The sequence below is a fragment of the Lactuca serriola genome, chromosome 3 (assembly GCF_051521515.1).
Source record: "Lactuca serriola cultivar US96UC23 chromosome 3, Lser_US96UC23_V15, whole genome shotgun sequence".
In the NCBI taxonomy this organism is placed as follows: domain Eukaryota; kingdom Viridiplantae; phylum Streptophyta; class Magnoliopsida; order Asterales; family Asteraceae; genus Lactuca; species Lactuca serriola.
The window spans coordinates 104,685,083-104,757,171 of NC_136410.1; the positions used below are offsets into that span (position 1 = coordinate 104,685,083).

The window sequence follows — 72,089 nt, forward strand, 5'->3', positions numbered from 1 at the left end:
TAATATAATGAATAATATATTGTTATTTGATTAATATAAGTCATAGAATTAATTAGAATTAATTTGGTGACTTAAAGAGATTAATTAAATAAAGGGGTATAAACTGTCAATTGTTTGATAGTTAAACTTTGGACTGTAAATCCATTTGGATATGGTATGGACGAATTCTAAGAGATTTAGGATAGCTAAAATCGTCCATATGATTATCTTAGGAATGGATTTGGATAGCCTTAAGAGAAGATTATCTGATAGGGACTTATCTGTAATCCTTAAGGAGTCTACAAGTATAAATAGACCCTATGGCTGATGGAATTCGACACTTAACCTAAAGTAAGGAACTTCTGGTCGAATTCCTCCCCTCTCCTCTCTCCTAAATCATCTTCCTTGCTATTGGTGTTTGTAAGCCATTAGAGGAGTGACATTTGTGACTCTAGAAGCTCCAAGACAACAAGGTCAACAAGGAATTCAAAGGTATGATTCTAGATCTGTTTCAATGTTGTTATTTAGCCTAAATAGTTATTAGAAGTCTTGGATTCAAAGCATGTTTAATTAGAAAGCCTAGATCCGAGCATTAGGGTTTTGCATGCGCACATAGGAAAGTTCTTATGGCTAAAACCCATCAGTGGTATCAAAGCCTAGCTTGGTTTTCTTTAAATTGTTGCTTGATTAACTGAAACAAACCTGCAAAATTCTATTTTAGGTTTCTGAGTCATGGACTCGGCGAGTTCCAAGGTGGACTCGGCGAGTAGGCCTGACTCGGCGAGTCCCCTTGTGCACTCGGCGAGTCCAGGCGTCAGGAATGGCCAGATTCGGGATTTCTTTGTAATTATCTTATCTAAACTTTCCATAAACTAATTAGATCAATGTTAATTCGTTTTTCTGATAAATATAACTGCAATCTTGATCTAATTAAAGATATTTATCATATAATAAAATATTTGATTTCCTTATATGATAATTAATTAATTATTTTGATTATTTTGATAATTATCTTAAAAGAAATCTTGAATAAATCAAATATAGATAATTAGGATATTAATTGTTAATTGGAATTATTTGTTATTTGATCCTCCATGTTTTAAATGTTTAAAACTTGCCCTCAAGTTTTGAAATTTATATTTATGATTAAAAGTTTTAATTTAGACAACTTAAATTTCAAAACCCTAGATTTTAAAAGGTTTAAAATACAACCCTATACTAATATGATATTACTAGTATAATATATATATGTATCACTAAATGCTAGTATTACCGTTAGTAGGCCTCATTCACGAAGCTGATCTATAAGGTGGGTATAAGGTTGCGGCCTATAAAATGGCGCTTAATGGGTGTACACTCACACCCACCGCTTGCTTGATTGGTGGAGGGTCGTTAGCCGAACGGGTAGGATAGGGCAACCTCATCCTCTCATTAAAAGTATAATAAGAAATATAAAGTAACTACACATATTTTAAAATTTCCCAATCTTAGTTACTTTAGGAAAAGTGAATTGATGCAATCCCATGAAATTACACTTTGCACCTTGCTAAGAAGTTAGTGGAGCGTGTGTGGTTTACCGGCACACTAATTGGTTCTAAGCGAAGGTGGCAAAGGGTGATTCATTGTATATCATAGTTCGATGGAGCGTGTGTGGTTTACCGGCACATCGAATAGGTGATCGTTACAATGAAGGCACCATGTGAATTTGCATGGTTATTCACACCCGCTTTGTGATCCTCGGTATCCCAGTCACAAACAAGAGGGGCATATCGAGATTTAAACATGCCATTGAATAGTTTCAATGAATCTCATCCGAACCTAGGAATTCTCAAAAACACTTAGGGCTAATAGTTTAGGTTTTTGTGATGGAGAATTAGTGAATCGTCATTCACTTACCTTCAATTTATTTGCATGTTAGATTACGGCATCCCTTTTCTAATATGTAAATGTCATTGTTGGATCCTAGCCCTAATTTTTCTTATTGGGTGATAATTAGGGATTCATATTCTAATCTATCTTTGTCCTTTTCTAATTATAGATGTCGAACGCAAACAACGCTGCTGCTAGTTCTTTCATGTTGATGAGCCTTTGCCAAAAGGTCACTTTCGATGGAACGAACTTTAGCGAATGGATAAGATACATTCGCACCATTGCTCGCTATGAGGACAAGGAGTATGTCCTTGATGAGAAGCTCGAGAAAATCAACACCGAAATCGCTACTCCAGCCAAAATCACCGCCTTTGAAACTCATGAGCGAGATGCAACGAAGGTACATTGCATCATGATTGCTACCATGAACTCCGAATTCCAAAAGTCCTACGAGGACATGTACCCGTACGAGATGCACCAAGACTTATTGGAGAGGTACCACCAAAACGCGAGACAAGAGCGGTATGAGATTTTCACTAACATGATTTCCGCGAAGATGGGTCATGGAGAATCTCTTACCGTGCACTTGCAAAAGATGCAAAGGTATGTCGACCGCCTTCGCAAGTTAAATGTTGACTTCGGGGAAGACTTGGCGATCGACATGGTGCTTCACTCTTTGCCTCCGATGTACAACCAGTTCAGGATGACCTACCACATGAACAAAGAGGAGGTCACCCTAAGCAAACTCCAAGGTCTCTTGAGAGTCGCTGAGAGCAACTTCAAGGACAAGTCTGTTGCACCTACTCCCAATCCGCCCGCCGCTCCTGTCTTGGCTATTGGTCAAGGAAAGGGAAAGAAGAGGAAAGCTTCATCGAAGAACCATCGCAAGGTGAAGGCCCGAGATGGTGCCTCTTCTAGTGGGACCAAAGTTGATCCCGCTAAGCCCTGTCCTAACCCGAAGGAGGCAGAGTGCCACCACTGCCACAAGATAGGACATTGGAAGAGAAGCTGCCCAGAGTACCTGCAAGCAATCAAAGAAGGAAAGATCAAGCCATCTTTTGCAGGTATATACGCAATTAAATCTAACGATTCTAATCATGCTATTTCTTGGGTCCTTGATACCGGTTGTGGTTATCACATTTGTTCTAATGTGCAGGGACTAAGAAGAAGTAGGGATGTGGAGCAAGGAAGGATCAATCTAATCATGGGGAACAAAAGATCGTCGCCTGTAACCAAGATTGGAGTGTATTCTTTAGTGCTTAGGAATAGTTTGGTTTTAGATTTGAACAATTGTTGCTATTCGCCAGAAATGGCAAGAAACATCATTTCATTTCATGGTTTATATAGACAAGGATTTAGATTTTCTTTTAATAATGAGAATGGTTCTATTTTGGCTTATCTAAATGGTGTCTTTTACTTTGAAGCTATACCATGTAATGGAATATATGAAACTGTTATGATTGTTGATAACTTAGGAAATGATGTTTTGAATATTGATTCTTCCACTAGTATGGATAAAGCATCCTTGTGGCATTGTCGTCTTGGACATGTCAACAAGAAACGCATAGCCCAACTCCAAAAGGATGGAGTGTTGGAATCATTCGACCTTAGGGAAGATGACACATGCGAGTCTTGTTTACTTGGGAAGATGACTAAATCACCCTTCACGAGTACATGTGAAAGGGGCGACGGTCTATTGGACCTAATACATACCGATGTATGTGGACCGTTTAGATCAACCACGAAGGATGGGAACCGCTTCTACGTGACTTTTACCGATGACTATAGTAGATATGGGTATATCTACTTAATCAAGCAAAAGTCAGAAACCTTTGAAAAGTTCAAAGAGTTCAAGAATGAAGTGGAGAATCAATTGGGCAGGAAAATCAAGATGCTTCGATCCGATCGAGGAGGAGAGTACCTAAGTCTTGAATTCCACGATTATCTCAAGGAGTGTGGAATAGTTTCACAATTGACGCCTCCTAGGACACCGCAGTTGAATGGTGTGGCAGAAATGCGTAATCGAACCTTATTGGATATGGTTCGCTCTATGATGAGTCGTGCTTCACTACCTATCTCTTTTTGGGGGTATGCCTTAGAGACTGCCGCCCATATCCTTAACCGAGTCCCTACCAAGAAGGTTGCCAAAACACCTCACGAGATGTGGACAGGGAAAGCTCCCTCGTTGGCACATATCAAGGTTTGGGGTTGCGAGGCTTTCGTAAGACGAGATACTCACGACAAGCTTGAACCTCGAAGTGAGCGATGTATTTTCATCGGCTACCCGCAGACATCCTTTGGATATCTCTTCTATAGACCGAAGGACAATGTGGTCTTCGTTGCGAGGAGAGGAGTTTTCCGAGAGCGAGAACTCATAAGCCAAGGAGACAGTGGGAGGCAAATCGAGCTTGAAGAGATTCAAGAGTCGATAGATGAAGGAACCTCTACCGCTGGCACTCAACCCAAGGAGGAAACTCCGGTTGAACCGATTGACGAATCCTTACCTCTTAGACGTTCCGATAGAGTTAGAGTTCTACCCCAGTTTTATGGTTTTCATACTACTACCGAAGGGGACACGTATATTAGTGATGGTACACTAATAAATCTTGATGAACCTAATAGCTATAAGGAAGCCATGGCAGGCCCGGAGTCTGCGAAATGGAAAGAGGCAATGGATAGCGAGATCCAATCCATGTATGATAACCAAGTTTGGAATTTGGTTGATTATGTGCCCGGACGTAAGACCGTTGGGTGCAAATGGATCTTCAAGAAGAAGACCCACGTGGATGGAAATGTGCACACATATAAAGCGCGATTGGTTGCGAAGGGCTTTACTCAAACTCCTGGAGTTGACTATGATGAGACCTTCTCACCAGTTGCGAAGATTAAATCTATTAGAGTGATGCTAGCTATTGCCGCATTTCATGATTATGAGATTTGGCAAATGGATGTCAAGACCGCTTTCCTTAACGGGAAGTTGGCTGAGGATGTTTACATGGCTTAGCCCGAGGGGTTTGTGGATCCGAAGCATCCGAATAGAGTGTGTAATCTTGAGAAGTCCATTTATGGACTTAAGCAAGCGTCTCGCAGATGGAATCTTTGCTTCGATGAGAAAGTCAAAGAGTTTGGATTTGTACGAAGCGAAGACGAGTCTTGTGTATATGTCAAAGCCAGTGGGAGTATAGTAAGCTTCCTCGTTCTATATGTCGATGACATATTACTCATAGGAAACGACATCCCGACTCTGCAGGAAGTTAAGTCCTGGCTCGGGAAGTGCTTCGCTATGAAGGACCTCGGAGAAGCTTCTTACATTTTGGGAATAAGGATAGTGAGAGAAAGAAGTAAGAGACTAATTGGACTTAGTCAGAACACTTACTTAGAGAAGGTACTAAAACGTTTTAGTATGGAAAACTCAAAGAAGGGAGAATTACCGATACAAAGCAATGCCAAGTTGAGTAAGACTCAAAGTCCGAGTACCGAAGCTGAGATAGCAGAAATGAGCCGAGTACCATACGCTTCCGCAGTTGGCTCAATCATGTACGCTATGACTTGTACTCGCCCTGATGTAGCCTTCGCTTTGAGCATGGTTAGCAGATATCAAGGGAATCCTGGCAAAGCACATTGGATTGCGGTGAAGAATATCCTTAAGTACCTTCGGAGGACGAAGGAATGGTTCTTAGTCCTCGGAGGGAGTGATGACTTGAAGGTGCGAGGGTATTGTGACGCCAGTTTTCAGACCGACAGGGACAATTACCGTTCGCAGTCGGGCTGGGTCTTTACCCTAAATGGAGGAGCAGTGACATGGAAGAGTTCCAAGCAGGAAACCGTAGCTGATTCAACGTGCGAATCAGAGTACATTGCAGCGAGCGAAGCGTCGAAGGAGGCGATATGGCTAAAGAACTTCATCGGTGATCTTGGAGTCATACCTGCCATAAAGGAGCCAATGGAGATTTTCTGTGATAACGAAGGTGCGGTTTCCTTAACCAAGGAACCGAGGGATCATGGTAGATCAAGACATATCGACAGAAAATATCACTTCATCAGACATTGTGTAGAAGAAGGACAACTCGTAGTGAAGAGGATATCATCAGAAGATAACCCAGCAGATCCGCTTACGAAGGGACTGAGTAGGGTTAAGCACTTACAACATGCTAGGAGTATTGGGCTGAAGGATGATATTAGCATAGATTAGATAGTATTAGAAACGTGTAATAGATAAATGTAATTAACATTTGATGATTAAATAAAGGAGTTTTATTTATGAGTAATGTTACTGTCTTATGTTAATTGTTAACTATTGTTTCACTTTGCATGTTTTGACTTCCAGAATAATTGAAATTATTAGGAATAATAGAATTGTTCAAATTGTCCACAATCGTTCATATGTTGGAAGTAGATATGAATGCAGATTGTCATGAATTGGTGTGTAGATTGTCTAAATGGTGTTATACATAGCAAAGGGTTGCTGCAACGTTCATGAGTGCTTATGAACTAGTTTTGAGCATTAGAACAAACCCGCGCTTGCTGGAATCACCTTATGGAATAAGATATAAATGGGTGATCGCAAGACGATAATATCATATAGTCTTAAAACCTAGATATATGGTTTGTTATTTGTTAATTGGTTGTACATTGATAATGCGAAAACGCATCAGTAACTCGGTGTTATAAAACGCATTGTTGTGTATAGTTGGTTAATGAATAAGTAAATGCATATAAGTCGAAGTTTATCTGTAACTTTTATCTAAGAAGGTAAAAGCGATATCTCGGCCGCTCGATGATTTGATTTGACTTATGTGCCGGGCCCGGTCAGAACTGAATTGATGTGTTCGATTAAGTTCTATGTCAAATAAATCAGAGATCGAGAAACCTAAATGCTTGACTAACCATTCCATAGGATTGTCAGCATGATATCTAACAGAGGACTGTACGTTCCCTTATCTAAAGGACAAGATTGATTAGATCAGAGTTTGACAGCGTCTTTGAGAGCTACGATTGCAAACCGAATTGTACTTGTATAGTTACTAGACTTATCCAAGTGGGAGACTGTTGGAATAGTGTCTAAGGCTGTAACTATATTAGTCAAGTATTTGATCCGGTTGTGCATAGTCCTTTTGGGTTGCCTTCACCATAGCAACTTGATAGGATGATTTAATAAGAGAGAGTAAATATTATTAATATATTATGGGAATAATATAATGAATAATATATTGTTATTTGATTAATATAAGTCATAGAATTAATTAGAATTAATTTGGTGACTTAAAGAGATTAATTAAATAAAGGGGTATAAACTGTCAATTGTTTGATAGTTAAACTTTAGACTGTAAATCCATTTGGATATGGTATGGACGAATTCTAAGAGATTTAGGATAGCTAAAATCGTCCATATGATTATCTTAGGAATGGATTTGGATAGCCTTAAGAGAAGATTATCTGATAGGGACTTATCTGTAATCCTTAAGGAGTCTACAAGTATAAATAGACCCTATGGCTGATGGAATTCGACACTTAACCTAAAGTAAGGAACTTCTGGTCGAATTCCTCCCCTCTCCTCTCTCCTAAATCATCTTCCTTGCTATTGGTGTTTGTAAGCCATTAGAGGAGTGACATTTGTGACTCTAGAAGCTCCAAGACAACAAGGTCAACAAGGAATTCAAAGGTATGATTCTAGATCTGTTTCAATGTTGTTATTTAGCCTAAATAGTTATTAGAAGTCTTGGATTCAAAGCATATTTAATTAGAAAGCCTAGATCCGAGCATTAGGGTTTTGCATGCGCACATAAGAAAGTTCTTATGGCTAAAACCCATCAGATACTACATAGCATATCTTGGTACTAGCCTCCCCTTCGGTCCTTTCGACCGGATACTGCCTAGCATATCTGGGTGCTGGCCTCCCCTTCGGTCCTTTCGACCGGATACTGCCACATAATATCATATCACACATATCATAATCTGGCTAGCATGGCTGAGTACTAAACTACCCCTTCGGTCCTATCGACCGGTAACCAAGGACTATTTCACCCCTACTACCACTATCACATAACATCATAATATGCTAACACATAAACATATCAAGTAGTAGCAAACCTAGATGAATATCACAAAGACAATCATCTAACATACAACTCCTACTGGTGGGCCGACATTGTGGCCTTAGACCTACGGCTACTGGAAGGTAACTCACCTCGAAAAGTAGCTGCTGAAAGTCTGCTTGCTAGACGACTGACTGCTGCACCGGAAATCCTCCGGCTATAAATCCATAAACACAGATTAGTCACTCCTAAATACCCTTAGGTCAAAAGACTGACCTACCCCTGGTCCAAGGTCAACTCCTTGGTTAAGGTCAACTTCCAGTTGACTAGACTCGCCGAGTCATGGCACGGACTCGCCGAGTCCCTCTCCTACTATCCCAGCATTAACTCATCACGTCCCTCTTCCCACTCACTGAGTCACCCTTAACTCACTACTTGGGACGATCAGACCGACTCGCGATCCGACTCGTCGAGTCCGAGAACAACTCGCCGAGTTTCAGGCAATCTATAAAGGACTCGCTGAGTTGTTCATCCAACTCGCCGAGTCTAAGACCATCTTCATAGAACTCGCCGAGTCCACTTTAGAACTCGTCGAGTCCCTTCAACCCTCCTCCTATACAGACCAAATCTGAGACATGCAACGGTTCCAAACCATAGATCTAAGCTCTTGGGGTATGCTTATCACGTAAATTTGCAAACTTTACGTGCATGCATGGCCCTATGTTAATTTGCGAATGATCAAAAAGTTGAAATAGTAAGTCAAATTAACATTGTGAATGTTACAAATTGAAGTATTTATACTTTAGATTCACAGTGTGGATCTGATCAGATCGAGTTTTTTCAAATTGTGAATGTTATAAATTGAAATATTTATAGTTTAGATTCACATTCTGAATCTGAACTGATCGAGATATTTTTTTTAAATCGGTGTTGATGTTTATTAATAGAGTACAAAAAATCAATATTTTTGGTATAATTAATTTTTTTTTGGATAAAAATAAACTTAATTTTTTTTTTCAAAATGAAGTAAGTTTTTTTCGAAAAAAAAATTGTTTTTTTATATATAAATATGGATCTTTATGGAATGAGGACGCAAAATCGTGAACAACGTTATATTCGGTTTTTTTTTTTCGATAAAAAATGTGGCCTAAAACAAATTTAAACGAAAAAAGAGGTTGATTTTTTGGTATAATCTGATGTGTAGGTGTGTCTAATGTATAAGTGTACATCTATTTCCTTGGCCGTTGATCATTATGAGTTTCGATGATTTACGACGCTCACGATTGGTTTATTGGTTCTTTGTTAATTATGATTCTCTATATATAATGACGCGGATATTTACAAAGTGATAAATAATTACCATAAAAAGTTATTTTTCAATAACTAGCATTTATGTATATTCGAGTTTGAAAATCTCAAGACAAACCATGAATTTTGAAAGGTTGGGAGATCGATTTTTAAGGTAATTATAAAAATCATTAACTGTTTTTCGGCGTGTTTGATAAATTTAGTCGGTAGTTGGAAATTGATAATCGGTACCTGGAAACTATAGTTTTTATTTATATAAAAATGTTCGACAAAAGTAATTGTTGGCTTTTAAAAGTATAAAATTAGATAAAAATCAAAAGTTAAAAGTTTCCAAAAACTAGTTGAAGTAGTTTATGGATTCCCAATTTTTTGTGTAAAATAAAGCTAAAAGCAAGAAAATTTTTTTAGTTATTTTTTTTTTCACAGAAACTAAACATTCTCAAAAACTTTGTACCGTTCAGAAAATTCAGTTACTTTGCTACAACTTACAATGTGATTTCCGATTATAATTCTTGTTACAGTAACGGCGATGAAAATATGCATTCAAATATGGATCTTATATTATTGTTACATTTTTAAAATCCATTTATTTGTATTATTTTGATTTGGAATAAGAAGTCAAAAGTAACTTTCAACATAATAACACCACTTGATGGGAATTTGATTCACAAAATCCATAATACCTACTTCTCACGTCTTGTTGCAAAGCTTTTCTATTAAAGTTCATAATTAGAATATTTATTTGCTTATTGGTCATCAATAAAATAATAATGATTATGAGTAGACCAATACAAAGAAACCACGTAACCAATTTTGGCCCGAAACTGCCCGAAAAAGGCTTCTGACAACTCTGTGAACCCGCCCACATGGGTCGATTAGTATATTATCATTAGAACCTGAAAATGATTTGTGTTTTGCGACGGTTCAAATAACTTTCTTTTATGTTTATATATTTCGGCGTTTCTTTGGTTTTGAGGAAAATTGGGGACCAAAAATATCGACTTCACAAACTAATGTGACAAAAAGGTCAAATTTGGTAAATGCCAATAACCAAAAGTGACAAACTCTTGAAATCTTGAGGTTAAATTCTAAATCATCATGAAGTTAGTGTGTAATATTTTAAGAAAAGAAGAGGATCAAAAATACTAACTCCACAAACTAATTTGCCAAAAAGTCAAGGGGACACATTTGGTAAATGAAAAGGCCAAAACTAGAAATATTTGTGGTTAAAAAAATTCTAAATCATCAAAAAGTTACAGTTCCTAAACACCATGGCAATTAATGTTATATATATATATATATATATATATATATATATATATATATATATATATATATATATATATATATATATATATATAGGGAAAAGTGAATATACCCTTAAGGGTATATAAGCTTAGGTACCCAAACACATCATAATACATCGTTTTGTTTGATATATTCATTATAATGTTCTTAAACTTCAACCCTTAACTTGATTTACTTTCAAAATTTTCCAAATTTCACTATTATCTTTCTCTTATATCACCTCTATTTGCCGAACATCTACTAGGCTATATATATTGTACTTGAAAATGAAAATTATGTAAGAGGAAGATAAATGTGTAATTTATAAAAATCATGAAAGTAAATCAAGTTAGAAGTTAAATTATAAGAACATTGGACAATTAGAATGTATTATATGATACAAAACGACGTAGTATAATGAGTATGGGTACCTAAGCTTATATACCCTTAAGGGTATATTCACTTTTCCCATATATATATATATATATATATATATATATATATATATATATATATATATATATATATATATATATATATATATATATATATATATATATATATATATATATATATTGCTCTTTCCCCGATTCACGAGGGAAGTAAGTCGGGAATCTAATTATTTTTGCTTTGATGGACCTTTTATGTAAATTACATAGACAATTTTTGTAACGTATTTTTTACATAGGGATAAAACATGCCAACATATGAGAGGATTGTGGCCAAAGTCAAAAGCTCAAAGGTAAAAAAAAATGGACAAGATATTTTCTATAAATTATATGGATAACTTTTGTAATGACTAAACCTGTCAACATATATGGGAAAATTGTAAATGACAAAAATATTGTGACAAAAGGGTAAGAAGCAAGCATATATATTCTGGCAAAAGTGTAAGTATGGTGACAAAAGTGTAAAAGCAAAGTATATATCGTGTCAAAAGAGTAAAAAGGAAAGTATGGTGGCAAAACTATAAAGTCTATAAACTTTACTGTTGCTAATAATTTTTGGTTTAATACATACTCTAGTATAATTAAAATTTGGGTTTCATGTGTTATTAAAGTTAAGTAAAAAATGTTCCGTGAAACTGGTCACTCAGAGTTTGGGTATGAATAAATACATAAGGACATTGACCATTCTAGAATATTATTATTTTTATTCAAATATGTATGTATACAATTTTTGTTCTATCGTTTAACATATAGAATCAAGAACATGTTAGGCCTTGATAAAGGAATACATGTAAATTATTGACTAATTATTTTATTATTTGATTTTTATTTTTGAACCGACAATAATCATTTCCAAACAATTACTTCAAACCTAAAATAAATGTCCGAATCTCCATAGGAGCAAGCTCAACAACTAGAGCCGAAGGGTCAACAGGCCCACCCCTAACCGGTGACACCTCACCACCACTTCCACCTTCAACCTTCCATCTTATCTTTTTTATACCCGACTTATCTTGGTTTGCTGATAAGCTTGTTTCTTGTATCATCTTAATCTGTAAAATTAACACAACTCACACTTTATAACATGACCAAAAATTAGGTAATTTTACAACTTTTGGCATATATGTGTACCGTTTTTGCAGCTAAAAGTTTCTTCAATTCGACTTTGACTAACGTTGACAAGGCAACATCTTCACCGGCCTAAGAACATTCATAACATGAACAAGTTGATTTCAAAAAACTAAATCATTAAGAGTTAAGACGATCATTAATGACAAAAAAATTAAGGTTTTATAGCAAAGTCTTTAAAAGTTAACAACACTTTGATTGGTGTTACCTCATATAGATGAGCTAAACGAATGAGCACACTTCCATCCTCCAATTCCTGAAGTGTAATTAACGCGACATTTGGAGGTAAAATATAATTTGGATCCATCGTTGTTGATCTTGTTAAGTGAGAAGCTTTATAATCGTTTTGTTTCTGTAAGGCATATATTGAAACAAACTATCACCCTCTCAAAGTATCCCATTATTTTCTATTATATATTTTAAATATCGTTTATCCAGACAAATAAAAAACAGTATACCTCATGTGCAAAAGCTAAGAGGAGGGGAGAATAAATCTCTTGGCCCATTGTTCTACGCCACCGTGATCCACTTCCAACCACGTTGGCATTCATATAATAATTTCCTCGAACCTAAACAATGTTTTTTGTTTAAGTTTTTAATATTCATTTTATTTTTGTCTGTTTTTATTTTTTGGGTCCCATCTAAACAGTTGGGACCCAAAAATTAAGCTACAGACATACCGTAAGTCCTTGACATGTGGTCTTATTACACACAGTCTCATCAAGGGCTTCACCCACTCCTCTACCATCATCATACAACATATGCCTTGACAAAATAAAAATATTTAGTAATAATTTTATGATCATTGAAAATGAGAAACACATGTGAGAGAGTACCTATGGAACATAATTTCCATTTGTCCATCTTTGATGCTGGCCCCACCAGTGGCGCGATCAACAAGCACCGATAATTCGGTTTTGTTGTCTGTTGTGAATATTCCAAGATTTAGCTAAGAACAAAAAATTTTAAACGATATTTTAGTGTCAAATAATATAATAATCTCTCATGTACTTTTTTTTTTGTCACAAGGTTTAAAAAGTTACCGGATAATAGTTTCCGGCTATGGGTTGTGTAACTTGAAGAGGCCAGTCTTCTCTATAATCTCGTACCTAATAATAAATCTCAAATTAAATACAAATTTATGAACACAACAAAGACTTAAGTTTTGTATTTAATTATTTATTTATTTATTTTTACCCTTTTGAGGAAGTCTCTTCCATTAGAATCGGTATAGAACACCTTGTTAGTGGCCATATCGGCTGTAATTCTTGTAATGACTTCTTTTCCAACACCATCTTCTACAGGAATTGGACCGATCTACAATCAAGAAACTTTTGTTCAAATATATTCTTGTATATATGAAGTGTGAATTAATTATATGGGGAAATATGGAATACTTACAATGAATTCAAATTCAGCGTGCTCTTTGTCTTTGTAAACTCTAGTCACCTGAAAACATATTATCGAAAGAATAATATCATTTTCTCAAATATTTTTTAAACATCATTTATTAGATATTAATGAAAAAGATTAAGATTCTGACCTGATAGATCCATGAGTTAAACTGCTGATGAACTTCATCAACAAGTGGCCCACGAATGACTTTAATAGGTACAGATCTTGAAACAATCGATGGGGGTGCTCCATTAGGGTGGAAAATGTAAGCTCCCGAAGGCTATCAAAAGATACATATAAAACCCACATGTCAAAAATCCACTTCATCATTTTGAGGGACCCAAAAAATGAAAACGACAAATTATCTAAACAAATGTATCTTGAATTATCGTACCTGAATATCAGCTTCACTACCATACCATAGATAGCTTTGTTGTATAGGTAAATCAATCTAGAAAGTCAAAGAAATTAATTTAGTGTACAGCCTTTTTTTCAAAATAAATAAATAAATCTAAGAGTATTTTTTTTGCTATGGATTTACCGATTTATTTATTTGTAATGATTAAAAGTGAAACTTACCCTCGTTCTAGAATTTGTAATTCTTTTCAATTGCCCAGATTGTAAAGAAAACGACATCTTCAAGCTTCCTGAACCTATTTCAATGGATTCATCTTGTGGAGTGTCTACCGTGGATATATACCCTCCTGAGTTAAAGATTTTAGAGGAAAGACCCATAAATTTGTTTAGGGATATTTTCTAATATAAGAATGAGAAGGGCATTCACGTCTTTTACACATATGGTTATTACAGATATTGAAAAAGGAGTTATGTAACGAGTGTTAAGTACCTTTACTAGTTGTTTTAGTAATGAAGTAAGTGTTCCAACCCAAAGGTGGCACAGATGCTTGAAACAAAAGCCAGTATTTTGGAACTTCTTTAGGTGAAATTCCCAAATAAGCCTCGGTGTAAAAGCTTCTTAAGTTTCTTTTTACATTATCGAATTCTATAAATTGTGTTTCGACTTTATTGCCCTTGTTGTCTTGGACTATGACGTTAGCATCTTTGACCTGTTAAAAAGTCACGCAAAAAGATTATTAGTATTAGTCATTAATAACCCTGAATTTTTCAACAAAAGATCACATAAAAACGGTTCGAAAAGTATAAAAAAAAAATGGTGAACTTATAAAACTCACGGGTATCCTGATTATATCTACACGATTCCATCCAAGAGGGTTATATGCGACAACAACCTGAAAAAAACCAAACACAACATTTTAAACATGAAAAACTCGGAATTCTTTATTCAAAATGTCAAATTATCATAAAATTTATAATCGTTGTATATTACCAAACTTTTTCCAGAAGGAATGTTCTCTGTTGGTGGGCAAAAGCTTATATTAAGTAGTGGACACTGTCACATGTTATATAAAAAAAAAAAAAAAACTATATATCAAACCTTGTTATTTTCATTAAAATTCAAAATTAATTAAAAATCGTTTTCATGAAAAATTTAGAGCATTAATTACCTGACTAAATAGTGATGTGGGAATGGTGGAATTAATGCTGCTCGATTTAGAGGTGGTAAGATGTGATAAAGCTAAACTGACAACAGCCTCAGCCTATTGAGAATTAAAGAACACATAAATAATAAGAGTTTGTTATAAAAGATTAATTAATTTAAAATTGTACCTCATGAGCTCCAATTGCTAAACGTTTTTCATAATCATTTGTTGTATGTTGTTTAGCAGTTCCAGTAACAGCGTCATGATGTTGTGCGATTCCTAAAGCATCTCCAAGACTAAAAGTGTTGGGTCCTTTTGTTCGCCTTCCTACTAGGTATTCTAGTTGCCTTGATGCCTAAAAAAATGGTGTAAATTTTACATTATTGGAATTTAAGTTGCAATAATCAGTTTCGATTGTTTAGGTTAAATTGTGATGATTACGATTTTCTGATTATTTCGGATCATAATAAATAATAACCGAATTTAGAGAAGCAGATAAGAAATCGGTATAAAACTGAATATTGAAAGAAACACTTTATTAGATAAACATAATGAAAATGTATAATCATAAATTAACATAATTCGTTTTCTTACCAAATAATATCCACTCAATGAACGTATGTATCCTTTCAAACCTGGACGACTAGTAAAGTAACCTGTCCAATAAGAATCTCCACCATCTGCATATCTACACACAAGAAACAAAATTTTTAAATATAGTTGATTTCTTTAATGATTAAAAAAAATAGCTTCATGAATAATCTACAAGAAGCTTACGGAAAATAATCATGGGTTTTTAGTGGCCAAGACACATTTGAAGCAAGTTTTGCATCGGTGTAAATAGATGGAGTGGAATATAACGCGTTCACTCTCCCATCCTGTGATTAAAAACATATTTAAATTTAATTTTGAAGTCGAGTTTTAAATTGTAAACATAAAAAATGGAGAAAAAAAGGGAATTTAAATTTTAAAATATACCTTGTTAACATAGTGAATTAGTTTGTCCATTTGCTTGAACCAAGATTCTGCATATTGGTATTGAAAGTCGTCTCCCATTGTCCACATTATATGGTTTGTTCTTGTGACATTTGCCTGTTTGTTTTATTTCCGAAAATATTATTATTTTGTGTAAAAAAACTTTGAAATAAAAAAGAAAATACTTACTTGAGTTAGTGCAGCATCAATGAAATCATTAACTCTTTTCTCCACATTTCGGTCAAATAGAAGAGGGTTGTCCTGTGATTTCATCAAAGATAAAATAAAATCTTTTCAATAAAAAAAAATACAAAATCTATACAAAGGGGGGGAATAATTTTGGGTTAAATTCAATTAATAGCAATATATAATATATACTTTCATTGATTCATTTTATTTTAGCATCTTACATTCATAATCTTCCTATCATAGCATTCTACTTAAAAATATATCGGATTATAGCAATGTCATCCAAATATAAAGCAAATAATTAGTGATATAACTGGGTAAATTCTCATAATATAATGTCCTAATAACAAAAAAATGAAAATAAATGCAAGAAACAACAACATACTTTCATTTATATATTTATTATAGCATTTTACTTTCAATTTTTTCTTATTAAAAGATTGTACTTTGAAAATTCCACCGAATTAAATAAACATTATTCAAATACAAAGAAATTTTCAAAGATGTAACCGGGTTACTTTTCCAAAGTACAATACAAAAATAAGGAAGGCGTTAAATAGAATGCCTTAACTATAAGAAAAAAAAAATTAAAATGTACAATGTTGTAATAGAAATAAATGAAAGTAAGATGCCAGTTAATCTTCAAAGTACAGTGCCTTAGAAAAACAAAAGCACAACGCCATAAAAAGAAAAAATAAAATAGGATGCTATTAAAAACAAATAGACAAAAGTATGTTGCTATTGTTAGAAACATAACCTGAATGGGCTCATAGTCTCCGCTAACTTCAAAATTAAAACCATCCGGTGCGCTATAATGTCTAGGAAACGCATTTGTAAAAATTTGAGAGGATTCACCAAATGTTTTTGAGCCACGCCATATCACTTCAAGACTTTTATCAACCTTCCTCTTTGCTCTATCTTGATAATCAATACGTGCAAAATGCAACGAATCAAACCCGAGCTACATCAACATTAAAAAAAAATCCACATAAGTATATAACAAAAAAAAAAAAATAGTAATATCAAGAATGTTGAATTATTGAATTATTATATATATATACCTCGGCTCCTAAAAGATAAGCTTGAACTGCCGAATGTCCGAATGGATCAATTTGCCAACCGGCTCGAGGAGTTACATTGAAATTGTACTTTATTAAAGCATGACCTAAAGTTGTTTGATCAATCATGTCTATGTAATGTGTAGCTGCTTCATCATGCATACACCACCCTCCATTTCTGATTTAATTAAAATATTTAGATCATAAGTAAGAAGTGTTTTTAGTAGCTAAAGATTAGTGATTAGGGAAATAAACATATCTAAAGATTGTACACGAATTCTAATTGGCCTTTTGTAACGAGTTTTTTCACTTGGGTTTTGATCTTCTTGCTTTGTAATAGCCACCATCTTTGGAAAAAGGCCTGCAATGAAAGTACATTTAACCATTTTATAAAAAGTGAATCTAAAGTTAACTACTGTTTGTTAGAAACCAATGCAAATTTCATCCAATAAAAATATTTTAAAATTTAATTATGGTGTTTATATGGTAAAATGGAGTGTCATTTTATCCAACCCCTTAGTCTAGGGTTAGTTAGGTAATTTTACATTTTTTTTTCTCAATATTTGGTTATCAATAATCAGTTTAAATGCACATCAATACACCAATTAAAGTTGACTTCTGCAGCATTTATTAGAATTTATGTCTCTTTAACTCTAGGAATACAATTTAAACTTTATTTTTTCCAATCATACCATAAAAATCATTTTGGTTTGATATAACATATCGTAATGGTTAGTTTGGAAAATTACTGATAAAATATAATATAAGTATATAACAACTCAAAATCGTTGATTTGGAAAAATGTAAAAAAAACTTTTATGGTTTGATTGAAATTGTTCTTAATTTAATTAGATTACATCAAATAAGGTTTATACCATCTCCGCGAATATGAACTTCCTGTTTGGATCACGAAGTAGTGACATGACAACTGAATCCAGCACATTTTCAACACAAGCACCCTATAACAATACATCAAGAACACATTCAAATTCAAGTGAGATCATATTTTAAATCATATTACATATAGTATATATAATCAATCTGTATGAATTGACATTATATTTTAACTTAAAATTCAAATATATGAACCTGTATGCTGTTATTCGATCCAATAAAGTACTGATCAACTGTCTTCAACCAACCGACATCATCATGTGAATGTGGAACTAAGTGAACATTCAACTTCCCTTCAACAATCCCACTTCCAGTTTCATACCCAGAAATCAATTCACAAGAAAGAAGAACACAAACTACAAATACCCATGAAAAAATGGGAAATTTTAACGAATCGGACATCTTTTTCGTCATATTCAGAAAGCCCTAATTGAAATCATCTATGATCCATCCGAATCCGCTTGTTTTATTTCCGAAATCCAGATATATAATGTAATGCGCATATAATGCCAAGAGGAACAACTTTCTTGTCATTAATTTAGTGGGGTGGCATGGGCAAGCATTAAACATTGGTTTTCCCTCGGCCGGCGGTTTTACTCCATGATTGGAAATAGGAAGGAAAGATACAAAAAGAAGGTTATTTTGAAGAAAAATATAATACTAAACTTTTTGTGGGCATTTGTACGTTTTATGAACCAGAGGGGTTTGTAGCTCAACGGTAACGGTATCAGGTGTTCTCTTTCTTTTGGAGGTCGAGGGATCAAGTCCGTTGTAGATATCGGTGGAATAGGTATTGGTAGCTTAGGAGTAGATTAGATTTGTCCGTTAAAAAAAAATTTGTACTCTTTATGAACTCTATTTAAAGGAGTTATCTTCTCTAGATTTACAGTCACGTGTTGTCGGTGTATTTGTGTGAAGAAGGAAGTTGGAAAAAATGTGTGCTTTCCAAGGACGCTAGTTGAGTCAATTGTCAGGAAATGTTTTATTTGAAAATTATTTATTTATGATACATGATATCCATCAAAACGATTTTTTTAATAATTATTTATAACAAAGGATCCAAACACTAATTAAAATATTAATTATAGATATATTACTATAATTAAATTTGAAATTCATTAATTATAGAAAATATTATTCTTAATGTTTTTTATATTTAATTATGATAATATTTTCTATAATTAATAGCTATTATATGTCTTTAGAATACATATTAAAAATTTGCTTATAACAATTCAATCGTCTTTTACCCAACCACAATATCATAATGCATGCTTTAAATCTTCGTGAGTTTCAAATTTCATATATATATATATATATATATATATATATATATATATATATATATATATATATATATATATATATATATATATATATATATATATATATATATATATATATATATAGGAAGTGTAATCATTATTTGTCTTTATTTGTTACTTATCTTCTTCACATCAATCATCATTATGTCTTTTGTCTTTCTTTTATCTGTTTCTCTACATTGGGATCCATGTTAGATTTTATGTAAGAAAATCAATAAAAACTTATGTTTATCTATAAAATACTTTTTAAAATATATGATTTCCACCAATGCTTTGGAGTATCAAGAAACCAAATTTTGGATGATCCTAGAAACAAACAAAAAAAATTATTTCAAACAAAAATCTGATAGTTAAACATAGAAGTATCTTTATTGTTTGATACTTGGCGAGACAGAAATTTGGCAAAGTAATAATATGTTTTTCGTATATCACTCTGTAGAACCAAACATCTCTCTATATGTAGAAGAAGATGCAAGTTAAAATCAGTTAATTTTGGAGGAAAAATCACAATTGTTTAAAAAAAATTGATGGTTGGTTTTAACAAGAACTTAAGTATGAGCTATATGTATTACATATGGATTTGGTTTTGGCTTAATCGTTGCCCCCATCAAGCACAAAGGTTCCAATGACCTCGCAATAGGAACATTGTTAAGGATGATGCCCCTTGAAACCCTACTAAGGGCGTTGCCCTCGATCCCCGTGTTTCCGAGTTTATATTAGCTTATATAAGTATGCACCACATACCTCAAACCTTAGGTTATAGCCAAACATGAAGTTAGCATTTATCGAGTTAATCTTGACTATACTAAAAGGATTGCTAGCAATAAAATCACAAACAATTCGGCTAATTATGGTGGACATTAGATGTGGGAGACTTGCTTACAAGGTTTCCATGAATGGAGTTTGTAAAGATATGTCAAAGTATTTTAATGGTTTTAGTTTTGGGAATGTGGCGCAGAGTCAGTATTGTATAAAGATAATAGGGTGTTGAGTGGGCGTCATTTTGATTGGTCTTTTGCAGTGCTTATAAATCATTTTACATCTTATGGACATCCCATGACCAGTTGGAACATCTCAACCAACTCATATGTAACTTGTTGATGGAAGTATCATTCAAGTTGTTGATATATTACAAACCTTTTGTCACACCCCTAGCCAATGGCGGAAGCGCCAGGCTATACGATGTTAGCATGTTGGGATTTTAGGTCAAAGATATACACTGACTAATACACAGGACGTACTAAACAACATTGCTATTTATTCATTAAGTAAAATATGTTACATAATTGTTCAAGGTACAAGTAGGTTACAAAATTAAAGTACAAAAATAAAGCACATAGACTCCATGCTGCATCATCGGGGTTATCTCCTCCTTCAGACGGGTTCATTCTCCTGAGAATACATGTGGTTTGAAAGGTCACCATAATTGAGTCCACAAGTTTATGATTTTCTTAAAACGCGGGTGTTTTGATTTATCTTATTTATCCTAAACGTGCTTCCTCAAGTTTGTGTGTACCATCACTGCTTTCTAAGGTTGGTCCCTAGTAGTAATATAAGATAGTTAGTTTTAGTTTAACAAAGTTACGACGAGTTCTTATAATCTAGCTATGACCGTTGATCCCGAAAATCCACAAGGTTTCTTTATACGTCGCTGTGTGCTTAGAAAGATATGTATGGTTAAACTTGTCGTCGGGTTGTAGATAGCAACCACATATGGTAGTGTTAATCTCGTATAGATTTATACATATCTCTCTCACTTACTTAAGATTGAATGATTATAGGCTGGGAGCTAGCTGAAAATCTATCACTATGTCGATGAATCGTGTCTCATCTAACTCTTATTGTGGGGGCCTCCCATGGTTTGTCGTGTTGTTATTTGCATTTTATTTATACGGTTTTAGTTATGATTGATGGGTTTTCTAGGTTATAAACAAAATTACATGTGGCGGAAAAACACTTAAACCCTTAAGTTCACAAGCAACCTAGAAAGGATCTATGTTTTTTCTATTGATAGCAACTAACTATGAATATCAAGAAATTCTAGGAGAGAGGCTATGAAATCGAAATTTATACAAAATTAGGATTACATACCTTTTGATTATTATTATAAATAATCATAGTAGATTCCTTGTTCAAAATCTTGGAAAGCTAGCACCAAAGGAATGGATGCCTTTAATGGCTTGTACCCAAAACCCTAGTAGCAAGAAGACTTGAGGAAAGAGGAGGCTTGATCAAAATTTCGGCTCTATGAAGGAAAGAAAGAGTGGACGAAATAATGAGAGCCAGCCAGGGGTTTATATAGCGAAAGAAAACTTGAGGCCAAAGTTAGGTTTTTTGGGATAAGGTCCATATTAATTAAAATAATAATCAAAGTGCCTTATCTCCTTATCCTAAGCCTCATGAATGAAATTTCAAGGTCATGCCTAGCCAAATTTTGTTCACACCCATCCCATGGGGTTCTAGAACTTTCATGTTTCAACTTTCATGTTTCAACTTTCATGTTTCAACTTTCAATAAATAATCAAATAGTCCCTACACTTTTAATTAATTCAATTAATCCAAAAATTAATTTCAATTAACTTCTGATTAATTCCAAATTAATTATTATTTTCTATTAATATATTAGTCGTACAATATACTAATAAAATATTTATTCCAATTTATTAATCATATAAAAAATTAGCAATTCAGCCTCTCTTCAAAAGTCATTCTATCCATATATTAGTTTTGAGGGCAACCCAAAAGGGCTTTTGTTTTTAATTCAAGAATATAACAATTTAGTTATTGGCTTAGACACCTTAATCTAATAGTCTCCAACTTGGATAAGTCTGTAACTATAATCTCAAGTATAGATCTTGAAATAGACAACAAAGAGTGCTTTCCAAAGCCACTACCAAACTCAAATTCAAATCAACTATTGGCCCTAAGATAAAGTGATCATCTATTCCTTCGTTCTTCAAGATATTGTATGGACATGAGACATGGATCAGAATCAATCTCATTGTCCAAAATATTGTTTCCCGATTTCCTGAGTTGTAAAGACTAAATTGGACGTCAAATTGAAACCATCAATTAGTCCTGGCTGGGCCAAGCACTATATAGTCAACATCAAATCATCGAGGGGCCCAACTCGCTTTTCCTGTTAGGGCAAAAGGAAATAATTACTTTGAATATATAGTCATATAATTCACATATCAAAACACACATGAAATAACCCTTTATAACACCTAGTTACGTGATGCATTTGAGTAAACCAATCTACAACTGATCTATAAACTATGAACTATATATCTCTGTTTAAGAATAGAAGATATTATCATCTTGAAATTACTCGTGATAAGATCCATGAAGTAATATCTAAGTGTGGCTTTATCCAATTGTAACACTGTAAATTTGCAGCTAAAATTTTCATTCGCAAAATCACATAATTCCAGTTATCACTTTTCAAAAATCCACATTTTTTTTTAATTATCACAAAACACAATCAATAGTTGTCTGATAATAATCTAGGATCCTCTAAAACATAAACTCCATCTCGTGTGTACAATCATATCCGATGACTTCCGGTGATCCTAAGAAGTACCTGAAACACATATCACATAACACGGTAAGCACAAAGCTTAGTGAGTTCCCAAAAATACCACACACATCTCATTAGCCTCTCATGACTATATCTCGATAAAGACCCTCAGGTCAATGTGTCTCAATGGGGACCCTCCGGTCCTAACTCAATAAAGCTTGGAATAATACACAACGTAAATCACAAAGACATAATGCAGGATATCACAATTCTCAATATAAGCATACAAGACCATTCGGTCACATAATGTTACCACTCATGGTAAGTATAGTGAGAAGACTCACCTCGTCAGTAAGCAAGTACACCTCGTACCCCTCGAACGGTCTAATCCTCACCTACACGTCATAATCATCTCTAATTAAGACTTATCACATTAACCCAAATAATTTAAGCTAACCTCTTTCTATAACCCTTGGAAAGGGTAAAAGACCATTTTACCCCTCCATGGTCTCCATAATCCATGTCTTGACCAAACCCTAAAAGTCAACAGAAGTCAACACTCGAGTCAACAGTCCATGTTAACTCAACTCGTCGAGTGCTTCTATGCGACTCGTCAAGTTCCTTCGTTTTCTCAGAAATATCGTGAAAGTCCAATTCAACTCATCGAGTTGTCTCATCAAATCACCGAGTTACAACGTGTCCAAGCTCGTTGGGGAAAACCCTAACCGACTCATTGAGTCAGTTCACTGACTCGTCAAGTCCTTTTAGACCATTTCCTCATTCAGAAGTTTTTAGGTAGAAATGACGTCTCATACTCTGGATCTAACATTCCAAGGCTCACTTATCACGTAAAGCTGCAAGCTTTACATTCATGCATGGCATCTACGGCTCAAAATGCCAAAATAAGCTCCATAAATGGTTTCATGCATGGAGACTTGCCCAAAGCTTGATAAAACTTGGATCTTTGGGCTCATGGGACCTCCTTTTATCCAGATCTGGAGTCTCAACTCAATGATGTGTGCATGCTTGATCTTACTTCTACTCTTTCTACATTTCACTTTAATTGCAATTAACTTCATTGATTACTGAATTGGATCCATAATTTGGGGACTAACAATTGGTATCAGAGCCAATTTGGTATCAATTGAAGTATTTTAGAGTGTGAGGTTGCAAATTTCCACTGTTTTTGAAATACATTTGTCTAAATTGATCGAAGAACTGTTGTTTGATTCCTGTTTTCAATAGTTTTCAAATTGTTTGAAATCAAGTTTCATAAAAAAAAACTGAGAAAATCGTGTGTACGGTCAACTGTTGAAGGTGTGCTGTCAACTGTTGAAGGAGTGCGGTTCACTGTTTGAAGGTGTGTGGTTCAAGTGTTTGAAGGTGTGCTGTCAAGTGTGTGCGGTTGAGTGTGTTTATTTAGTGTGTGCGGTTACATTCAAAAAGTGTGTGCTGTTAAGAGTGTGCGGATGGGTTTGCTGTTAAGTTGAGTGTGCGGTTGTAGTTGTGACTGTGTGTGCGGTTAAGTAAAACCTTGTGTGCGGTTATACATTGTGTGTGCAGTAACAATCACCTAAGCTTGTCAAAATGGAATCTCAAAGCATGATTGCTCATCAGGATTTGGATGCAATTATGGGAACCACTACTCGTATTCCCAGATTGCTGTCAGCTGAAGGATTTCCTGAATGGAAATATCGAATTGAAAAATATATCAAGATGAAAGATTTCAAAATTTAGAGAAGTATTTTAAGAGGACCGATTCAGATTACATCCACTCTAGAAGATGGCACTGTCATTGACAAACAGATTGAAAACTACATTGATGATGACTTTGAAAGAGTTGAAGAACAAGAAAAGGCACTCGCTACACTCACCATGGCATTGTCTCCTGAGATTGCACAAGGATTTCGTGAATACACGTCAGCAAAAGCATTGTGGGAAGCACTCATAGAAGTCTACGAAGGAAATGAAGACATGAAGCAAAGCCGACAAGACATGCTCCGACAAAAATTCAATAGGTTCAATTACGTATTGGGAGAAACATTGGAAAATTAACTACAAAGATTTATCACACTAACCACTGAAATGAGCTCCGCGGGTGTGATGGTTACTAGGTCCGAAATCAACAAAAAGCTGCTAAATTCTCTTCCAAAATCATGGGACATGAATGTCTCAGTGATTAAAAAGACAAAAGACCTGAACCGATTGAGCTTAGCCGAAACAATGGCAATCATCAAAGCTTGCGATCTTGATGATAAACAAAGAGAAATCAACCATGTCAACTCGTACTCTACAGCTAATCTTGGAATTCAAAACAACAACACCGCTTTCTCAAGCTTTACCACTCATCCAAATCCTCAAATTCATGTTCCTTAAGTTTAACCTTATGCAGCCGATCAAACCATACCATACAACATACCTCAAATGCAACAAACTCAAGTCCCTCAATCTCAAAACATATCTCAAGTCGGTTCTAGTGTTGGTTCTTCCACAGGTGTTTCAGTTCAATCTCACGGAATTGGTTCTCAAAGTTCATCTGCAAGTGAAAAGGAGGAAAATATGGCTCTAGCTACTGGGTTAGTGAACTGCTACAATGTCTTTGTTGCCGGAGAGCTCTCTCCACGACTCACATTCGCTAATTTCGACCAAATCCACCCAGAAGATGTGGAAGAGATGGATATTACTTGGCAAATGGCAATGGTAGTATTCAGGGCTAAACAATTCTCAAAGAAGACTGGAAAGAACAACTGGGGTGTAAATTCTGACAAGAATATGGGATTTAGTAAAGGAAAGTTACGTTGTTACAATTGTCATGAACCAGAACACTTTACAAGGGAATGCCCAAAACCCAATCGACAAGAGAACTCTGAAAGAACCATGGTGCCGGTAACTTATGTTCACAACAACAACAAAGGATCATCTTCAAAGAATCAGTCTGCAAACATGGCAATAGTGGCCCAATCGTTTAGCTGGAAAGATCAAGTTCAGGCCTTAAACATTTCGGGACCTGAAAAGGCAAATCTTGCTCAAGTCAAGGATGAAGATGAAGGAAAATGAACGCAGATCCAGAAGAGGAGATGATGAATCTACAATTTGCGTTCATGGTACAAACCACTCCGGAACCGATCAAATCTGAGGTTAGTGAATTCGGTTGTTCTCAATCTTGCATTAAAACTGTTAAATTTTTTAGACATCAAATTGAGATAATCAAAAGAGAGAACGAGGACTTGAAATATGAGGGATCTACTCTTAGGAAAAATCAAAAGCCCTTAAAAACTCAATTAGAAAATAAAACAAAAGATTTTAAAAAATTGCAAGAGGATTACAGCAACAAATGCTAGAACTATGATCATCTCAAAAGAAAATTTGTTGCTGTAACCGCGGAACTTGACACATTAAAAAATTGTTTTGAAAAATCTGAATTTAATTTCAAAAAATACGATGGGTCAAGTGAAAGGATTGCAAAACTGATTGAAGGTTAATCACATTGGAGGGATATCACTCATGGAAATCAAATAAAGTTGGACTAGGATTTGAGAGTGTCCCCCCTCCCTTCAATCACAATTACACCGCAATTCCCCTATCTCAAGAAGAAATTGACAGAGAACCTTGAATGGTATACGGAAAGTCAGCTTCTAAGCAGGCAATACAGTCTAATAATGAGAGTTTGCATACTAATGTTTCTACCTTAAGTGCAGATATATCAATAGTTCAGGGGAGCATGAAGCTGAAACTTTTGAGTCAAATAATCATGTGTCTAAGTCTGGTGTTAATTTCTGCGACAAGTCTGTGTAAAAAACAAATGCTAATGTTTTTGTGTCTGGTAGTGTTTTATTTCAGTTTGATGATTTTGTTAATAATGGTGTTGTTTCTGATCAAACTGATAAATCTGATTTGAATGTCTCTACACCTTCCACATCTACTTCAAAATCCTGTGATGGATCTTGCAAGTGTGGAAGTATTAAAAAGTGAAAAGGGGAATAATAAATTTGTCAACAGCAGTGCCAAAGCCATTGACAATAAACAAATCTGTTTTAACTGTGGCATTGCTGGACACATTGCAAGAAATTATATGAACCGAATGTTTGTTTATCATACAACAAAAAGAGGGGAGAATGAATTTTGGGGACGATCTTTAACTAGAAAAACCCACAGAACTCGTTCTCGAAATGGTGACTTGAACACAAAATTAAAAAAGAAATTGGAAAAGTTTCAAAAGAATAAACAGGTTTTTCGTAAAAACAACAGGAGTTTGCCAAAATCAACTCAGGCTAAGCCTAAGTTAAATTTGTCAAAGAGCAGGACCGGATTTTCAAACTCTTCAAGTAGAAAATCCACCTGCTCGAAGCAAGCTAAAATTTTTTCAAAACCTAGCTTTCAGTGGATACCAAAATCTCTTTCAAAATCAACTTCAGATCAGTCACCATTCACCTCTAAATCAAAAGAAAAGAAAGAATCAAATGAGAAATCTGTGAAAGGAAAGGGTCAACCCAGGATTGTGATGACCTGGGTCCCCAAAACTAAATGATTCCGCTCATCGTGCAGGGACAATTGCGGAGGAATGTCGCCAGACCTTGGTATGTCGACAGCGGCTGCTTCCGGCACATGACTGGAGACATATCCCAAATGCACGACATTCAAACTTTTAATGGAGGATATGTTTCCTTTGCGGGCGGAGAGGGCGGAAAAATTACTCAAAAAGGAACTGTTTCAAATGGAGTGCTGAATTTTGAGAATGTTAACTTTGCTCCTGAACTGAAGCACAGCTTGCTGAGTGTATCCCAGATCTGCGACAAGGGTTACTCCACTCATTTCACAGATAAGGAGTGTCTGATCTTAAAGCCTGGCATTGTCATCCCTGAAGATTGGATTCTTGTAATATCTAAGCGGGATGGAAATGCCTACATTATAGACATGAACAACAATTTCCCTGACGAAGTCACTTGTCTTTTCTCCAAAGCTTCTGAACAAAACACGATGCTATGGCATCGTCGTCTCGGTCATGCGAATGCAAAGAACTTGAATCGGCTTGCGAAGAACGAACTGGTCCGAGGGTTACCTGTCAAAGATTTCATTACTTTTGAAAAATGTGTTTCCTGCGCTCAGGGAAAGCATCATCGGAAACCACACGTTCCAAAGCAGATAAACTCCATAAGTCAAGTGCTTGAGTTGTTACATATGGATTTATTTGGTCCGGTTAATGTTCTAAGCATTAATCGTGTAACGACCGTAGATCATGGCTAGTCAATTTAGAGACGATAAACGTAAAAAATGACTTTTTGGGAAAGATTATTTATAAGTATTAATCTTAACTAAGATGTAGTTTATGTTACGAGGTTTCCGAATATATAAAGAACGTCGAAATCCGAGTTATAACGAAGAAGTTATGACTTGTCAAAATTTCGCGACAGACCTGGCACGACACAACGCGACGTAAATAGTGAATTTACATTAGAGCAATATTTATCCAAAACAATCTAAATGAAAATTGAAGGTCTCATCGATAGTAGTGCAACGATGGAAAGACGGACGAAAATGGACGTCAAACGAAGGAGTTATGAGTTTATAATGGAGTTTTCTTGTCCCGGCTTACTATAAATAATATATAAGTAATATAATTATAATATATTAAAAATAAAGTCAAAATTATCCAATGGAATCTAAACGAGAGTTGTAGATCATAATCTCACCTTCTCGTCGATATAAAGAACATTGAAAACGGAGTTCGTATGCGAAAGTTATGAATTTCTGAAGTTCGGGGCGCGAAACCCCAAAACTGTCAGATACCAAGATGTGGCAAGCAGTGCCACGATGTGGCCAGTCTTCTGAAACCTCTGGGAGTCCCCCAGATGCAACTTGCGATGACGCATGCAGTGACGACCAAGCCCACGATGTGGAAAAAGGTGCCACGACGTGGCAAGGGCCAATTTTGCCCTATAAATAGATTTGAAGGGCCAGCCGAGTTTGGTTGCTCATTCTCTCATCTCTCACCCATATTACCTCGATTAACATGTAAAGAAGTACCCCCGAAGCCCTAGTATCATCCCGAGACCCGAAGCGAGTCCCGAAGCCCGAAGATCCCGAGAAGTGCAATTCCAGAGCCGAAGCTCTGCCTGCGAGGAGCCCGGTTTTTGTGAAGATCTTCCAGATCTACCGAAGAATACTACTTCTGCAAGTCGTAGTGCTATCTGATCATCTTCTGATCAAGTGAGTGTATAGTCCCTTTCACAAACACGTTTTTAATACAAGTATTGTTTGAATGTATTAAGTATATGTTTTGTGTGAGTGTGTAGTTACTTTCTTCTAACTCATAGGTAGGAGTTATTCTCTATGAGATACGTGTTATGTGTATGTGTCTCATCTATTATTTGGAATATGTATTGGATGAACATGCTATACAGGTTTTAAACTATGTATAAAAGTGTATATTTATATCTACGAAAATGTTGGGTAGAACATGGGTAGATGGGATAGTTGGTGACTATGGAGTTAGTGCCTATTGTATAAACCTTGGTGCTATGGAGTTAGCGCCTACTGTTAAGTAAACCTTGGTGACTATGGAGTTAGCGCCTATTGTATAAACCTTGGTGACTATGGAGTCAGCGCCTACTGTTAAGTAAACCTTGGTGACTATGGAGTTAGCGCCTATTGTATAAGCCTTAGTGACTATGGAGTTAGCGCCTATTGTATAAGCCTTGGTGACTATGGAGTTAGCGCCTATTGTATAAACCTTGGTGACTATGGAGTTAGCGCCTATTGAGTAAACCCTGGCAACGATGTGACTTCGTGCCTATACCTCAGGTCAATCCTTAAGAATGAAGGATAGATGATTCTTAGGGTAGATCCTTAAGATAAATGGAGATAATGGGGATGGGTAATTGTGTTGATTGTTTGATGATTAAATATAATAAATATATTATTGTGGGTTGAAAACCCTATATGCTCACCAGGCTCCTAAGCCTGACCCACTCAGTTTTCTTTGCATTACAGGTAATGGCACAAGAGTATAAGTTGGTGGACTTGACAAGAGATTTTGGATTATAGATCAGTAGTTATAAATAATTGTTTTAAGGTCTATTTTATACTGTTTATGTTTTTGGTTTGTATTGGAACATGACATCCCGAGATTTTGTTATTTAATGAAAATACATTTCTTTAAAGAAATGCTTTGATAAATTCATATCACATTTTGTTTTGGGAAGAAATTCCGCAACCGTTTTCTTTAAACGATTACTCTAATTTATAAAACAAAGCATAAAAAAATCGGTCTTTTTTGGCCGTGAAATTGGGGATGTCACAAATCGTAACTCATATTGCCTCATTGTGATAGACGATTACTCTCGATTCACTTGGGTTTTCTTTCTGTCCAACAAAGCTGGGATCCCTGACCTCATCAAAATATTCATTGTGAGGATCGAAAATCAGACCAACAATCGAGTCAAAGTGTTGCATACTGATAATGGAACATAATTCAAAAACGCTGTTCTTGACCATTTTTGCGCTGAGAAAGGGATTGTGCGTCAGTTCAGTTCCGTTCGAACACCTTAACAAAACGGGGTTGCCGAACGCAGGAATCGAACTCTAAAATACGCCGCAAGGACGATGCTCTGTGACTCCAAGCTTCATGTGTTCTTCTGGGTAGAGGTGATTAACACTGCGTACTATGTTCAGAATCGTGTGCTGATCATCAAATCCATAATGAAAACACCGTACGAAATTTTATACGGACACAAGCCATCTGTCAGCCATTTCCGAGTATTTGGCTGCCCTTGCACCCTTCTTCACTTGAAATCCAACCCCAAATTCAAGGCAAAAGCCGATGACTATTACTTTGTTGGATATGCTACTCGAACTGCTTATAGGGTTTACAACAAGAAGATAAAACAGATTGTAGAATCTTTCGATGTTCGTTGGCTCGAAGAAAATGAGATAGATGCAAGAGTGGGTCATGATTAGCTATTTGACTACATATCTCTTTTCAAATCATTCAATGTGTCCTCAAATAATCAAGAAGGATCTATGTCAAATTCGAAGATCATTATTGAAGATGAAGAAGACGAAGTTGTTTACCGACCACCACTGATTTCTTCTGATCCTCCAATGGTGCTATCTGTTCACACTGAATCTTCTGAGTCTTCTCCTCAAGAACCTTCTCCTGATGCTGTTGCTACTCCTCTAACTCCGGTGGAAAGAGAGTTCATGAACCACGAGACTTCCGCTGTAACTTCAAATCTGATGGAACTTCTCTTTCCAGAAAGTATTGCTAAAGAGTTTGTAGCAAATCCTCCGAACGAACTTTGTTCATCTTCTGTGAATTACACAGCAAATGATGGAGCGGTTAACATTCATACTCTTCCAGTCTCTGTCAATGATATTAGCTACGAGATCCTTGCACGCATTCAACACAAGCATCCTATAGAGAACATCATTGGCCTGCTGGGCGCCGGTGTTCAAACAAGAAGTCAGAGTTGAGATGTTAATACGTGTCTCTATTCTTTCTTTATTTCTCAGATTGAGCCTAAAAATGTCGAAATGGCTCTGAATGAGCCCAGCTGGGTTGAAGCCATGCATGATGAACTTAATCAATTTGAGAAGCTCGGGGTCTGGAAGTTGGTGGAGCTACTAAAAGGAAAGAAATCTCTTGACACCCGATGGGTCTTTTGGAATAAACAAGACGACTCTGGTGTAATTGTGCGCAACAAGGCGAGATTAGTGGTTCGAGGGTTTCGGCAAGTTGAGGGTCTTGATTATATGGAAGTTTATGCTCCGGTCGCTCGTTTGGAAGCCATTCGTATCTTCCTTGCTTATGCTTCCTATATGAACTTCATCATATACCAAATGGATGTCAAGACGGCTTTCTTGTACGGAAAGGTCAAGGAGGAGATTTACGTTGACCAACCACCCGGTTTCGTTAACTCAAAACTTCCCAACCATTTTTACAAGTTAGAAAAAGCTCTGTATAGAATGCATCAAGCTCCTAGAGCTTGGTATGCTACCCTGACTCAGCATTTGCTCAACCACGACCATTCCTGAGGCACCATTGATCAAACCTTATTCCTCAAAGATGTCCGTCCAGATCAAATTCTTGTTCAAATTTATGTAGACGACATTATTTTCGGGTCGACAAGCTAACAACTTTGCAAAGAGTTCGAAGCAGTGATGAAGAAGCGGTTCGAGATGAGTTCGCTTGGGGAGATGACCACGTTTCTGGGGCTTCAAGTCCAATAATCTTCAACCGGAATCCTTATTCACCAAGCGAAGTATGTGGATGATGTACTAGAGAAGTTCGGGTTCCGAGACGCGAAACCTGTTCTTACACCCATGGCAGAAAGACCTCTACTAACCCCTGATCTTGAGGGTGAATCCGTAGATCAGACGCATTATCGATCAATGATCAGATCACTCATGTATCTGACTTCCAGTCGCCCAGACGTAAAGTTTGCGGTCTGTCAATGTGCTCGCTACCAGGCTAATCCTAAACTCTCACATTTACTTGCTGTTAAACGAATTTTTCAGTATCTCAAACGGTGCCGAAAACTGGGTCTTTGGTATCCGAAAAATCAAGAATTTGACCTTTACGCTTTTGCAGACAGCAACTATGGCGGGTGTGAGCTTGATAGAAAATCGACTTCCGGAGGATGCCAATTTCTGGGTGATAGATTGGTTTCATGGTAGTGTAAGAAGAAACATACCATTTCAACCTCAACAGCAGAAGCGGAGCATGTCGCTGCGTCTGCTTGTTGTTCTCATGTCATCTGGATCCAACATCAGCTGTTGGACTACGGTTTGAATTTTCAAGAAACCCCTCTTTTCTGTGATAATGAGGCTGCGATCCAAATTGCCAAAAACCCGGTCCAACACTAAAAAACAAGCACATCGACATCAAGATTCATTTTATCAGAGACTGTTATGAGCATTCGCTCATTCGACTAGAACAGGTCCGCTCTGATAATAATGTAGCAGATCTGTTCACCAAGTCGTTTAACAAAGCTCGATTCGATGTGCTGGTTAATTTTCTGAAAATGATTCGTTTTGAGGATTAAGTTTTATATTTAGCTTAGGATAAATTTGCGCATTATTTTTCTTTTTATTTTTTTATGCACAAATTTAGGGGGAGAAAATTAGAAAATCCAAAAACATAAAAAAAAACTAGAAAATTCAAAAACATCAAAAAATTAAGAAATCCAAAAGCATTAGAAAATCAGAAAAACAAAAAGAAATTATGTTGGTTATGAAATATGCTTGTGGGAGATATTTTGGGAAGTGATATTATCAAGTGATAACAGACAATCTGAGTCTACGTAACGTACCCAAAGTTGAAGGGTCTATGCTCTGGTTTGATGCGTCGGTAGGCATGAAAGATTCTAAATGGACATGACTAGGCAGACTTGAACTTAAGAAATCAAATGACTTGATAAATCTTGACCTAGATAGTTCCGTTTAGCCTGACAATACGACGCTTGAATAGGTTGAGCAGGGAGATGTATATGAGAATCTACTCGTCACATTAAATGAACATGTATCTGGAACCGTGGTTTAACTTTTCCTCGATGTGCGGATTCTGTCGTTAATTCCAGTATTGATGGGGCAACTGGTAAATTCTGATAAATTAGGTCTATAGAAAATCATTTTCTTTCTTTGTCTGTTAGTCATATGTTACCTCCTCTGCGTGATTGGAAGAGATCCGACCTGGACTGTAACATATGCAACTCTATTTCTCTGCATATTATATATATATATATATATATATATATATATATATATGAAATTCCTCTTATCTGTTAGCCATATGTTGTCTCCTTTGCGTGACTATCAATCCGACCTGGTACACAGTATATGCAACCTTCTACTTCTCAATCCCTCTAAAACTATAAGTGATAATACTCTGAATCTATCTTCTCCCCTAATGATGGTCTGATCATCCGATGTAAGGAGTACTCTGGAAGTCCTTGATTACCGGGGCATATCTGGAAGCGGGAAACATGTTCCAGTACAATTAAAATTGAACACTCAAAGATTGTCTATAGATCTCGCTGCTCAATTTAGGTGGACAACAATATCCCTGGTCGTCGTCAACTGAATGGTCCTTAAGATATAGTATCTAGAAACTTAGGATAAGATATAATATCTAGGAACTTAGGATCACATTGTCTTGTCACTTATAGTATGTCCTATTTTGTCACATTTTTTCGTGTTTCAATGGACAACGATACCGGTGATCGACCAAACAAAGACGTGAAGATGGAAGGTACCGACAAGCGGATAAAGGCTGTCTAAAAACTTTGATCCCTAATCTCAATAGGTTAAAACAATTTATATATGATTAATTGTGCGGCTGCTGCTGCACACTTGCACGTGAAGATGGAAGTGTGCGGCTGCTGCTGCACACTTGCACGTGTGCGGCTGTGTGCACTTCTATGTGCGGTTGCACCATTTTTAATAATTTTGCTCTAATGATTTTGTGTGTTTATTTTCAGATTAAGATGGGAGACATGGAATTTGCTAAGGTCCACAACTCCACCATTTTTCTCGAAGACCCTCTTACAGCTCATAATGACTTAAAATTCATTGTGGATGGTTTGAAGAAATCCTGCTTGGTCCGTGCTCTAATCACATGCCCTGCTATTTACCAGAATCTGATCAAGGATTTCTGGAGAAGCGCTGTTGTGAAAAAGAATAATCAGGGTGAAAAATTCGTTGAAGCAACAATTGAAGATAAGAAAGTTCAAATAACAGAGAGCATCATTCGGGAATCTCTCCAAATATAGGACAGATCTGAGTACACTATGGAGATTGACATTCATCAAACTAAGGATGTCTTAGAACACATGGGGTACGTGGGAACCTTTCCCCCTACCATCAAGAAGTTGCTTCCTCCGTGTTGGGAGTATCTGGCTCATTTGTTTGTGAGCTGTATTTCCGGCAGGAGATCAGGAGCAAATGAGATCTCCCTGGTCAACACTGGAGTAGTCGCAGCCTTGGCTGCATGATTTGAGTTCAACTTCTCCAAGTTCATAATGAATGAGATGATTCTAAACCTTGAAGGGAGCAAGAGGGACAAGTTCTTGATGTATCCAAGATTTTTGCAAATCATCCTCAATGTAACTCACCCCGAGCTGCAGAGAGGAAATGAAACATTGGACTTCAAATCCATTGGTCCAAGTGCTTTTGGACTAATGAAACAGAAAAGAGGTCGGGAATTTGTGTTTGAAGGAAAATTTCCATTGATAAAATTCAGAATTTTTGAAGAGAATGATAGAGAAGAATCAGAAGAGAAGTCCATCCCGATGGAATCTGAAGACATTTTCCAGTCAACCTCCGAGCCAGAGATTGAGGAGGTCCATGATTCTCCTTCAACTGTTGTGGCTGACGAGCATGATCATCAGAAAAAAGATGAAACATTATCTGCTCAAGGGGATGATGATGATCGTTATTGTCACACCCCCAAACCAGAATGGCGGAAACATTCGGGGGTGGATGACTTCACGTAGTATCACAACCATTGAATATTGTAAAGAAAGTAACACAACCATCATATATATAATGAAAACGTATGTTGTTGCGTTATACATATTAGCAAAAGAATATTACAATAAGATGATAAATGTTCAATAATAAAACATCCTTAGTGTTCCCTTCTCCAAAAGCTGGTGGTTACCTGTATTACTGATTCCCTGAGAAATACAAGTGGTTTTGAAAAAAGTGTCAACAATTAAGTTGGTGAGTTCATAAGTGTTTTACATTGGAAAGTATGTCCTTTTTTATAGTAAATCGATGAACGAGGTTTTCAGAAAATCCAATATTTTCTATAAATGATTTGAAAAAGTTTCCCGTGTTGAAGTGCGTTAGTGTTTTCCATACTTGAATAATAGTGATAAAATTTGTGTTAACAATAAAATGGAAAACTGAAATGCATATATGAATCTCGTAAATCAAACTTGTTTTTATACTTTTATGTGAGTTTTATAACCATACTATTGACACTGACGGCCTGTAACAACATTCTTCAGGTGTTGTAGTGTTATGACATTTGTCACCCCAGACCTGCCGGTCTAACTATAGCTAATAGTTTAGGTGCGGGGTTGTCAATCCCGTATAGATCTATACACAAGTATCACGCTCTCTCTCCAAGAGATTATGGTATATAATACAGGACTTGAAATGCATACATACGAGTACGTTGAAGTTTAAATGTCTCACATTACTTGGTATAAACAGATTTACGATAATAAAGACTTTACTTCTTTTGAAAGCATTTCATTTGTCGAGATGTATAAAATGTATGAATCACTTGAATACTACACTCATTATAGTTTCTCAAAAGTATGTTTCCATTTAGTAAGAACAACTTGGTGATATATTAGCCCTTTAAACATAACGTTATTTTTGTATCAAAACCCTATAAGAACGATATTATAATTATGTTTATGAAATGATACTTTGACTTGTAATGTACTTGTATTCCCCCCCTAAAGCGTGAAAAGAATTGAAAAGTAGGGGTATGAACTCACTCGTTAAGTTTGAAGAGAGAGGCTAGAGTTGAGCAGAGCTTCGACCGCGGAAAGTTGCGTCTTCGGGCTCTCGGGAATCTCTGCAGCGTAGATCTTTCGTCGGGCGCTCGAGTGCGGAAACGGAGGTGAAGGAATGGTCTCTGGAGCTGGGAGAATGACTGAGGAATTGTGAAAGTGTGCCAAAACTCGAAGCTCATGCCATCTATTTATAGTGCTGGAAGAGTGAGTACGCGGGGCGTACTCACGTACGCGGCGCGTACCTCGTTACGCTGGGCGTAATATGGCGTCATGGCTTACGACTCCTGGCTAGCTAAGCGTAGAAGGGGCGGGCCGATGGGACTCGACTTTGGGTCTAGTACGCGGGGCGTACTCCCAGAGAACGCGGGGCGTAATCCGGCCTGTCCTCTTCTAAATTCCGTAACTTTCGCGTACGAGCTCCGTTTTTCGCGTTCTTTATATCCACGCGTAGGTGAGATTATGCTCTACAACTTTCATTTAGACTCCGTCGGCTAGTTTTGACTTTATTTTTAATGATATATTTTTAATAGGCCGGGCCTCCTAAAGTTCGTTAAAAATTCATAGGTTCTTTATTCGACGTTGGTTTTCGTTTGTCTTTTTATCGTTTTATTACCACTGAGGAGATATTCCACTTCCATTTAGGTGGCGATAGCTAAATAACACTCGATCTTCAATCCGAGTTTTTAGCCCTCTACTACTGTTACGAAACTTTGAAAATTCGTAACTTCTTCATACGAGGTCCAATTTGGGCGTTCTTTTTATGCACGCTCACCTTTCAACGAGACCTACGACTTTTGTTTAGATACTTAAGGCAAGAATGTATTTTATTGAGATTTTACTTTTTACGTCAAATAATGTTTTAACGTCGAGTCGTAAATATACGAGTGGTTATACTTTCTTCAATATAACCCGGTTTTGAGCGTTCTTTATGTTTTTGGAAACCTTGGCATGATATCAAATATTTGAGGCATCCCAACTTAGATACTTGAACACTTTATTTTCGAGGTTAATTCTGTTGTATTTGGCTTTCGAGTGTTACAATGCTTTTGGAAAATATAGGGTTGTCACAGTTATGATGACATATAATTTTTGAATGAAATTGATTTTACAGGGATTAATGATGACATCCCGAAAAATATAGAATTTGATCTTGATGATGATGAATTCGGTCCTTTTCTTGGAATTCCCAACATCCGTGTTAATAAAGTCGATGAAGTTGCTCCTTCAGCTACCAAGACTAGAGATGAAGGAAATGTTCTCAATATTTTGCTCTCTACTTCAAAGCCCCTGGAGGTTACATCAAGCCAAGGAGATGTGACATCAGAGATTCCTCCCTTTGTGTCATCAATCTCAACATTTGCTCCAATTATTCCTGACTCAACTCAGCCCCAGACCTCTCAGTCTTCCATGGAAACAAGTCAATCTTTTACAAGTCTGGAAGTACCCACTATGGGCAGTGCTCCTCAAATTCTCTCCACAATCACTGCTACCACTACTTACTCCCCACCAAAACAATCTAATGAAGGTCTGAGCACTATGTTTGAGACTGGTGGCTCATTATCCATTCCAGAATATTCTCCCACCAGACCTTCATTAGATGAGGTTTCTATAAGGTTGGTAAAACACCTAGCCCAACACAGTCTAACGTCCTCTCGTGGCAAATGAATATCATTTAGAGAGGACTGCACAGGTGATGACAAGTCTTCCACTTCTGATGTTCGTGAAGAAATTGGGATTCTCCATCAAGAACTTATAGAGAAGACCATTCCGCTGGATCGACTCACTTCTTACATCGAAGATCTCAGAGCAAAAGATGAGGAGAAGACAAAACAAATTAAAGATCTACAGACGAATCTTGGTTCAGTGACTGCTAGTTACTTTAATCTGAAGAATGTTCTGTATGACGCATTTGGTGAAAAGTCAAGGCTCTTTTCCAACAGACACATGGAATCGATGATCCTCCCACAGCCCACTCACAGTCTGCCTCTGACGACCTTCCTGTTGATCCACCTACTCCTAGAACTACCACTATTGTCAATAGATTTGAGAAGGAGCCAGAAGGAAGCAGAGCCCAAATAACAATCAAATAGGGAAAAAGAACCGTAACAGCCAAAAAACGCGAAGGTTTACTATTCATGAAGAATTCAAATGAGAATCGCAAGGCAAAAGACCCTGTTCTGACTGTGACTAATCTAAAGAAAAGCAAATTTGGTGACGAGTTCGGAGATAGATCAGGAATCCGAATGTGGGCCTTTGATCTTGCGACAAATATGTGGGTTGTGAAAAGAAACTCAGGCATTCCTAAGTATTACAAGAGCACCCATGATTTTAACTCATGGACCAAAGTGGATCTTGCTGAACTATCAAGGGCCCCATTCCATAATCCTTCTGAAGATCCCAGTGCCTCCAACTTCAAAAGGTTTCTTGACAGACAAGTAAAAGAAAATTTTCCGTCAATGAAGACTGCAAGAGCTTTGTATCGAAAAGACAAAGAAATTCTTGATCCGGAATCAGGCGAACCCATGAAGATCATTCTCTGGCCTGCAACTAAGCAGCAAAAGGAAATTCCTATCCATCAACACTTTCATGAGGGATATCTTGATAATATGGAATTTTGGGCCTATGATGACGAAACTGCAACTGTTGCTATTAAATTCAAGGATCGAGAACAAGTTCTGAGATTGATAAGTGCCAAAGATCTTCTTCGATTTAGAGAGAGGGATATCCGGACTCTGGCTCGTCATCAGATCATTTGCAGAAAAGACGTCATGGAAGCTGCTGGTAAAGAATTCACTGCAATGGTGGCTACAATCATCAATGGAAGAATGTGGATGGGCTCAATGGGAAGATCGGATCTAAAGCTATATGATAAGCCAACCGAGAAGCCAAATGAATGAAGTTCAAGACTATGCTAGTCTCAAATCAAGGGGGAGATTGAAGGTCCATAATTTTGTGGTTTGAGCTAGGCATAAATTTTGTATAGATCTAATCAGGGTGTCAGTGGTTGTATAGCAGTGTAGTGTATTGAACTTGTATGTGTGCAGCGACACATGTGTGTGCGGCCACACACATTGTGTGCGGCCGCACACACGTGTATGGCTGCACACTCATGTGCTGGTGGGGGTTCTATTTATAGTAACTGAGTTGTGTCAGATTGTACTTTTTTTGGCTAAACACTGCAGTGAGTGTACTTTCTCAAGGTGTACTTGACATTTATTCGTAATAGATGTGTGCATGCTTGATCTTACTTCCACTCTTTCTACATTTCACTTTGATTGCAATTAACTTCATTTATTACTGAATTGGATCCATAATTTGGGGACTAACACTAACAGGTAGTGCAAGGCAAGTAGGGTCGATCCACATCGACACGAGACAATCGGTCTAATACCTCTTTGTGCAAGGTACTTGTTCACAAAAGATTAAAGAGGGGGGTTTTGAATGAAATGATTAAACAAACAAATTAAAAGCACAAGTAATCAGCTAAATGAGTGAATTAAATTCAAAATTTGTAAGGGCACCATCTTCATGTATCACAACTTAGCAATGTGATTCAAAGATGACTCAATATTCGTTCAGTTCTATCTAAGTTAGTACTTGAAAGTGTTAATAAGCTCTAACACTTCCCATTCACCACATTAATTAACCAAAACAAGCTCTTTGATTAACTCTAACCTTACTAACCTAATTTAAACAAGCTCTTAGAATTAGATTAAAAGATTGCATGAAGCTTTATGTGAATGTTCCCAACAACACCCAATACTCCTCACAAGCTCGGGAGTGTAAAAGTGTATGAATAAGATTTACACTAAATTCATTCAATAGAGATCAATTTAATGTTTGTTACTGGTTCAATTTCACACAAAAAAAATACGGATTTTGTAAAAGAGATAACTTGAATGACCTAACCTTAATTCAAATGGCCAATAAGAATCACAATTAGAATCAAACATTTGATTAAAGCAAAATCAAATTCACTAGAGAGAAATTAAGAACAAACATCAGGTCATATGATTGAAGTCACTACCATGAAGTCAGAAACTAGGGTTCTACCCACACATGGCTAGAACAAGATCACAAGTTTAAAAGACGGAAATAATGTGCAATTACAACTTACAAATACTAAAAATAATATTTCCAAATGATTACTGATCAAACCCTTGCGAAAACGTTCGAAATCCCCTCTCAACATGTGCTTTGATATGTTGTGTGTATCTAAAAATGACTCTCAACCCGTAATATGAAAGATAGGAAAAACTGTTGGGTTTTGAGCAATCTAACACTCCTAAGTGTACATGCAACCCTAAATACCTTGGATCTATGTTTTCTCTATTATACATGCAATTATGAACTTTCCAAGGTATTGTTCTATTCTAGCATACAAAACTTTGAATAACACAAGTTAGAATAACATACCTTTTGTTGGTGCTTGTCTTCATGAAGCTTAAGTGCCTAGTGCCCCAAGTGTGACACCTCAAATGGTTCACACAGCACCATAAGCACTTGGAATAACTTAGAGAGAAATTAGAACACTTCAAGAATTGACTTGCCCTCCATGCATATCTAGTGGCCAATTTTCCCAAGAAAGAGATCATTATATAGTGTGTTACAATTAGGGTAAACCCTAATTGTCATGGCTATCCATTTCCATGGATCCATGGTTCAAATACACCATGGAGCATCCATGGAGCATCCAATGGGTTTGAGCCCAACTTGATAATCCATGGAGCATTAGCCCACTATATAAGTATGGATGATTTACACAATTAACCCATATATTTAATTAGTCTTCTTTTGATCACATAATTAATTCTAAATTAATTATTGATCAATACTAATTAAGTAATCTTATTAATATATTAGAACTTATAATATATTAATAAACCTTAAGTGTTATTTCTCTCATTTTAGTCTATCTAAGTGCATGATGCCATGCAACCCAAATGGACCATGCCGGGTCGGGTCAAGTCTTACCAATTATAGTTATGGACTTAGACATTAATCCAACAGTCTCCCACTTGGATAAGTCTAAAACTATTATTGCAAGTATGACTTCAGAACCCGACTAGAAATCGTAGCTCTCAAAAGCTTCTGTTGATCTCTGACCTTGTCGATGAACTCTGACCTCTGTCAATGACTTGTCCATTAGATAAGTGATCATATATTCCTCCATTCTAGATATCATATGGACTGAGACATGGATTATAATCATTCTCTCTGTCCATTTGTTGTTTCCCGATTTCTGATTTATGACGACTGACTAATTGAACAAATCAAATCAGTCCTGGCCCGACCGAGCACTTACTTTTGTCGTCACTAAATCATTGAGGGGCCCACAGATATCGCTTTTATCCCTTTGAGGGTAAAAGGAATGGATAAACTTCGACTCATATGCTTGTACTGACTACTTGTTGAATCATACACAAAGGCACGTTTTATTGCATCGAGTTACCAATGCGTTTTCGTACAATCAATGTATAACCAACTCATAGGCAACAACTCATATCTCTAGGTTTGAAGAATATAAGATATTATCGTCTCATGATTCACTCGTGATAAAATCCATGAAGTGAATCCAAATGAGCGTGGGTTGAATCCAATACTCAGCCCTTATGAGTACTCATGAATGTTGTAGCAACTATTGCATTGTCTAAAGCACTTTAGACAAATCATACAAGCCAAATTCACGACAGTCTTGATTCATATCTACTTGCAACATATGACCGACTGTGGATGGTTTGAATAACTTGGTCATTTGGGAGAATGACCTAGTTATTCTGGAAGTCAAAACATGCAAAGTGAAACACAAAATAATACTAGTCCTATATGGCCTCAACACTTTGAGCGTAAATAAAACACCTTTTATCTAAGCACCATATTGATCACTCATTATTCATGTTTCGATTAATCAACTTAATACTTGAATTGAAACAGTAGTGATGCCATGCTCCAAGCATGCATACTATGTTTCTCTAAATAATAGCTATGCCATACTCCAAGTATGCACACTATGTTTACATATGGTCATCTCTTTGTGAAATGTATATCAATTGAACATGACCTCAATGATTTTCATTTCACAATCCCAATCGTTATTGTAAATGTAAGAATACCAAGTTCTTGTCATTTACTGTAATCTATGCAATGATCCTCTTGTAATGATATTCACACAAGTCACAAAGACTTGGCAACAAACATTACAAAGTATTCCAATGGAAAGCAATTCCATGGAGATGAAGTCTCAAATTCAAAGTACATTCCTTTGAACATCCTTCTTTGCATTAAGTTCTTTAATCTTACACAGATTCAAAGAATAACTTCCACCTATGGAAACAATTCCATATTCCCATCTTGACCATCACTTTTGAGCAAGAGTTGCCTCTTTCCAAAATATGTCAATACGATCCTTACTCTACACTTCCAATTGTCCATGAGTAACCAAACTTTGGAAAACCCCAAATTGTTCTCGACAATTGCTTAATCATCTTAGTCATATCCAGTTCTAATCCCTTTTCCCTTCTTAACGCCCTAAGCATTAGGAAAATTTAGAATGGATGAATATTATAACACATGCAATCGATCCTATATCCGAAGCATATGGGATACGACTCATGCTATAAAATTTTTATTTGCCATGTTCTCATAATTCGAACTATGAAGAGGGATGCCGTAATCATAATCGAATTTTAAGAAAGCAACATATATAGAAATTCCTTATGTCGAACCATTCCAACATAACATTCATATATATTCTTGACTAAAGTTGATTAAAATTTCAATCTAAGCTTGTAGAATTGGAATGAAGTATAAATTTCTCTCCCTTAATTATAGTAAAACAACCTTTTTAAAGCGAGTTGAAACTTTTGTTTTCTATAATTAACATTGCTAACTTTCAACATAATCATCATGCTCCCACTAGCATAATGATTATTATCTAACTAGCATAACACTTTATGCTCCCACTAGCTTTGACATGTACCTAGAAATCAGTCAGATTTCTGATACTAGATTGCCTTGATAAGACTTTATCAAATCATACACCTGAAGTGTAAACCTTTCCTTAGATAGCTCACATGTGAGTCTAAACCTTTGCTATTCTCATTAGTTAGTGTGTCGGCTAACCACACACGCTCCACTAACGACATGAGAATGCAAACTTCACACTTGCTATCCACTTAAATCTACTTAGTGAAAGAGTTTTCTCACTATCATTTTCATGAATCGGAGAGAAACCTTATGACACTTAGATTTTGATGGTGTATGTGTTCCTATCCATGTGAATTTGAAATAACCATAATCACACGACAAGGTTAATGACAAATCCAAATTCATATGGACTAAACTTGTGCACTCTTAATTTCTTGCCACCTGGTAGCACAAGGGCCCGCCATTGTTTCCAAGTTGTTATGCAACCAGTTGAAAACTCCCAGAACTCCAATGCAAAACCAACTTTAACTGGAATGGGCACAAAATATGTCAACACGATAGGTTACAAACCTCAAGTCGTGGTCTAGTGATTAACAAATCTCTTGATTAGTTCTTAAATCTATCTTAAGATCCTTTTAAGACTCCCACTGACCTCTTGACATATAAGATTCTCTTTGTCAAGAACCATTCCTTGACAAAACGAATATTCAAGAGTTAGTGTAGATTCTTATCAAGTTAAACACTCTCACAATTGGTCTTAGTTGGTCTTTGTTTTATCCAAAACATCACAACTTACCAATTTCAAATGTACAAGAGTAAGAACACATTTTACTCTACATTTAACAAGTGTTTTAAACCTTTCTTAAGATTATGTCACTCAAGGCTTAATCTTGGAGTATGACTCCATGATTTAATTTTGGAACAAAGTATAATCTATCTTTTGATCTAACCATTTCAACAATTCACGATTCCTCTCCTTAGCCAAACAAAATGAACTAAGGTGTCCTTAGAGGATCAATTGTGACATGTTTTCATAATCACTGAGATAATCATAAAACAAGATACTCAAGTACTCTCCCATCTCTTCAGATTAGAGAAACTTTTATCTTTCTGCCTTTTTTGATTCTTCTTACTCATTATCTCTATCATTGAAACTACTCCAATGATCCAGAACTATACTTAAACTTGTAAGTATAACCATATTTACTAAACTTTAGTAAATCATAATGAATAATCCTATCAACTTTGTGGTGGACCTGATCAGCGCACACCCAAGTGTATCCGATCCCTTTGTCCTTCACTTGATTCACATATACATGTGATCAAGGAATTAGACTTAATTTCCCAAATATATAAAAAATTCTCATGATCCATACAATACAGGTTGCATGATTCCAAGTTTCTATCCAACTGAAACTTGGGTGATGAGAATCTTTCATTATTTGGTAAATTATGACACTTCCACTAATGAAAGAATCAAATCCATTTACCCATATTGCTTATCAATGGAAATATATAATCAACAATTTTTTTCACAAATGCCATTGTAAGGATACTTAAAAAAAATAAAATCAAAACCATTTTTCTTTTATTTTAAAACTTTGCGGAAAAATTTATCCTTACAATCCATATGGAAAACTTGTTGTTATCTATTCCTAAACTTGTTGTCAAGAACCATTCCTTGACAAAACGAATATTCAAGAGTTAGTGTAGATTCTTATCAAGTTAAACACTCTCACAATTGGTCTTAGTTGGTCTTTGTTTTATCCAAAACATCACAACTTACCAATTTCAAATGTACAAGAGTAAGAACACATTTTACTCTACATTTAACAAGTGTTTTAAACCTTTCTTAAGATTATGTCACTCAAGGCTTAATCTTGGAGTATGACTCCATGATTTAATTTTGGAACAAAGTATAATCTATCTTTTGATCTAACCATTTCAACAATTCACGATTCCTCTCCTTAGCCAAACAAAATGAACTAAGGTGTCCTTAGAGGATCAATTGTGACATGTTTTCATAATCACTGAGATAATCATAAAACAAGATACTCAAGTACTCTCCCATCTCTTCAGATTAGAGAAACTTTTATCTTTCTGCCTTTTTTGATTCTTCTTACTCATTATGTCTATCATTGAAACTACTCCAATGATCCAGAACTATACTTAAACTTGTAAGTATAACCATATTTACTAAACTTTAGTAAATCATAATGAATAATCCTATCAACTTTGTGGTGGACCTGATCAGCGCACACCCAAGTGTATCCGATCCCTTTGTCCTTCACTTGATTCACATATACATGTGATCAAGGAATTAGACTTAATTTCCCAAATATATAAAAAATTCTCATGATCCATACAATACAGGTTGCATGATTCCAAGTTTCTATCCAACTGAAACTTGGGTGATGAGAATCTTTCATTATTTGGTAAATTATGACACTTCCACTAATGAAAGAATCAAATCCATTTACCCATATTGCTTATCAATGGAAATATATAATCAACAATTTTTTTCACAAATGCCATTGTAAGGATACTTAAAAAAAATAAAATCAAAACCATTTTTCTTTTATTTTAAAACTTTGCGGAAAAATTTATCCTTACAATCCATATGGAAAACTTGTTGTTATCTATTCCTAAGCAATATATCATAACTCTTAAGTAACAACTCAAAATTCTGATCACCGAACCATGCGATCGAAATCCATCTTCGCGATCAGAATCAGCATATACTTCTTTTAAGTTTCTTCACTTTTCCATTGATTCCTAAAACATCAACATGTGACCTCATCACATTATGCAATAAGAATCTCAGAATACAAACTTAATAGAGTTAGAAAATGGACTTTACCTGAAGTAGAGTCAAACCTATTGACTTTACCATCCTCAAGATGTTCAGGTAAATTTAGCAGCTTCGCAACCAATGTCTTTCCTTTGGTAACAGAATCATATGGACTCTTTGGAAAGGGTACATGGGACTATCACAGACTTAACCTTTCTCTTTACCATTTGGTCAACCGAGTTGACTATGGCCGATCCCTTTCCATTGGGAAGAGAAAGTTTTTCCTGGACCTCCAATGTCACCATTTTCAATGTCCAAATAGGTTTGGAAAGTAGATCTTCCAATCCAATTTGCTTTACTAATGCTCCAAATCACTGCTGATTTAGCATCATCAAGCAAATAGGTAAGATCATTAAGGGTCTTGTCGCGACCTGTCATCAGGGAGTGACTGAAGAACCAAGTCAGCAGCCAGCTACCCCGAGACTTCGACACCCGACTCTCCCGACTTGTCAATATGTGGCTTAATCCCCAAGATCTAAGCACATATAGACTTTGCTTGCCAATAGGGATTGAGTGACTTAGAACTTATCAAGTCTTAAAACTTGTGGGGTAGGGAGATTTATTGGAGGAGGTGGATAAAGTGAAGTATGATTTCTAGTCCCACAAATGCCCAACAAAGGGATTGATCTTTCACCTTGATTGCCATTTGGGATATCATCTTCATTAGGAAGCTTGTTCCTAAAGATTTGGGAAGACCATAGCTGTCTAAACTAGACATCTATAATGGGAGAAATTCAAGTTAGTTGATTTAAAGTCCTTAATATAACACCCAATATGAAATATTAAGGCTAGGACCCAACAACCTATTTATAACTGGAAGAGGGATGCCGTAATCCAAATTATAAAATAGTTGAAGGTAGGTAAATGATGATTTACCAATTTCGACCATGAAAACGAAATATTTTATTATTAGGTTTTATTGGTTTTGAAACTCCTAGATCTTTTGAGATACATTGAACTTTTCAATGACATGTTTGAATCTCGATTGTGCCCTCTCAAATTTGTGACTGGGATGCCGAGGATCACAAACAAGGTGTGAATAACCATACAAATTGACTTGGTACCCTTAACAATATTACCTAATCGATGTGCCGGTTAACCATACACGCTCCACCGATCTATAATAAAGTCAAGTTACCCTTTGCCACTCTTACTAGTCCATGTTAGTATGCCGGTTAACCACACACGCTCCACTAACGACTTGGTAAGGTACAAAGTGTAATTTTATGGGCTAGCACCTTTTCACATTTTCCTAAGTAACTAAGATTGGGAATTTATAAGTGTTTAGTTACTTAGTATTTTTCATTATACTTTTAATGAATGGAGGATTATAGTCCATTCCTACCTGTTCGGCTAACAACCCTCCACCAGTCAAGGAAGCGGTGGGAGAGAGTGGACACCCATTAAACTGTCATTTTATAGGCAGTAACCTTATACTCCCCTTATAGACCAGCTTCGTGAATGAGGCCTACTAACGGTAAGATTGACTTCCTCTTATACATATCTATATAATTAAAATTATAATAATAGTATAAGGGTTGAATTTTAAACTTTTTAAAATTTCAATGTTCAATTTGGAATTAAAGTATACATGAGGAGTAACTTTTCAAATTCCAAAACTTGAGGGCAAGTTTTGAAACTATTTCAAGACTCTTTAAATCATAACTTATGAGTTTAATGGTTCATTAAAATGAAGACTCTTCATTTTAATGTAACCCCTTATTCTTTAAAAACACTTTAAAGAAGTGTCTCTTCAACATCCATAACTCGAGGACAAGTTATGGAGTCATTAAACTATTTAATGGAAAAAAATCTTACATTTTATGTAACCTACAAAACTTTTATGAGTTTTTAAGATTCATAAATATGACTTTTCACATAACTTGAAGACAAGTTACAAAAACATATTTTATGAACTTCTTTTAGACTAATATGGATTGAAAACAACTAAAACATAATTTTTTCATTATCAATCTAAACTAACTCATAAATCAAGGAAACATAAAATTCTTGAAAATTCATAACTTGAGGACAAGTTATGAACTCCATACAATTTGCACACAAGATCATGAATTATATCAACAAACAATTTGCACGTAATTCCTATGATCTAGCAAAACTCATAAGCATGATCATTCATAATCAACAATTTTCAAGAATAACATGAACACATATAAACTTGAAAATTTTATTATAGCATTGAAATTGGTTTAACATAATCATTACCACATTCAAAACAAGTTTTATAAGCCCAAAACAGTCAAAGGTAATGATTCTAGACCAATTCCAGCACCAAAACTCGAAAATATGCTGTCTGGGGGTCCAACTTGTCGAGTGCATGAACAAACTCGGCGAGTTGGATGCATTTTGCCTTGGACTCATCGAGTCCGTTCATGGACTCGGCGATTCAGCTGGGCAGACAACACAAAAAGTCGATTTTTAAGCAGTTTAAGCAAGTACAACAAGAAAACAAGCCTAGGCTCTGATACCACTGTTGGGTTTTGAGCAATCTAACACTCCTAAGTGTACATGCAACCCTAAATACCTTAGATCTATGTTTTCTCTATTATACATTCAATTATGAACTTTCCAAGGTATTTTTCTATTCTAGCATACAAAACTTTGAATAACACAAGTTAGAATAACATACCTTTTGTTGGTGCTTGTCTTCATGAAGCTTGAGTGCCTAGTGCCCCAAGTGTGACACCTCAAATGGTTCACACAGCACCATAAGCACTTGGAATAACTTAGAGAGAAATTAGAAAACTTCAAGAATCGGCTTGCCCTCCATGCGTATCTAGTGGCCAATTTTCCCAAGAAAGATATCATTATATAGTGTGTTACAATTAGGGTAAACCCTAATTGTCATGGCTATCCATTTCCATGGATCCATGGGTTCAAATACACCATGGAGCATCCAATGGGTTTGAGCCCAACTTGATAATCCATGGAGCATTAGCCCACTATATAAGTATGGATGATTTACACAATCAACCCATATATTTAATTAGTCTTCTTTTGATCACATAATTAATTCTAAATTAATTATTGATCAATACTAATTAAGTAATCTTATTAATATATTAGAACTTATAATATATTAATAAACCTTAAGTGTTATTTCTCTCATTTTAGTCTATCCAAGTGCATGATGCCATGCAACCCAAATGGACCATGTCGGGTCGGGTCAAGTCTTACCAATTATAGTTATGGACTTAGACATTAATCCAACAAAAACTGCCTAAAGTTGGTTTTTGGGTCGAACACGGCCCGTGTTGAGCATAAGGTAAAAATGACACGGCCTGTGTTCAGCATGGTTAATAGCTTCTTCTTTTCTAGCCAACACAACACGTGTTCCTTCGTAGTGTAAATCCAACACGGCCCATGTACCCCTCTGACTCCGATTCCAAACTTGATTTTTTTCAACTTTTCCGTTCTTCACCCGATCCTCCCGAAATCCTCACCAATGCTTCCATGCACCTCCCAAAGCGCGTTCCAACCTCCGGTTTACCTGAAAAAGACATGAAAGTGTGCAAATAAGGTTGTTCTAGAGACTACATGAAATATGATGAAATGCAAGAAAATGAAGAACAATTATGCTAAATAGATGCATAAGAAGGGACTAAAATATGTGAAAAAAGGTGCACAAAATGCACCTAACAAATCTCCCCAAGCCCAGACCTTTCTTGTCCTCAAGAAAGAACAAGAAACAGATGAAACAGGACGATTTCTAGACGGCAAAAAGAAACAAAGAGAAAAAAAGGATAGACAGATCCTAAAGGCTAGGAATGAATGCATGCAATGAAAACCATGAAAAAGAAAAAAAAAATATGTACAAAGGCACTAAAGAAACAAAATGTACCAAAAAGAAATTTAAGACACAAATAAATCATCTATATAAGTACAATCAGGCTTTACATCAATGTGGCTCCAATCATTAATACATAGGCAACCATCCTGCTTCCTTCCACATATCACAGACTCCCAAAGTGAGGAAGACCCGAAATGTTGTAACCCGATAACCCAACCATAGTTTTATTTAAACTTCATACCTTAATTAGCTTTATGGGCAAAAATAACAGAGTCTGAATCTCATGTCCTTAAGACTAGATTGTCAAGAACTAGAATCGATGCATCCTTAAGAACCCGTCACAGTGAATCAGCTTTCGCTGAAACAGTGAGCCCACCTGAAGGGGCCCAACTCCTATGCTTTCACTTTTTCGAGAGCCAAAAGTTTCATATCACACAGTTCTTCATTCGCCAGACAAGGAAAAGGAAATAAAGCGAATTATTAGACCTAAGCCCTTTAAATCTTATATATATATATATATATATATATATATATATATATATATATATATATATATATATATATATATATATATATATGATTTTGGCAAAATATAAGTTAAAAAAAGTTTATAAAATATTTAAAATTTTTTAGAATTATTTAGAAAATCATTTATTTGTAAACACAATATTCTTGTGTTAGACTTATACCCCCCCCCCCCCCCATAAAACAGTGAAAATTAGTAAAAACGCAGGGGTATGAACTCACATCGTATGTGTGTTCTTGGGTGATAACGATGTGATAGTGACAATTTCCAGGTTAGAACACGTGTTAACAGACGTATCCTAATAATATTATATACGTAATATCGATTAATAATCATATATCAAGTAAATTATTATAACAAAATAGTAGTTTGTAGAAGAATACTTACTATTAGTGAAGAACTTATGGATGCATATACGAAGTGTTCTTGAGAGTTTGAAGCTTAACTGGGTGGATACATTGATACTTGAGAGCATATGAAGTGAATTATGTTTACTGTAAGTGTTAAAGGAATCCATTTGTTCCTTAAATGTGAAGGAACTCATATGGCGGTGAACTTAAGCTTAGGAAAGTGTGTCAAAGGGATTATCATTGAGGTTTTCTATCCTTTAAGAATTTAAATTGGTGAATTCGGTCCTTTATGACCAAATTCCCCTTGTATTATGTCCTAAAGTGGGACAAAATGAAGGGAATTCGGTTTCTTGGTCAAGGCAAAAGAAGAATTCGGTTTCTTGGTCAAATGGAAAGGAGAATTCGGTTCTTGCTTTAATTCTTTAAGGGAATTTGGCTTTTGCTTTCCTTATTGACTTATGTTAACTCATAATATCTTATTTAAGCATATAATTACATGGTTTTTAATATAAGTATTTATAACTTATATATAAGTATTATTTTCAAAGTGTATGTATATACAAGTATGTATTCTTGGTACTAAAGTTATTATTTGTTATAATGTTAATTCATTTATACATGATTGAAACATAGAATTTTATTTGAATCAGTTTAATTTACATGGAATTGAAATACCGGGTTGTTACATGATCCCCCGTTAGAGGGAATTTCGTCCCGAAATTGTTTTTAAAGTGGTACTCATGAACTAGGCAAGAGATGTGGATACTTTTGTTTCATTTGATCTTCCCGTTCCCAGGTGAATTCATGTCCTCGTTTGGCATTCCAGTGAACCTTCACTATTGGTATATGGCTTTGTTTTGTTCGTTTGACTTCCCTATCCATGACTTCCACTAGTTCTTCTACGAAGTCTAGACTCTCGTTTAACTCGATTTCATCAAGTGGGATTACAAGAGTCTCGTCAAACAGACACTTCTTGAGATTAGAGACGTGAAAAGTAGGATGAATGTTACTGAGCTCATGCGGTAGTTTGAGTTTATAAGCAACTGGGCCAATTATAGTAAGAATCTTGAATGGTCCGATGTACCTTGGATTTAGTTTTCCATGTTTTCTGAAACTTATCATTCCTTTCCAGGGTGACACCTTTAATAAGACGCGGTCACTAACCTGGAATTCCAAGGGTTTTCGTCATTTATATGCATAACTGTTCTGTCTATCTCTAGAAGCTTTCAACCATTCCCAGATTTAGACAATCTTTTTTGTGGTTTCACGAATGATCTCGAGACCTGTTAGAGTACTATTAGGTATTTGGTTCTTGGCTAGCTATGTATCGCCTACTTCAGCCCAGAGATATGCACTTACGGCCATAGAGAGCTTCAAAAGTTGCAACTTTGATGCTAGTGTCATAACTATTGTTGTATCAAAATTCAACTAGTGGTGAATGGATATCCCAAGCCTTACCAAAATCTATCACACAAGCCCTTAACATGTCTTCCAGTGTTTGTATGGTTCTCTCGCTTTGTCCATCAGACTGAGGATGGTACGCTGTACTCATGTCAAGATTTGTTTCCAAGGACATTTGTAGTGATTGCCAAAACCGTGAGGTAAATCTACTATCACGGTTAGGGATAATAGATATTGGAAAACAATGCAATCGTACTATCTCCTTAATGTATGCCCTTGTTAACTTCCCCATTTTATCAGTTTCTTTTATTGACAGGAAGTGTGCGGATTTAGTTAATCTGTCGACAATTACCCAAATGGTATCATGACAACCCATTGTCCGGCATAACTTGGCTATGAAATCCATTGTAATCCGCTCCCACTTCCATTCGGGAATTTATAGCTGTTGGAGTAGACCCGAAGGCTTTTGATATTATACCTTGACTTTGGCTCAAGTAAGACACTTGCCCACATAGGTAGCAATCTCATATTTCATGTTAGGCCACCAATAAAGTTTGTTAAGGTCCAGATACATCTTGTCTGAACCCGGGTGAACGGAGTATCTTGTCTTGTGCGCTTCATTCATGACAACCTCTTTGTAACCACCAAACTTTGGTGTCCAAATCCGGTTCATGAGATATCGGTCTCAATCACCTTTGATTTCTAAGTTCTTGTCCATTCCTCTTAAAGATTCACCTGCCACATTTTCGGGTTTCAAGGCCTCAAGTTGAGCCTCTTTGATCTGTGTGGATAGGTGTAAATGGATAGTCATGGTCCACGACTTTACTCGACGTCCCGAGTATTCTTTTCTGCTAGGGGCATCAGCTACTACATTGGCTTTACCAAGATGATAACAAATTTTTCATTCATAATCGTTTAGTAGCTCCACCCAACGTCAATTTCTCATGTTCAGTTCTTTCTAATCAAAGATGTGTTGGAGGCCTTTGTGATCAGTAAAGACTATGCATTTTGTACCATACATGTAATGTCTCCATATCTTCAGAGCGAAAACTACTACTCCCAATTCGAGATCGTGTGTGGTATAGTTGACCTCGTGATTGTTAAGTTGTCTCGAGGCATAGGATATAACATTTCCTTGTTGCATAAGAATGCAGTCTAACCCTTGCTTAGATGCATCGCAGTAAACTACAAAATCTTCTGTCCCTTCTGGGAGGAACAAGATCGGTGTGCTGTAGAGGGCTTTCTCTTGTTTCTCCTCCTAGCTAAATGTCACACCTTTATAGGTCAAGTTGGTGAGTGGCTTTGTGATCTTTAAAAAGTTTTGAATGAATCTCCTGTAGTAGTCAGCGAGACCAAGAAACTAACAAATCTTTGTTGGGGTCCGTGGGGTTGCCCAACTTTCGATAGCTTTGATCTTGGAGGGATCAACATGTATCCCTTCCTTGTTGACTACATACCTTAGGAGTTCCACCCTTCAAATCAAAAATTCACATTTTGAGAACTTCGCATACAATTTCTCTTGCCTTAAGGTTTCCATGACTTGTCGTAAGTGTTGGTTGTGTTCTTCCTTACTTCAGGAATATACTAGTATATCGTCAACGAAACGATAATGAACTTGTCTAAGTAAGGTCGACACACACGATTCATCAGGTCCACGAATACTGCAGGTGCATTCGATAGACCAAAGGGCATCACAACTGTCACACCCCCAAACCGTAAAAACAGCGGCAGAAACGTCTGGGGGTGGAGGATGTCATATGTAGTACCACAACAATTGCATCATAGTAATCAAAGTAAACACGACTATTACATTATAATATGAATATTTACATTTTGTTTGGTACAAGTTTGTATATATCAAAAGTAGCAAAAGATAAAGACGAGAATCCAAAATGCTTCGTCTTCTCTAAAAGCTGGCAAGGGTACCTGTCTATTGTTGTCCTGAGAATACAAGCGGTTTTGAAAACATATCAGCATAAAGATGGTGAGTTCATAAACATGTTATTGTAATGAAAACTAGTCACTGAATTTGTGTAAAAGTTTGTTTACTATTGTATGTAAAATATGATTCGTTTTGAAAACCCTGCCTACTACCAGTATGTAAGGTACGTTCTGTTTGCAAACCATGGTGGGGAATTTCCTTATTTTCCCTTGTATGTGTTGTTGCTTTAATGATTCTGAAACGGTGGGGCATAAATATAATCCATATTTATATGATTAAAGCAATTGTTCACGAGTAGTGTATTATTACGTACAAGTGTCGTAACTATTGGCGAGTTTTATGACCATACTTAAACTTGATACGACGTGAATTGGACGCCGATATCCTTTATGACTTTGTCACCCGTAGACCTGCTGGTCCGACTGTAGCTAGCAGCAAGGTGCAGGATAATCAGTCCCGTATAGATCTATACACAAAAGCCAACCTTTCCTCCAGGAAACTCTTGTTCATAAGGGTAGTCCTCCACTTAGTTAATGTTGTAAGCGCCCAAGGACTTGTCTCCCAATTATGTTAACGAATTTACAAGTAATAATATGTAATATGTAATGTTCTTTTGTACTTTGAATTCGATGTATATCTTGCAGAGTAGAAATAATTATACTTAAATAATTATTAACTGTTGCACTCTTGTAATGCGTGTCATAAACTAAATCTGTCATAGTTTATTTTTTCAATCGTGTAAGTAGTTTGTATTTGTAAAACCGGTAATGAAATTCCACAAACTATACCTATTATAGTTTGACTGTTTTGTTCGTGAAACTGTTTCTGAAAACTATGCAATTAAATTTAGAAAATGTGCCTTATGCTCCGCACAATAAAAAAGGGATAAAGTATCTAAATGTTTTATGAAAACCATTGATTTGTATAAATTGCATAAGTTTTGATTCGTTGAAAACCTTTATGATTGGCTTGTATTCCCCCTGAAAACGTTTAAAAACCATAAAAGTGTAGGGGTATGAACTCACTGTTTGTTGGATGCAAAGGATGGAACTGGAAGATCCTCGAGTCGACGCACGTGGCACTTAACGGAATCCTAATATCAATAAATACATATATGTATCTAAATTGGCGATTTCGTTAGATAAAGTGTTAGAAAAACACTCGTTTTCGGTTAAGGAATGTTACCAGGACTTGGTTGAATCAAGGGAACAGGATTTTCACCACTTAAGGGCTGTTTACAGCCGTGAATGAGGGTTTACATCCGTGAACTTGGTTTGCTGCCATGAACAGGGTTTACAGCCAAGAACTTGGTTTGTGGCTTTGAACAGGGTTTACGGCCTAGAATTGGGTTTGTGGCCATGAACATGGTTTACAGCCGTGAACTGTCCTTTGAAGGGTTTACGGACTTTGTAGATTTGATGGGTTTACGGTCGTAAAATCAAAAACAAGGGTGCTTGATTTCAAGGAAAACGTGTTCCAGATGCTCTCAAACGGCCCCAAATGATGATTTTTGGTGTTTTTCGGAAGAAAGTAGGGGTTTTAGGTGTTTACGGTCAAGAGAGTTAAAGAGAGAAAGAGAGTGTTTTCGGACAAGAAGGTTCAAATGAAGGTGGGGGTCCTGTATTTATAGGCTAGGGGTATGGTCGGTGATGGGTTCCACCTGGCACCGACCGCAAACGAGTTTACGGTGGTACACGAGTTTACGGCCGTAAACTCGTCCTAGCCGCACACACGTCATTTTTTTGAAATATGCAAGTTTCTCGCGCGATTTTTGGTTTCCGACCCGTATAGAATCTTAACTATAACATTAGTTGATTTTCTAACCCAAGAAGTTGACGGGAAAATCAATAAAATACAAATTTTATTAACATAGATTGGTTAGAAATAACAGAAGAAATTTCGGGTTGTCACATCATCCTCCCATTAGAGGGAATTTCGTCCCGAAATTCAAACATAGAATACAAATCATGGACTCGGAAAGAGATGCGGATGTTTCTGTTTCATCTAATCTTTGCGCTCCTAAGTGAATTCAGGTTCCCGTTTGGCATTCCAGCGGACCTTCACTATTGGTATGTGACTTTGTTTCGTTTGTTTGATCTCCTGATCCATGATTTCGACTGGTTCTTCCACGAAGTTAAGGTTCTCGTTGATTTCAATCTCATCGAGAGGGATCATAAGGGTCTCGTCGGATAAACACTTTTTAAGATTCGAGACGTGGAACACGGGATGGATGTTGCTAAGCTCTTAAGGTAAATGGGGTTTGTATGCTACGGGACCGATCCAAGCAAGGATCTCGAATGGTCCTATGTATCTTGGATTTAGCTTTCCACGCTTTCCAAAGCATATCATGCCTTTCTAGGGCGAGACCTTCACTAGAACACGGTCACCAACCTATAACTCCAAGGGTTTTCGTCTCTTATCGGCGTAGCTCTTTTGTCTATCTCTCAAAGCTTTTAGTCGTTCTCGGATTTGTACGATCTTCTCTATAGTTTCACGGATGATCTTTGGGCCTGTGGGAGTGCTGTCGGGGACTTGTCCCTTGGCTAGCTACGTGCCGCCCACCTCAGCCCAGCACAGAGGGGATCTGCACTTACGCCATACAGGGCTTCAAAAGGTGCAGCCTTGATACTGGTATGATAACTGTTGTTGTAGGAGAACTCAACCAATGGAAAATAGGTGTCCCACGACTTACCAAAGTATATGACACATGCTTTCAGCATGTCTTCCAATGTCTGAATGGTCCTCTCACTCTGCCCATATGTCTGAGGATGGTAAGTTGTGCTCATATCCATCTTAGTTCCAAGAGCTTTCTGCAGTGACTGCCAAAATCTCGAGGTAAACCTGGTATCTCGATCGGAGATAATGGACACCGGCACGCCATGCAGTCGAACTATCTCTTGGATGTAAATTCGTGTGAGTCTTTCCATTTTGAAAGTTTCCTTGATTGGTAGAAAGTGGGCGGATTTGGTTAATCGATCGACATTTACCCATATGGTTTCGTACCCACTCAGAGATTTGGGTAATCTAGTGATAAAATCCATAGTAATTCTTTCCCACTTCCACTCAGGTATCTCCGGCTGCTGAAGCAGACCTGAGGGCTTCTGATATTCGGCCTTCACCTTGGCGCAAGTCAGAAACTTGACCATGAAGGTAGCGATCTCCTCTTTTATGTTTGGCCACCAATACAACTTCTTGAGATCTAGGTACACCTTTTCTGAACCTGGATGAATGGAGTATCTGGTCTCAATGAATGGAGTATCTGGTATTATGAGCTTCGTTCATGACAACCTCTTTGTAACCACCAAACTTTGGGGTCCAGATCTGGTTCATGAAATACTAGACTCCATCTCCCTTGATCTCTAAGTTTTTCTCCATTCCTCTCAACACTTCATCCGCCACGTTCTTGGGTTTTAGGGCTTCTAATTGAGCCTCTCTGATCTGTGCGGATAATTTGGAATGCATGGTCATTGTCAGTTCCTTCACCCTTTGAGCTGAGTATTCCTTCGGGCTGAGGGCATCCGCCACCACATTGGCCTTATCGGGATGCTAGCGCATTTCGCACTCTTAATCACTAAGTAGCTCTACCCATCATCGTTGCCTCATGTTCAACTCCTTCTGGTCGAAAATGTGTTGTAGGCTTTTATGGTCAGTGAAGACTGTGCACTTGGTTCCATAAATATAATGCCTCCATATCTTCAATGCGAAGACCACTGCTCCTAACTCCAAATCATGAGTTATGTAGTTGACTTCGTGTGTTTTCAGCTGCCTTGAGGCATAGGCGATAACTTTTCTTCGCTGCATGAGCACACAGCCTAGTCCTTGTTTGGATGCATCGCCATAGACAACGAAGTCCTCCGCCCCTTCGGGCAGAGACAGGATAGGCACACTGCATAGGGCCTAATTTAATGTATGGAACACAGTGTCTTACCTTTCTCCCCAACAAAAAGATACACCTTTCTGAGTTAGGGTGGTTAGAGGCTTAGCAATCCTGGAGAAATTTTGGATAAACCTGCGATAATAGCTAGTGAGGCCCAAGAATTGACGGATTTCTATGGGCGTCTTCAATACCGACCGATTCTCTATCGCCTTGATCTTGGAAGGGTCCACGTGTATGCCTTCCTCGCTTACCACGTGACCTAGGAAAGTTACTTTTCGAATCCAGAATTCGCACTTGGAGAATTTCGTGTACAGCTTCTCCGCCCTTAGAGTTTCTAGTACTAGTCTCAAGTGCTTGCTATGATCTTCCTCATGTTGGGAATAGACAAGTATATCGTCAATGAACACAATCGCAAACTTGTCTAGAAAAGGACGGCACACCCGATTCATCAAATCCATCAATAACGTCGGTGCGTTGGTTAGACCGAAGGGAATTACTACAAACTCGTAGTGTCCATATCAAGTCTGAAATGTTGTCTTGGGAGCATCACCCTCATGGACTCGTAGCTGGTGGTACCCTGATCTTAGGTCTATTTTTGAGAAGTAGCTGGCTCCTTGAAGTTGATCGAAAAGGTCGTCAATTCGGGGAAGGGGATAACGGTTCTTGGCAGCGAGTTTGTTTAGTTTGCGATACACGATACACATCCGAAAAGATCCATCCTTCTTTTTTACAAATAACACAGGGGCTCCCCAGGGTGAGGAACTCGGTCTGATGAATCCATTGTTGAGTAGCTCATTGAGCTGGTTGGATAACTCTTGCATTTCTGCTGGCGCTAGGCGGTAAGGGGATTTAGCTACGGGGGTAGCTCCGGGGATTAACTCGATGCGAAACTCGAATTGGCTCTCAGGATGAATTCTCGGAATCTCTTCGGGAAAGACATCAGGAAAGTTGAAGACTTCGGGGATGCTCTCAAGGTATTTAACTTCCTGTTTTTCGTTAATGCCATGGGCTAGGAATGCATGGCACTACTTTCGTAGAAGTTTTTAGGCTTTGATGCTCGAAATGATACGAAGGTTCGAGCTGAGTTTATCGCCATAAATTATGAGGATTTCACCAGATGGTAGGTTGAGACGGATGGCTTTTTCATAACATAGGATATCAGCACGATTGGGGCTCAACCAATCCATGTTGATGATGACATCGAAGCTCTTTATAGAAACTGGCATAAGGTCGATGGGAAAGAAATGGTCATTTAGGGTAAGGGTACAGCCTAGGAATATGTCGTTAGTGCTTTCTTTCTCACCGTTAGCCATCTCGACGGTAATCGTTTTAGTTAGGGGTTGGGGTTTATGCTTGAAGAGATGTTTGAATGCATAACTAACAAAGCTTCTCTCTGTACCAGAACCAAAAAGAATGCATGCATAAGAGTTGTCAAGGAGGAACGTACCCGTAACAATGGTAGGGTCAGCAACTACCTCCTCCTGACCCATTATTAGCACTCTCCTCGTGTTGCCAGTTGTTGATGCCTTGGGGAAGTTTCTCTTGTAGTGCCCGACTTCTCACAACCATAACAAGCCTGACCAACACCCGTTCCATGGGCCTGATTTGTTCGTTGGATTGGTGTCGTGCAACCTCGAGTTGTGTTCCCCTTCTTGCCACAGTTGTTGCAAAGCAATTCACGACATGGTTTGTGATGATGATAGTTGCACTTTTTGCACCGAGGAAGGGTTCCAATATATCTACCGGTAGGTGCTTGAGCTGCAGGAACAGTGGCAGGAGTAGTAGCAGCATGGATTGCCACCATTTGTTGTTTCTTGGAGGGCTCCTGCAAAGACTGTCCCTTACGTTGTTTCTAGAACTTTCTCTTACCAGCACTTGCCTTTTCTGGTTCGGGAGTGGCTATCATTTCATCAAGATCAACCCCGTGATCTATCAAGGTCTGTGCCAGACACTTGGCGCTATCAAAAGTGGTTGGCCTAGCAGCTAAGACATTTCCTTGAGTTGGGGACGTCAACCCCCATATGTACCTCTCTATTTTCTTGCTTTCCGGGGTGACCATTCCCGGACACAGGAGTGCCAGATCACAGAATCCAGCTGTATAGGAGGCAATGTCGGAACCCTTCATCTTCAGGTTCCAAAGTCCGTGCTCCAGTTTCTGTATTTCGCCCCTTGGGCAGTACTCCACGAGCATATGTTCCTTCAAACTTTCCTAACACATGGCATTTAATGGCAGTGTTAGGGATTTGACCCGAATATTCCACCAGGTCAGTGCTCTGTCGGTGAAGGTGCAAGATGCGAACTTCACCTTGTTAGCTTCGGGACATGCACAAATCTCGAAGATAGATTCTATCTTCTCGATCCAGCGAGTTAAGGAAATGACACCTCCATTTCCGTCAAAGGATCTAGGCTTCGCGTTCATAAAGTCTTTGTAGGAACACTCCTTCCGGTGTCCCTGACTTCCATCGAGATTAAGGGGTTGGGCACCACTTCCCGGCCCGCTAGAGCCGCCAGAATTTATATGTGACATTGCGGCAGCCACAGCGGCCGTGACTGCTGCCTGAAACATAGTAGGATCAAACTGAGGAGGTGGTGGTGCTTGATCTGTTGGAGGATTATTATTCTTTTTGTTGGGTCTTTTCTTTGGAGGCATCTTGTTCTATAAAGAGTCAGGAAGAAAACGATGGTAAGTCCCTTAGATTTTTGAATTAAGAGATATGAAACAAGATATATCTCAGTTGATAGATATAGTGTCCTACTAAGCGATAAATAAGGAAGAGTTACTAATACAAGTAAACTATCGCTAAGAAAGAACGAGTAGCAACACTTGGAATGAATCTCTACAATGTATAAGGCTCTAGCTAAAATACTCCTATAGTATTTTAAGTTGTATGTTTTGTTCTATCGATATCTTGTTGTATATACTTGGTAAGTTTTAGGCCTACTGCAACACCACAGTCACTCCCAAGCACATGTTGGTCGTGTCTCGAATAAATATAGTTGATCAGGCTATATTGACCCTAGACATGATTACATAACTGCCCAGGTTTAACCGCAGTGTCCAACATCCAAATACTTTTGTTTTATTCTACTTATGATATTGTTTCTGGAATGTAGGTGTACTTGTATATATATATATATATATATATATATATATATATATATATATATAAAATACTTTTATTTTAAAAGTATACTTTTAGTTCAGAGCACTTCAACCCCTTAGTGTTTATAGTTGTATACCTTGTAAGGTTCCGTATTCTAAGTTCACTATAAACAATAGCTCTGATACTAATCTGTCACACCCCCAAACCATAAAAACAAACGGCAGAAACGTTTGGTGGTGGAGGATGTCATATGTAGTACCACAACAATTACATCATAGTAATCAAAGTAAACACGACCATTACATTATAATATGAATATTTACATTTTGTTTGGCACAAGTTTGTATATATCAAAAGTAGCAAAAGATAAAGACTCCAAAATGCTCCGTCTTCTCCAAAAGTTGGCAAGGAAAATTCAGTAAACCTAAACTAGAATAGTCCAAGTGTTGAAAATACTGAAACAGAGTTTCAGAATCGTCAAGTGGCAAGTAGTGTGGAAAATAAATAGTTGTGAATTGATCAAATTAATAGAAAAACGGTTTTTAATGTTCAAGATCAATGATTCAAATGTTTCTCATATTCATGAAGATTCAATTACAAGTGTTTGAATGATAGACAAGCTAAAACACTCAAATGGCTCTCTTAAGACTAATCTAAACAGCAATTCTGCAAAATAATCTGAAATGAGCAAGGAAGAGCAACTTTATAATGGATCCCAAGGGGCCTATTTATAGGCTTTGGAAAAGCCCATGACATGGCTTGACCAATCAGGTGTTGACACATCATCATGACTAAGTCATCATTTGACACCTTTGCCCTACTTAATGGAGAATGGATGGAATATTCCAAATCCGTTAGTATTCTGTTAGGGTTCCATCCAAGTTATGAGTCTTCATAATTCTTGAACCTTCTTGATCAACATTGAAAAAGTGATGAACAACATGAGCATCATGTTTCTCAATTGTCTTCTTAGATGTCACCAACTTCCAGAAGTGTTGTTGACCAAGTTGAGTAGTTTCTTGAATGTTGGACCGTGACTTGAACTTGAAGATGTACCACCACATGTTCATGATGGGCCATGGACGAAATTCATGTTCCTTTGAGCATTTGGACGTTCCTTCATTGTGCATGATGTGTCATGTGCAGTCTTGTTGAGCCATCAATGTGATCATGTTGATCCATTGACTTGAGTTGAGCCACCAAGTGTTCTTATTGAGCCAGCAACTCTTGTTGAGCCATAGAGTTGTGGATGATTCAACAATGTTTCTGATGAGCCATCAATATTATAAATGATCCATCAGTGTCTTGATGCTCCACATATAATCTAGATATGCCATCTAAGATCATGATGATCTAACTAGCTTTCAGCAAGTGATCCATGTCAACAGCAGGTGCTCCATGTAAGCTTCAAGTGCTCTAACATCTGATTCTTCAAACACTTGTTGAATCTTCAACATCTTTCCAACCTAAAACATTAGGATAATGTTTGTTAGAAAGATATACAAAAGGACTCAACTTATTTCAAGTGACAATCACATATAAATATTTTCCAACACCTGTCTACTGTTGTCCTAAGAATACAAGCGGTTTTGAAAACATATAAACATAAAGCTGGTGAGTTCATAAGCATGTTTTTGTAATGAAAACTAGCCACTGAATTTGTGTAAAAGTTTGTTTGCTATTGTATGTAAAATATGATTCGTTTTGAAAACCATGGCTACTACCAATATGTAAGGTACGTTCTGTTTGAAAACCATGGTTACTGCTAGTATGTAAAGTACTGAGGTTTCACTGGAAAATCCCTTATTTTCCCTTGTGTGTGTTGTTGCTTTAATGATTCCGAAATAGAAGGGCATAAATATAATCCATATTTATGCGATTAAAGCAATTGTTTGCGACCAGTGTATTATTACGTAAAAGTGTCGTAACTATTGGCGAGTTTTATGACCATACTTAAACTTGATACGACATGAATCGGACGCCGATATCCTTCATGACTTTGTCACCCGTAGACCTATTGGTCCGACTATAGCTAGCAGCAAGGTGTGGGATAGTCAGTCCCGTATAGATCTATACACAAAAGCCACGCTTTCCCTCCATACGAGGTGAATCGGATGCCGATATCCTTTCTAAAAACTATGCAATTAAATTTAGAAAACGTCCCTTAAGCTCCGCATAATACAAAAGGGATAAAGTATCTAAATGCTTTATGAAAACCATTGATTTGTATAAATTGCATAAGTTTTGATTCGTTGAAAACCTTTATGATTGGCTTGTATTCCCCCGGAAAACGTTTAAAAAGCATAAAAGCGTAGGGGTATGAACTCACTGTTTGTTGGATGCAAAGGATGGAACTGGAAGATCCTCGAGTCGACGCACGTGGCACGTAACGGAATCCTAATATCAATAAATACATATATGTATCTAAATTAGCGATTTCGTTAGATAAAGTGTTAGAAAAACACTCGTTTTTGGTTAAGGAATGTTATCGGGACTTGGTTGAATCAACGGAACAAGATTTTCACCACTTAAGGGTTGTTTACAGTCGTGAATGGGGGTTTACGGCCGTGAACAGGGTTTATGGCCGAGATCTGGGTTTGCGGCTGTGAACAGGGTTTACAGCCGTGAACTGTCCTTTGAAGGGATTACAGCCTTTGAAGATTTGAAGGGTGTATGGCCGTAAAATCAAGAACAAGGGTACTTGATTTCGACGAAAACGTATTCCAGATGCTCCCAAACGGCCCTAAAAGACGATTTTTGGTGTTTTTCGGAAAAAAGGAGGGGTTTTAGGTGTTTATGGTCAAGAGAGTTAGAGAGAGAAAGAGAATGTTTTCGGCCAAGAAGTTTCAAATGAAGGTGGGGGTCCTGCATTTATAGGTTGGGGGTATGGTCGGTGGTGGGGTCCACTTGGCACCGACCACAAACGGGCCGCAAACGGGTTTATGGCCGTACACGATTTTACGGCCGTAAACTCATCCTAGCCGCACACACGTCATTTTTCGAGAAAAATGCAGGTTTCTCGCGTGATTTTTGGTTTCCGACCCGTATAGAATTTTAACTATAACATTAGTTGATTTTCTAACCCAAGAAGTTGACGGGAAAATCAATAAAATACAAATTTTATTAATGGAGATTGGTTAGAAATAATGAAAGAAATTTAGGGTTGTCACAACTACGAATTCATAGTGACTGTAGTGAGTTCTAAAAGCAGTCTTTGGAATATCAGCCTCGTGGACTCGCAGCCGACGGTATCCTGATCTTAGGTCAACTTGGAGAAGAAACTTGCCCCTTGAAGTTGATCAACAAGGTCATTGATTCAAGGCAAAGTGTGTCGGTTTTTGATAGTGAGTTTATTCAATTCCCTATAGTCTATACACATACAAAACGATCAATCCTTCTTTTTCACGAACAAGACTGGTGCTCCCCAATGTGAGAAGCTTGGTCTTATGAAGCCTTTGCTGAGAAGTTCATTCAATTCGCTGGATAGCTCCTGCATTTCTGATGGTGCAAGGCGATATGGAGACTTAGCTACAGGGGTAGCTCCAGGAATCAAGTCGATTCGAAATTCAACTTGACGTTCAGGAGGAATTCCTGAAATATCATCGGGGAAAATGTCGGGGAAATTACAAACTTCGGGAATGCTCTCGAAGTCCTTGACTTATTGTTTCTTGTTTACCACGTGAGTTAGAAAAGCATAGTACTCCTTACGAAAATACTATTTCCCCTTGATACAAGAAATGATTTGTAGGTTCATGCCGAATTTGTCGCTATAAATGATAAGGGTTTCGTTACTAGGAAGGTTAAGCCGAATAGATTTCTCATAACATAGGATGTCGGTACAATTAGGACTTAACCAATCCATACCAACGATGAAGTCAAAACTTTTTATGGATACCGACATCAGGTCGATTGAGAAGGAAAAGTTATTTAGAGTAAGGGTATATCTTATGTATATATAGTTAGTGCACTTGGTTCTCCCGTTGGCCATTTCTATAGTGAAGGTATCTTTTAGTGGTTGGGAATTTTGTTTAAGTAGGTGTTCGAATTTATGGCTCACAAAACTTTTCTCAGCACAGCTATCGAATAGAATGCATGCGTATGAGTTGTTGAGAAGAAACGTACCCGTGACCATGGTAGGGTCCGCAATAGCTTCCTCGTGACCAATAGCCATTATTCTTCCCGTACCACCGACATTCCTAGCCTTTGGATAGTCTCTTTTGAAGTGTCTAGTTTCACTGCACTCATAACATGTGCGACTTACCCCAACACCAGGAACTTGAGTGATTGGTTATGTAGGTGACCTACAGAAACGGGCAGTGTGCCCATTTCTGTTGCAGTTCTTACAGTGCATCTCGTGGAAATTTCCTGTGTGATGGAAATTACACTTGTTGCACTTCGGTAAATTTCTAGCATATTGCTTTGTTGGGGTAGGGTTAACAGGAACAGTAGCAACATGAACAACCACTTTCTGCTGTTTCTTGGAAGGCTATTGGGAAGATTGACCCTTCTGTTTGTTCCGGGACGTTTTCTTGTTGTTGTTGTTGTTGCCTTTGGGTTGTTCTGGAATGATAGTCATGAAGCCTTGACAACTCCATGATATATGAGTGACTGTGCTAGACGTTTGGCACTATTAAATGTAACCGGCTTTGAAGCTAGCATGCTTCCTTGGATCTGAGGTGATAGTCCCCTGATATACCTTTCGATTTTCTTTCTCTCCAGAGCAACCATTCCAGGACATAGGATCGCCAGATCACTGAACCTATTGGTGTAAGTTGTTATATCTGTATCTATCATGGTAAGGCCCCAAAGCTCTTGTTCCAGCTTTATACTTCACCCCTCGAGCAGTACTCTTGCATCATCATTGCTTTCAGATTCTCCCAGCTCATGAAGTTAGCCACTATAAGAGTTAGTGACTTTTCATGGTCATTACACCATGTGAGAGCTCGGTCAGCAAAAGTGCAGGCAACAAATTTCACTTTGCTCCCTTCAGGGAATAGGCAGATTTCAAAGACTGCTTCAGTTTTCTCTATCCATTGATTTAGATCCATGACTCCCCTAGTCCCATTAAAGGTTCTAGGTTTTCCATTCGTGAAATCCTTATAAGAACACTCTTGCAGGTGTCCAAGACTTTCACCATGATTGGAGGGATGAGTACCAGCCCCAGATCCACTGATACCTTATGTATTTATTTGTGACGTGGTGGCTGCCACAGCTGTAGTGACTGCTGCCTGAAACATAGCAGCGTCAAACTGTGGAGGTGGTGGCGGAGGTGGTGTCAGTGCTTCATTGACATTGACATGTCTCAGGTTCTTTCTTGGAGACATCTTTTGCTTCAAGATATAAAAATGGAAAGGTAGTAATACATCAATAATGATAATAAATCAGATGTCTTTGAACTAATTATATTAGTTCAACATGTATTCTGAAAGAAGTTTATATAGAAGTCTACCTCAAGGAATAACTTGTAAAGCGATAATGTGAAAGTGGATAGTGATTTTTCAAAGGAAATAAGATGCCTATCAATTTCATTGGTATATTAGATACATAGAGTTTGGAAAATTTGACCTTGTAGTAGGTCTACAATATACCAAATCTAACTCTATGGTCTTGAGCACCACCTCAGTGCTCCCGATGACCCTCTAACCGACCTCGCCCCAACAAATTGGGGTCCTATACTTCCTTCCGTAAAGAATCTTGAAAGGAGGGCGTTCAATAACGACATGGTAACTGTTGTTATACGAAAATTCCGCTAATGGAAGATACGTATCCCAACTGCCACCAAGATCTAGAACAAATGCCCGAAGCATGTCCTCGAGAGTCTGAATCGTTCTCTCGCTCTGCCCGTCCGTCTAAGGGTAGAAAGCGGTGCTGAAGTGAAGACGAGTCTCCATCTTGTCATGAAACTGCTTCCAAAACCTGGAAGTGAACTGGACGTCTCGATCTGATACTACTGATACAACACTCCATGTCGTGCCACTACCTCACGCACATAAATATCAGCTAGCTTTTCGGCCGATATACTCTCCTGAATCGGTATTAAATGCGTGCTCTTGGTCAGCCGATCCACTATGACCCAAATCGAATCAACTCCGCGTGCGGTCCTGGGGAGCTTAGTGATGAAATCCATAGTGATGTCCTCCCATTTCCACATGGGAATGTCTAACGGATGCATCTTGCCGTGGGGTCTTTGATGTTCTGCCTTCACCTTCCTGCAGGTCAAGCATCTCTGCACATACCAAGCTACGTCTCGCTTCATGCAGGGCCACCAATAGTTGGTTCGAAGATCTCTGTACATCTTCATCGCCCCTGGGTGGATGGAAAACCGATACTTGTAAGCCTCATCCATCAACACATGCCGTACTCCTCCCCAGTACGGTACCAAAATTCTCCCATGAAGGGTCAACAATCCTCGATTGTCATAGTCAAAGGAAGCTACTTGGCCCACAATCCTCTCACACTTCTGCCTCTCCTCCTTCAGGCCCTCAACCTGAGCCTCTCTAATCTGCTCCAACAATGGAGTAATCATTGTCATCCTCAGACATATATCCCTGATCGGGGATGCTACCGCCTTGCGGCTCAGGGCGTCGGCCACTACGTTGGCCTTGCCCGGATGATAAAGGATCTCACAGTCATAATCCTTTACCACGTCTAACCATCCGTGCTGCCTTATGTTCAGATTCAGCTGATCCATGAGGTACCTCAAACTCTTGTGATCTGTGTAAATGGTACAACGGACCCCATAGAGGTAATGTCTCCAAATCATGCGTCGGATAGTTAGCCTTGTGGGGCTTCAACTTTCTAGAGACATATGCTCTCACATGACCTCGCTGAATCAAAACCGCTCCCATACCTATGATCGAAGCGTCACAGTAGAATACAAAATCCTCTACTCCCTCCGGCAGGGTAAGAATCGGTGCCTCACACAATCTCTGTCTGAGGGTCTCAAATGTTGCCTGCTGCTCAGGCCCCCAGCGGAACACCACCGACTTCTTGGTCAGTCGGGTGAGCGGAACTGCTATCTTGGAGAAATCTTGAATGAATCTCCTATAGTACCCATCCAGTCCTAGGAAGCTCCAAATATCAGATAGAGATCTCGAGACTTCCTACTGCATCACGGCCTCTATCTTGGCCAGATCTACTAGTATACCCTTCTAGTTGACGAGGTGCCCAAGGAACTACACCTCGCGCAACCAGAACTCGCACTTAGAGAACTTCGCGAACAAACTCTCCCTCCTCAACGTCTCTGGCACCTCTCTCAGGTGCTCTTCATGCTGCTCCTGAGTCTTGGAATAAACCAAGATGTCATCAATGAACACTATCACTGAACGATCCAGCATCGGTCTGCATACGCGATTCATGAGGTCCATGAATGCGGCTGGAGCGTTGGTGAGCCCGAACGACATCACCACAAACTCATAATGACCATAGCGGGTCCTAAAATCGGTCTTCTGCACATCCTCATCTCTGACCCGCATCTGGTGGTATCCTGACCATAGATCAACCTTTGAGAACCATGATGCTCCCTGAAGCTGGTCAAACAAATCATCTATCCTCGGGAGTGGGTAACGGTTCTTCACCATTACCTTTTCCAGCTCCCGGTAATCTATGCACATATGGTATGACCCATCCTTCTTCCTCGCAAACAGGATCGGGGATCCCTATGGTGAACTACTCGGCCGGATAAAACCCTTGTCTAGCAGCTCCTGCAGCTGCGTAGACAACTCATGCATCTCTGGAGGTGCCAATCGATACGGTGCCTTGGCTATTGGAGCCGCACCCGGAACCAGGTCAATCCGAAACTCAACCTGTCTTTCAGGAGGTATCCCAGGCAAATCCTCTGGAAATACATCCGGATACTCTCATACTACTGGTACATCGTAAACTGTCACCTTGCCTTTCTACCAGGCATCTATAACATAGGCGATGTACCCTGCGTAATCTTGTTGAACATAGCGTTTCGCCCTCGCTACTGAACAAAGGACTGGTCCATGCTGTGGACTCTCGTCCTAAAACACTCACTCTCCCCCACTAGGACTGCGAACCCTCACTAACTACAACTCACAATCAATCATGGCCCCATTGTGGCTCAGCCAATCCATACCCACTATAACCTTATTCCCTCGCAGAGGAATAGGAACCAAGTCCACTGAAAACTGCTCATCAAATAACTGCAGCGAACACCCCATATGTACTCTCGCGACCCTGACGGTCCTGTCATCCGCTATCTCAACCTCAAGTGGACAATCTAACTCCCCCAGAGCTCTGCTAAACCTCTTGCTAAGCGCAAGTGAAACAGATGATCGGGTAGCCCCCGAGTCAAACAATACTGTAGCTGACATGCCGTTCACTAAGAACGACCCTATACAAAAACACATAACCATGAGAAACAATCTATATCAATAAAAAGATAAGAGGAAAATACATACCCGCCACCAAATCAGGAGTCGCTCACGCCTCCTCCGCTGTCATCTGGAAAGCTCTACTCTTCGCCACTGGCGCCTCACCCCGGCCCTGACGGCCGTCTGTAATCCTCAAAGTAGCAGGGGCAGGTGTTGCCACCTTCCCTGCTGCTGCCAAACTCGGACACTGGAACTTTTTATGTCTCTTCTGATTGAAATGGAAGCAAATCAAATCAGATGTTGTGGTGGTGGTGGTAGTAGCTGTACAGTCTATCCTCATATGCCCAGTCCGGCCGTACTTGTAGCAACTGGGACTCCCTACCTTGCACGCCCCATTGTGCAACCTCCCACACTTGCCACACCGACTGTGGTTCTGCTGTCCTCTAGATCTGTGATCTGATACCTTGGGCTTTCTGCCCGAACTCCTTGTGCCAAATACCGCCTCAGGCTTCCTCTTCTTCTCCATCTCCAAATCTATCTCTCTTTCACGAGCCCTCACAATCATATCATCCAACGTTTTACAGCTGAACCGACTCACAAACTGGCGGATATCACTCCGTAACATCTCATGATAACGGGCCTTCTTCATCACCTCATTAGCTGCGTACTGAGGAACAAGAAGGGCCCTCTCCCTGAACTTGGCGGTAATCTCCGCCACTGTCTTTGTAGTCTGAGTGAGATCCTGAAACTCCCTAGCTAACTGCTGCACCTCAATAACCGGTGCAAACTCGGCTCTGAACCTGGTAGTAAAATCATCCCAGGTCATCGCATCAAGAGCTGCATCATCCCTAATGACATTCCCAATCTCTTCCCACTAATCTCGTACACTGTCCTTTAGTAGACAAGATGCTAGTCTGACCTTGTCCCCCTCGAGACATCTGCTGGTGCGGAAAGCGTTGGCGACATTTGCCAACCACCTAGTACTCGCTATGGGGTCCTGCTCCCCATGGTAGTCTGGAGCTCCACAAGCTCGGAACTCCCGGAAGATGAGTGTACGTAACCCCATCATGGCCGCCACCTCAGCACGGAATGTGCTCAACCTCTCGTCCATCAGCTCTAGAATACCCTCCTTGATCGAACCAAAGATCACAGGAGTCTGCTCAAGTATGGTGCGAGTAACCTCTGAGGTGAGGAACTCTCTGGTCTGCTCATCTAGATGCTCGGCCCCCGAGCTTGATCCTGATCCCTCGCCGGCTCCTGAACTGTCGACTGATGGCCTAGGGCGTAAAACCACCATTCTGAAAACACATCATAACAAACGTCAGAAACACTGATATATTTCGAGGGATCTCTACTACTACAAGTTTCCTGGTCTCATCTCAGCCTTCCTCGATTCAAGTACGGATCCTCTGCTTTTAGTAGTATAGGCCCATACTACCTTTTACATCTATCCGTACTTTCCTCAAGAACTGCCTTGACTTCCACCAAGTCACTTCTACTACTACTCTTATCCTAGGCTTGCCCTATGGAAATCTCTGACTCCACCCAAACCAGTCCTCAGCTGTTGAAGGCCTCCTTGTAATGCTAATTAGCCATTACCTGAATACCATCACACGTGACGAGGCTCAGATAATCCTTCGAGTAAAATACTCGTCCCTACAGCGGTTAGTCTCAGACAAGAGCTGTGCAATAGGGCCAAACCCAACACTCTGAGAGTAATCAACCCTAATCACATGTGACGTGACGTATTCACCTAATGGATAACTCCCATAACTCAGAGTCCCACAAGGTACAAAACAAGCAACATTCGGACACAAGAAACTACTCAAGGAAATCTATCCTCATAATAAGAAACTGTACTAGAATACAATGTTGAGCTTATGTTATCAGGCATAACCTAAAAAGGTTATCCTACTACTGTCTACTCAATACTAGCATGCAATTCTCATAAAGCTGGAACACATATAGCAGGCACATAAGGCATCCACCTAGATCCTTAGCCCTATTCTAGCATGTTGTTCTACTGAAACTGAAACTGATAATCATAACATAAACTTGTATGGGTAGTTTGGGAGTACTTACTTGAGCTCAGCTAATCGCATGCACCACACCTTTTTCTTTGCTTTTTCCAAAAATTCCTTTCTTTTTAAGTTTCTTTTTCAAAAGTTTCTTTCAAAAATGTTTTTATTTTGAAAACCTTATACCAATTCCTTAGTTTGAGTTCAGACACACCCGAGAGTGTGCCCGGATCCCTCAAACCAAGGCTCTAATACCAACTTGAAACATCCCGAAAATACAACCCATTTTTTTTTGTTTTAACATTATTAAAACCCACAACATCGAATGTTATATAATAAGACCATGAATCGTATGTATCAACATGCCATAATAATGTATCAAATCAAAAACTGAAGTTAATATCATATCGAAACATCTAAATAAACTCCCATGATAAAACTGTAACTGTGGTGTGTGCCATGCAATCAACCCGAGCTCTTCCCTTTACTCGCGGAAGTACC

At 37.7% G+C, this 72,089-nt stretch overlaps 1 protein-coding gene across 1 annotated transcript; it reads right to left on the reverse strand.

The window, feature by feature from the left end:
• Positions 1 to 11,611: 11,611 nt before the first annotated feature.
• On the reverse strand, positions 11,612 to 18,686 carry LOC145092988 (Glycosyl hydrolase family 38 protein). Its single transcript, XM_079031014.1, has 26 exons — positions 18,264 to 18,686; positions 18,050 to 18,133; positions 17,447 to 17,535; positions 17,178 to 17,352; positions 16,874 to 17,077; positions 16,117 to 16,188; positions 15,931 to 16,044; positions 15,730 to 15,830; positions 15,547 to 15,640; positions 15,140 to 15,307; positions 14,977 to 15,069; positions 14,799 to 14,861; positions 14,644 to 14,700; positions 14,298 to 14,517; positions 14,030 to 14,154; positions 13,845 to 13,901; positions 13,599 to 13,730; positions 13,457 to 13,504; positions 13,253 to 13,372; positions 13,099 to 13,164; positions 12,892 to 13,004; positions 12,736 to 12,820; positions 12,514 to 12,624; positions 12,264 to 12,407; positions 12,059 to 12,127; positions 11,612 to 11,979 (listed from the first exon to the last, which is right to left on the reverse strand). The coding sequence occupies exons 1-26, from the start codon at positions 18,480 to 18,482 to the stop codon at positions 11,788 to 11,790; spliced, it is 3,015 nt and encodes a 1,004-aa protein (XP_078887140.1). The 5' UTR covers positions 18,483 to 18,686; the 3' UTR covers positions 11,612 to 11,787.
• Positions 18,687 to 72,089: the final 53,403 nt, after the last annotated feature.

What these genes read in the sequence shown, in the direction of transcription:
- LOC145092988 (XM_079031014.1), bottom strand. Translation starts at nt 18,482, where the DNA reads ATGACGAAAAAGATGTCCGATTCGTTAAAATTTCCCATTTTTTCATGG. An exon ending in GATCGAATAACAGCATACAG is followed by an intron (nt 18,134 to 18,263) that starts GTTCATATATTT and finishes GTATTGTTATAG; the next exon opens with GGTGCTTGTGTTGAAAATGT. An exon ending in GAAGAGACTTCCTCAAAAGG is followed by an intron (nt 13,165 to 13,252) that starts GTAAAAATAAAT and finishes ATTTATTATTAG; the next exon opens with GTACGAGATTATAGAGAAGA.